Source organism: Oryza glaberrima, chromosome 12 (genome assembly GCF_000147395.1).
Source record: "Oryza glaberrima chromosome 12, OglaRS2, whole genome shotgun sequence".
NCBI classification, from domain to species: Eukaryota; Viridiplantae; Streptophyta; class Magnoliopsida; order Poales; family Poaceae; genus Oryza; species Oryza glaberrima.
The window spans coordinates 2,262,867-2,331,697 of NC_068337.1; the positions used below are offsets into that span (position 1 = coordinate 2,262,867).

The 68,831-nt window shown below is 42.5% G+C and overlaps 8 protein-coding genes, 1 long non-coding RNA gene and 3 pseudogenes across 11 annotated transcripts in view; 6 read left to right on the forward strand and 6 right to left on the reverse strand.

The window, feature by feature from the left end:
* Positions 1-3,512: 3,512 nt before the first annotated feature.
* Positions 3,513-7,082, reverse strand: LOC127757908 (stem-specific protein TSJT1-like). The gene is made up of 5 exons (XM_052283500.1): positions 6,695-7,082; positions 4,554-4,794; positions 4,308-4,428; positions 4,054-4,169; positions 3,513-3,792 (listed from the first exon to the last, which is right to left on the reverse strand). Exons 1-5 carry the CDS (start codon positions 6,895-6,897, stop codon positions 3,757-3,759), a joined length of 717 nt encoding a protein of 238 aa, XP_052139460.1. The 5' UTR covers positions 6,898-7,082; the 3' UTR covers positions 3,513-3,756.
* An 8,195-nt stretch (positions 7,083-15,277) lies between these two features.
* On the forward strand, positions 15,278-16,098 carry LOC127756626 (uncharacterized; annotated as a pseudogene).
* Positions 16,099-18,994: 2,896 nt separating this feature from the next.
* LOC127756625 (protein trichome birefringence-like 11) lies at positions 18,995-22,568 on the forward strand. Its single transcript, XM_052281976.1, has 4 exons — positions 18,995-19,555; positions 20,863-21,258; positions 21,360-21,518; positions 21,811-22,568. Exons 1-4 carry the CDS (start codon positions 19,131-19,133, stop codon positions 22,187-22,189), a joined length of 1,359 nt encoding a protein of 452 aa, XP_052137936.1. The 5' UTR covers positions 18,995-19,130; the 3' UTR covers positions 22,190-22,568.
* Positions 22,569-23,721: 1,153 nt separating this feature from the next.
* LOC127756498 (peptidyl-prolyl cis-trans isomerase FKBP42-like) lies at positions 23,722-27,116 on the forward strand. 2 transcript variants are annotated; one of them, XM_052281842.1, is made up of 7 exons: positions 23,722-23,939; positions 24,858-25,037; positions 25,154-25,243; positions 25,623-25,807; positions 25,913-26,035; positions 26,114-26,266; positions 26,615-27,116. In XM_052281842.1, the coding sequence occupies exons 1-7, from the start codon at positions 23,885-23,887 to the stop codon at positions 26,939-26,941; spliced, it is 1,113 nt and encodes a 370-aa protein (XP_052137802.1). In that variant the 5' UTR covers positions 23,722-23,884; the 3' UTR covers positions 26,942-27,116. The 2 variants fall into 2 exon arrangements, with proteins under 2 accessions (XP_052137802.1, XP_052137801.1); XM_052281841.1 differs by lacking the exon at positions 23,722-23,939 and adding an exon at positions 24,576-24,642.
* Positions 27,117-27,842: 726 nt separating this feature from the next.
* LOC127757352 (uncharacterized) lies at positions 27,843-32,869 on the forward strand (annotated as a pseudogene).
* A 708-nt stretch (positions 32,870-33,577) lies between these two features.
* LOC127757842 (pyruvate kinase 2, cytosolic) lies at positions 33,578-37,993 on the reverse strand. The gene is made up of 16 exons (XM_052283425.1): positions 37,717-37,993; positions 37,514-37,610; positions 37,311-37,408; positions 37,017-37,172; positions 36,700-36,777; positions 36,448-36,579; positions 36,139-36,219; positions 35,903-35,974; positions 35,730-35,819; positions 35,407-35,551; positions 35,243-35,331; positions 35,009-35,104; positions 34,799-34,866; positions 34,616-34,715; positions 34,424-34,483; positions 33,578-34,032 (listed from the first exon to the last, which is right to left on the reverse strand). Exons 1-16 carry the CDS (start codon positions 37,783-37,785, stop codon positions 33,880-33,882), a joined length of 1,584 nt encoding a protein of 527 aa, XP_052139385.1. The 5' UTR covers positions 37,786-37,993; the 3' UTR covers positions 33,578-33,879.
* A 1,334-nt stretch (positions 37,994-39,327) lies between these two features.
* Positions 39,328-45,474, reverse strand: LOC127757592 (leucine-rich repeat receptor-like protein kinase PXC1). 2 transcript variants are annotated; one of them, XM_052283137.1, is made up of 6 exons: positions 45,157-45,474; positions 44,852-44,961; positions 43,573-43,678; positions 42,983-43,230; positions 40,457-42,076; positions 39,328-40,361 (listed from the first exon to the last, which is right to left on the reverse strand). In XM_052283137.1, exons 5-6 carry the CDS (start codon positions 42,054-42,056, stop codon positions 39,640-39,642), a joined length of 2,322 nt encoding a protein of 773 aa, XP_052139097.1. In that variant the 5' UTR covers positions 42,057-42,076; positions 42,983-43,230; positions 43,573-43,678; positions 44,852-44,961; positions 45,157-45,474; the 3' UTR covers positions 39,328-39,639. The 2 variants fall into 2 exon arrangements, with proteins under 2 accessions (XP_052139097.1, XP_052139095.1); XM_052283135.1 differs by lacking the exons at positions 42,983-43,230; positions 43,573-43,678; positions 44,852-44,961; positions 45,157-45,474 and adding an exon at positions 42,165-42,740.
* Positions 45,475-52,759: 7,285 nt separating this feature from the next.
* On the forward strand, positions 52,760-53,134 carry LOC127757353 (RING-H2 finger protein ATL79-like). The gene has a single exon (XM_052282858.1). It carries the CDS (start codon positions 52,760-52,762, stop codon positions 53,132-53,134), a length of 375 nt encoding a protein of 124 aa, XP_052138818.1.
* Positions 53,135-57,092: 3,958 nt separating this feature from the next.
* Positions 57,093-58,006, forward strand: LOC127757615 (uncharacterized). Its single transcript, XR_008013500.1, has 2 exons — positions 57,093-57,645; positions 57,721-58,006. It is a non-coding gene; the product is annotated as an uncharacterized LOC127757615 (long non-coding RNA).
* Positions 58,007-61,889: 3,883 nt separating this feature from the next.
* LOC127756520 (uncharacterized) lies at positions 61,890-63,139 on the reverse strand. Its single transcript, XM_052281864.1, has 2 exons — positions 62,417-63,139; positions 61,890-62,227 (listed from the first exon to the last, which is right to left on the reverse strand). The coding sequence occupies exons 1-2, from the start codon at positions 63,078-63,080 to the stop codon at positions 61,890-61,892; spliced, it is 1,002 nt and encodes a 333-aa protein (XP_052137824.1). The 5' UTR covers positions 63,081-63,139.
* Positions 63,140-66,411: 3,272 nt separating this feature from the next.
* LOC127756205 (uncharacterized) lies at positions 66,412-68,520 on the reverse strand (annotated as a pseudogene).
* A 191-nt stretch (positions 68,521-68,711) lies between these two features.
* The window catches only part of LOC127756204 (uncharacterized), a 2,375-nt gene continuing 2,255 nt past the window's right edge, over positions 68,712-68,831 (reverse strand). The window contains exon 1 of the mRNA XM_052281599.1: positions 68,712-68,831. This exon is cut by the window's right edge and continues 2,255 nt beyond it. The gene's annotated coding sequence lies outside the window, so the exon portion shown is untranslated.

Consider the following 68,831-nt stretch of genomic DNA (forward strand, 5'->3'; position numbering starts at 1 on the left):
TAATAAAGTATCTTGGGATACCAAATCTTACGCTAAATAATATATTACCTTTATATGCTTACCAAAGATGATAAAATTACCTATAAATTAAACGTAAGAATTTCTTAAGAAATCTTTAGGTAGCTAAAGTTTACACTTAAAATTTAAATGTTAAAGATACCAAATTTTATATTAGAAAATTGTATATTACTTCTCTGTACTTACTAAGTGTTAAGAATGATAAAATTACGCGTAAATTAAACTGAAGAATTTCTTAAGAAGATTGATCGATGGGAGCTGCAGTTTGCATTTTGACAGCCGAAATATTACCGTCGGATAGAAACGAGTTTACCGTGCATCAGAATCGGTTGCTTGATCAGTAGAGAGAGCTGCTCTCTGATGAGCTCGTGAGAAAGCATGGAAATTTTTGGCTGCTGGAACGGCTGAGCTTGATGGAGGAGAGGAGGCGACAGGGGTCACATGGCATCTGCTGCCTCGGGTGGCCCCCGCACATGTCATTTTGCTGCTGCCCTGCCCCACAGTACCTTCAACCTCCACAATTGCCCGTTTTACATGTCAGTTTTTACGGCGTTGTAATAATGCGCTCTAACTCGTCACCACATAAATTCGGGTGTGTTTGGTTCACGTCAAAATTAAAAGTTTGGTTAAAATTAGGATGATGTGACGGAAAAGTTGGAAGTTTGTGTGTGTAGAAATATTTCGATGTGATAAAAAAGTTGAAAGTTTGAAGAAAAATTTTGTAACTAAACTCGGTCGAAAGGAAAAGAACGTGGGACTATCTATTAATCTTCTGATAGATTCAGGGGTTTAAATCTTATTCAATTTGTAATTAATAGATAAAATTCGTTTTGAATGAAATAAAAAAACATGTTAAAAATAGTAAATTCAGAGAAAAAACAGTCATAAAATCTAATTTCGATATATTGTAATTGAGTGTAAGTGCTTTATAATTAAGTCTAATTGTAAGTTGAATCTACATGAAAACGAATCTTGATGTAAGATTATACATATGAAAATTAAAATGATAGAAGTAAAAAAAAATCTATCTTAAGTGAAATAACAAAACCAAAAAGAGCATTCGGTATTAGACCCTCTTTAGATACCACCGCAAAAATTTTCACCTTTTAACATCGAATGTTTGAATACCTACATGGAATATTAAATATATGTTAAGAAAATAACTAATTGCACAGATTACGACTAATTTGCGAGATGAATTTTTTAAGCGTAATTGCTCCATGATTTAACAATGTGGTGCTACATTAAATATTTGCTAATGCAGGATTAATTAAGCTTAATAAATTCGTCTCGTAGTAAATATCTATCGGTGGAATCGGTAATTTGTTTTTATTAGACTATGTTAATACTTTAAATGTGTGTCCGTATATCCGATTTTACACGGTAAAAAAATTTACGCTGAATCTAAGCACAGATTTGAGATTCGGCAGGTATGGAATAATGAACTGAAAAGGGAATTTTCTGATCCGGATCTTTCAAGACAAGGAGAGGATTTATACTAATCTGGATCTTTCAAAAAGGAAATTTCTGATGGTAGTGAATAGACGTCAGAAAGCGGGGATGGTATTATTCAGAGATCAGAATATCAAAAGGCTAGATATTTTGGAGGCCTACTGAACATTGGAACCTGCAGGCAAGTGCACAATGGTGTCGACCCATTTCGCTGACGATCTTCGGCTACTTGAGCATTCAGCCCAGCTGGGTCGATCAAGAACATCATTTCTTTCATTCACCGAAAATTTCGTCGCAGCTTTTGCTAGTATTTCCGGTAATCCATTCGCACGTTCGATTTTCTCTGTTTGTTTGATCAACAAGAATACTACTCCAATTCAGGGGTGAAATTTCTGCTTCTTCCGAAGTTCCGATGGTGTGTTTTCGGCGTGAACGCTTTCTGTGTTCGTGTGTATTTCTTCTTTACCAATATAAAATGAAGCATGGGTTCTGCCTTTGTTTAGAAAATGAAGAAAATCTTTGCTCCTTTCGAACATCAGAAAGCGTGGAAGCATGATAGTACGGTGACATGTAAGGTTTACAAAACCGTACAGTTATCGCGGTTGTCACGTACGGCAACCTTTTTAGTTTTTAAAATTACGGTATACATCGCGTTAACCGTGCGGTTTTCATAGTAATTGCGCGGTTAGCACGGTAACCATCAAATCGTGAGGTGGTAGTAACCCCATCCCAAATAATTTAGTAAAGCCTGGTGACAAAAGATGTGTGGTTTCAATATCGAAGTCTCATATTCAATCTCTAACACGTTTACAATTTTTCTTGTTAAAAATTGTTTGGAGGAATGTCTCTCCCTCTAAATTTTCTCTCTCTTTTTTTCTTTTTTCTTTTTGGTGTGGAAGCATGTAAGGGCTGTAGCCTATTTGCATGAACGACATTTGACAAATTAAAGCCCGATTCGTCCACTGTCCGGCCACCTTACAGCCCACATAGCTTCCTCCCCCGAGTTTTGCTGGTTGAGAAAAGCCCATTGTTTCACTTGGGTTTTTTTCCAGTATGGGCCTGATGGAAGGTGCGGGCCATGTTGGCTCACATGAATTTGGATGTAGCGGTCCATATATACCAGCCCAACCAAATTTCTGCTAGGCTTTGATCGGCGAATCAGGCCCACGAAAATATTTCTGCGGCCCAAAAAGCTTCTGTGCCGACTAAGAGCTGGCCCAGTTCTCGTGTCAACCTGACCTATAATTTTTCGAAATTTGTTTGCAGCATCGACCAAAGTACTGGATAGTGATGAGTGAAAAGCGATCTTTGGAAATCAAATTGGATTAGTGTTCAAAGCCTCAAAACTTAGCTCCAGACCTCTACAGAAGCACCAAGAGGAAGACCACACAATCCAGGAGCCCTTGCAACAAGAAGGTGGGTAAATGACATATGTCACAACCTTAACTCAGAGAGTTCTTTCAAGTATGAGGGGTTCGAACGCATGAATCTTTAGAATTGACAGATATAGTAGAGAACTCTATGGTTTAGAAAAGGACAGCCAATGGGAAGTATAGCACAAAATCCGCTTATCAGTTTCAATTCAACGGAATGATAGCGTCGCCATCCGCAGAGTTGATTTGGAAGGCGTGGGTTCTAGCAAAATGCAGATATTTAGTTGGCTTGCGCTACAAAATCGGGTATGGACAATAGATCGTTTGCAACTTAGGGGATGGTCAAATAATTATTTCTACCAGCTATGTTTCCGGAATCTGGAAACCATAAATTACTTGTTGTTTGAATGCCCAATATGGAAGTAAATCTGGTTTGGTGTACTTACATGGCTATGGTAAGATCATATTATTCCTAGGTGGTACTACTAGATCATATCATTATGTAAAGAAAATTTTTAGCATGTAACATATTTCAATAATATAATACATTTTTAAACATTTAAAATATTTTTGTTAAAATAGGAGTGGTTAAGGTTGTGGTATGAATAGTATCCGGCAACAAGCATAACTGCATAAGACACAATCACAGTGATAACAAACAAGAAAAACTTATTTGCAACACAACTACATTCAACTGACACAGCTGGGCCTGAAGTTCATTTCCGCCTGAACAGCATAGGATACAGATCATACACACACCCAAACACTGAAAAGTGCTAACCATGCTGGCAGCACTAGTCTTTACGGAAGATGATGATACAGATCAGATGCATGCCTTGCGACTATGTTACACCACCATTTACAGACTACAGAGTTTTCCTTTCCCAACAACAGCTGGAGATCCAAAAATCTCCTAATGCAGCGCTGTGAGGATTGTAGATCCTTCCACCTGCATATATCAAATCAAAAGTGTTAATTAACAGTGCACCCAAAAATGTCTATTGAGTTCAGACGAAATGCAGGAGAAAATAGTCAGTTACAATGTTTTTTTTTTTTTTGAACAAAGGCAGAAGCTCTGCCTCATTTCATTGATAAAGAAGAGATGCACACCTACCCAAGAAAGGGTTGAAAACACCATTTGACATCAGTCGGTTACAATGTATTCAGTTAAGTATTTAGGTTGCCATCAATTATTATTATTATTTTTTACCTTGAAGGTTGCACCGCAAATTTCTTCTTCTTTGGCAGGAACTGCGGTCACCTTGTGCTTTGGGTTCTCATAGCACTTCAAGCCTCCAACTCCAAGAGCATTGGAATAGAAGCAGCCTGCAACCGAAATGAATAAGTGAACAGAAACAAAGAAAAGGTCAATTGTGCCAAACTAAATCAATAGTTAGAGATCAAATTTTATAGTAAATGCTTCATCTTTCGTCGCTGCATTACTGTTCAAAGTTTAAACATTACCTTGTGGGAAAGGTGCAAGAGACTTGCCACACGATCCTTTAAGCAGGTCAATGTTGTCAGAGAAGGCAACAGATCCATCAGCAGTAATCCCCCAATACAGAGACACCTTTCCCTCCGGATCCTGAAAAAGCAAATCACAGCACAAGAACACGTCATAATCTGTAACCAAAATCAACCAAATCTTCAGGCACTGACAATGCAAGTGAAGTGATGCAGCAACAGCATTCAGTGATGAACAAAACTTACAGAGGCCACAAGGAGGGTGGAGGTGGACTTGTCGAAGAGCACAAAGGCGTAGCTGCCGGCGAGCTGCGAGAGCATGAAGCTAGCAGGGTAAGGTGCTCTGTCTCTCAGCGTCTTGTACGCCTCGATCACAAGGAGCACCTCATTGGCACCCTTGGACAGACCATACTGCTGGTTCAGGTTGCCAAGATTGTCCAGGACTCCCTCGAACAGGCAGAAGATGTCATCTTTTGCTGCAAATGACCTGCACAAATCAAGACAGCTGCATATGTTACTCAACCAGCTACTGTTTTTCAGGAATAGGCAAAAGATTTGTGTATCTTTGTATTAAGAGGAATAAAGGTTTTTACAGAAAGGAAAAGGACATAACTACTGTATTACGATGCATGCATCTTAATAGTAACATAGGAGAAAAGAACATATATTGGCATTCAGGAACAGCATTAGTATGCTTGATTAGTGCTCAGCATTTCTACTCTTTAAGAATAATTGGAGAGTGAAAAGAATTAGGTGCAACATCAATGATTTGATCTGGGTAAGATGTACCTAACATTGAATTGTACTACATTGAAGATTGTACTACTACTAGTTACAATAAGGACAAAGATGCTTGTACTGGAAAAATTGGAGCAATGGAGTGGAATTCCTTGGATGCTACTTCTTCACTGAATCTGTCTAGTACTAGATAAGATATGAACAAAGAGTAACCAGGCCCACAAATCATAGTGGTGGATTGATTGACCATATGGGTCACCTAGTCCAGCCTTTTCCTTTCAGATCTGTGGGTATCAAAACTGGATAGACTTCTGGTATTAGCAACTGATTGCAAAGTTAGTGCCCTCTACTATGAACTGGGCCATGTGAACAGCACAATAATACCAGGTAAATGCATAAATCAAGAGAGGTTTTCATAAGCAACCTAGTAAGTTGTCCAACAACCAACACTATCTCGTCTCCTTTTTCTTTTGAAAGACTTGGAAATAGATCATCCTGGCCTATCCCTTTTCTTAAACTATATCTAATACATTGAAATACCATTAGATTCCTAGTGAAGAATATAAGTTCTTGTTCGTTGTTAGGTCAATTAACACCTTGTTTGTGGAAGGTGGCATGATGTGGACTTCTTCCATTGATATGTGATGATGTCCACATCGACATAGACATTTTGATTATATTTTTTCTTTCATGTCTTCTTCTGCTCTCGTTTTTTCTACCAAGGCACCAACCATTTGATGCCAGGATACCGTAACACGTGGCAAGAGAGTCCTAGTTACCGGAGTGCCATGGCAAGAAAGATTCAGATATCGTAGCACCAAGGCAAAACTACTATTTTTGATAGTTACTTTTGTGCATTTAGTTCTCAAAAAATCTCTGCATATTCTTCTTTGTTTAGCATTCTACTTCTAAAACAAACAAATCTATACCATAGTTAATCATGTAATTATCATCTCAGACATGCGACCCATAATTCGGATGAGAATCTATGAACTGAATATGAGGTTTGGTAGCTTGGCCCCTCAACCTACAGAAATGGATTATGGAGTTGTATTTATTGTTCAGTTTGTCTTACGAAAGCAAACCTGCCTTTATATGAGGAGAAAAACTGCCCAATTATTGACTCAAGATGTGTGCCGTACCCAGAAAAAAAAAACCATATTGTGTTTTTTTTTTGGTGGTAAAAGCCTGTTTAAGTTACTGAATTACTTGAGATGAAATCATTTTTTTCCCCAGATGGGTACCACATCCCAAACACCCGCTCATTCTAAGCATATGTTTTACCAACCCCGTGATTTTTTCCCTTCGAAACAATCAGCAAAGTGTTACGATAAGAAACTATTTTTTCTCTGATTTAGTCAGACACTCGGATCTTGGGATTTGGGAGTCCCCTTTAAAATAAAATAAAATATTGAGAGCTATTATGACATGATCAGTTGATCATCACTAGCTAAAGAAGACTTCACTAACCAAAGAGTAAAAGCATATAGTAAATGACTCTGACTCAGGAAGAACACATGAAAGCAATCACTGATTCTGTCCTTGGGTAGATCTTGAGAAATCCATGGTGAAGAACAGTAGAACTTAAGCAAATTCAGCTACAAATTAATCAAAAGCTGTATTATTCAGAGGAACAGGATGATTAGTACCTTGGGCGGAGGAGGGCTTGGTTGGCATGGGAGTAGGCGAGGTGGCCGAGGTCGCCGAGCTGCACGGACACGGCCGGCTCGGCGCCGCCGAGGAAGCGGCTGACCAGCTCCGACGCCCGCGTCTTCGGCGACGGCGTCCGGCTGCCGGCGGCCACCAGCTCCGCCGGCACCTCCACCACGTCGCCGCTGAACACTCCCAACATCTTCTTTACTCTCCAACTAATTAAACCAACTAATCAAGCTACGCTAGCCACTGAATTAATCCTACTGCTAATCAAATTAGCATAGATATAATCTTGGCGTGTGGCCTTCCACACTCCTTGGATTGATGAAACAAGAAGAAAACGAAGCTAACAACACGAGATGGATGGATGGATGGAGAAATGGAGGAGAAGAAGCGGCTTAAATAGCCACAAAGCCTTTGTTTTTTTTCCTTCTTCTTTTTTTTTTGCTAATTACGTGGGGACCACACCAATGTTTTTCTTTTCTTGTGGTTCATCATCATTTCAGTTGTACAAATTCCTTTTTATTTTTGGTTTTTGCATAGACGAAACAAAACAGCAACAAAAAAAGTACAAACTTCTCGTGCATTTGGACGTGTCAATGCCCACTTTTTACCGGTGCTAATCATGTCTTACTTGTATAATCTGTGGGTATTAGTGCACATATTTGACACGGGAAGTTAGAGCTTTGTTACTTTTTCTTTCCCTGGAGAAATTAAAATGAGTAACTTTATGGCCTTTTCTGAAACAAAAGTCTGAACTTTCTGTTGCTAGTATATATGGACAATTGGGGATTTATGGAATTAATGGATGTGAGATTACAAGAAACGGAACCTAGAAATTTCTAGAGAAAATATTGTGTGCACGGAGACCGGTTAGCTATGTTGATGATAAAAAGAGAAAAACAAACGCATGTAATGAGTTAGTGAGGTGTGAAGATGGTGACGGATGATGCATCGTGTGCAGTTTTATTTTTATTTGATTTATTGCGATTTATTGTGAACAACACGTATGCAAGCCAGGAAAACGCTCAACGGCCATTTTGGCCTCTTGGGCAGATATTTTACTTGTTCAGCACACATCCCCATTCGCCAAGTAATAAAATGTTCTTCTTTTACTTTGATGCCTTTTTCTTCCTCGAAGGGTGCAGTTTTAGATTGTCTTCGAAATGTTTAAATAGGTACCGATTCTCAATATCGAGAGTATACCGATGCAATGCTCGTATTTACAGTTTTTTTTCGCGAACGTATGAAAAGATTACACGTTAATATATTAAAAGAAAAGAGTTATAGTTACACAACACAATTAACCAGACCGGCTTATGCCAAGGGAAGGGAGAAAAAGCGAAATAAAAAGCTGAAGCTAAAAAACTACGGCGGCTAAACACAAACTCCAAGTAGCGGGAAGGGCTGAGCCACGCTACACTCCTAACAAGTCCCAAAAAGTGGCTACACCAGCTAAAGATCACAGATGACTCTCCGAGTGGATGGACTCCAGAACCACGGAGACTGAAAATAATGCAAAGTCGAAAACCTTAGAGTTCCGTTCATTCCACAGCTGCCAAGAGACAAGGAGCACCAGAGAGTCGAAGCTAGCGCAGAGATGCTCAGGTAAATAGGCCCTGGAGGGCGGCCACCAGTCCTAGAACCAGCTGCCACGAGGGAGAGAGGGCAACCCATCCAGGAGACGACAGTACACGGAGCCAGACCTGCTGAGCAAACACGCAGTCGAGGAGAATGTGGTTCGCCGTCTCAAGATCCTGAGCGCAAAAGGGGCAGCCGAGTGACTATCGATGCTACGTTTCTAGAGGAGATCAGCCATCCACTAGCTTACAGTTAATTAATTTTTAGTGGTTGATGTGATCATGAGATATTAATAGTAACTTTGTTAATATTAAGATATTACCAACCCAATCTTATAAATGTGTTTATAGGGATAAGCTATATATGTGCTTATTCATAAAAGAACCTAGATATAAACGCTTGTGTTTGTACCGTATTTTGCAAAGGGAGGGAGAAAAAAAAGAAATCCAGTATTGGCCCGGTCTTGTTGGCACAAGCAAAAACTTGTGACACACCAGATTTGGCGGAGTAGACAACAATAATGCTCTAGATTAGGTTCTCTCTTGATGTTGACCCGCTTGTTATACCTTTCAGAAAACCTTGCAATATATTAAAAAAAACACTATTATCTGAATTCAGTATGTGACCTATCACTAGGAGAGTCTCACTACGAAGATTTCCCTCCCTAATTCCGTGATTAGATATATCTGAATGACAATGACTCTTTTCTCTCTGTCGAAAATATTAATGGCAGCTATGCCTGTTCAATCAAGGAGGAGCAGCAAAGAAAGATACATAAGATGTTTATGTGATTATACAGATAAAAGGTGATAATGACTCTTAATTACTTGCTTAATCAAAAGTAATCTACTCATTTCATCCCTCATCCCCTACTGGTTGATCAATTGTAAATGCAGCCGATGACAAATTCAGATCCACACGCCAATTAGTGGACATAAGTAGCCACACTGTTCTGCAGAAAACGACTGACGTGGAACCCCAAGTTCATCCAGTCCATTAAGGCAACCCCTTGCCATGCAATGCTTTGTCATAACAATGACTTACACTAATCATCTAATATCTCAGACTTTCAGTTCCGTTAATTAGGTGCCACTGATTATGTGTGATTGTGGGTGCTCGCACTAAGAAAATCGAGAAACCAAATTAATTTCTTAATCACGGCAGGGAATCAAGATTCAAGAATCCACCATTATTTATGGGGAAAAGCTATACATATAAACTTTTACTTACTAAATTCTTATTACTCACGCAATAATTGTATCTAGAATTTTTTAACTTTCATCTATCTAAATCAAACGGTTGAGACGAATGTTAGTAAAAATTTAGTAAGAAAAAATTAGAACATGTAGCGGTGCTCTTATTATTTATGTCAACTTGTTAAGGGTTTCGAGCTTTAGAGAAAGAAATGGATAGAACCACACTGCGGGAACATGATAAATGTGTGAAACAATGTGCATAAATTTCCATGTAAAAACTACTCCCTTCATCCGAAAATATTATACTATTAGATAGCAATATTTTTTTAAGAAAGGGTGGGGGTATAAAGAAATGGCCTTTCTGTTAGCAAACAAATCAACAGATACAACACTTTTTCACAGAGATAAGGGCACTAAGTTCTGCAAACCTTACTCTACTTTCTACCTTTAGTGACTAGCAGAGCTCATGCTTCTCTTTTTTAGAAGGGGAAAAAAAACCTGACGGAGTTAATTTAATAACACATGGGTCTGCATCATATATTTATGTCATCATCAATGTTTTTTAATAATAGTACAATAGACCTGAAAATTAATGGCACTAGTCAAACATACTAACTTCGTACTCACTACTATCTGAATAAAGCATGGTAATACCAGCATTTGCTACACGTGTTCTTTTAATTAGCAGTTGTATGTATGAACATTTTTCCTTAGAAAAGAATTAACATCAAACTTATATAATATATTAATTTACTCTATTAATAAATTGCCGAAGTTTAATAAGAATCTTAAGTGAAGCTGCCATTTGTTGTGATTTAGAGGAAGCTGCATTATCATTTGAGGTACAGTATTAACAACCGGAGATATTGTAATTCTTCATTAAATTTTACCACCGCACTAGAAATACTGACCGAAAAAGGGATAGATAAATTCACTGTGTTTGGTCTATTCAGTTTATCCATCACTATCAGTCCATGTCTGTAGATCGTAAGCACCAGACAATTTAACACTCCATTTTTTTATCTAAAGTAATTTAATACTCCATTATTTTGATCTCAAGTAAGTAATTTAATCAATGGGAGTACTAGGTAAGAGCAAGCTTACGTATGCCATGATATATGCTGATAGTCACATTTATGTTTAAGAAAAAGGAGTAACGAACAAACCCAGCTTGCTAGATCGAGTGGCATCCAACATCAGACGCCATGTTCATTGCTCAAAACAAAAAGAAATTCTGAAGAATATTCTTGGGTCACCAACGAGTACAGAATCATTGACAACTGGCAAGGATTTGATAAGGTGACATGGCAGGTAAATGAACGGTCAAGCATTTGGCAATGACAAATTTTCGTTAACAACTGTATTAATTTGGCTCAGAACAAGGTTCAAATATAAAAAGAGCGAATTACGCTTTGGGCCACATTTTATTACCTAATTTCACTTTGGACCACCCTTAAACACATCTTTTTACTTTGGACCAAATAAATTTATCATTGTTGCGATTTGGACCACCACGAACGATTTTTTTCAGCACAATCATCGACCTTAAACACATCAGCTCTGGTATACGGCCGAACTCCTCTATGTATGGCTCATATGTTTGCCGAAAGGGAATTTAGACATGACGAGAAAAAGCTGTTCATGGTAGTCCAAATCGCAACAATGGTAAATTTACCCGGTCCAAATTAAAAAGATAGGTTTAAGGGTGGTTCAAATTGAAACATGGATAATAAAAGGTGGACCAAAGTGCAATTTACTCAAAAAAAATATCATCATGACTAATCTAAATGGACAATAGTTACCTAGTCAGCAATTCAGAATTCAGCACCTGCAGTAGGTAGCAAGGTGACTACAATTCAAGAAACATGTCCAATTTTTCAATGTATCTGTGTTTAAATCTCTCTCTAACATAAGGTCTATACATTATACTGAATACTGATCAAAGAATTATTTTTCATTAATAAATGGAAACCAATGGGCGCACACAGGATTAGATAAGACTGGTAAAGACCCACAGATTTGCTGATTTTTATTTTGCAGTACTCGTGGACTGCAGAGAGAATCTAACCATGTGATTCAGTGCGAACGGGATTTTTCTTTAGCTGATCCAAATGCATTGAAATGCTCTGCAAATTGCTCAAATGCATGGGGACTTGTCACCTTTAGTTAAAATTCGATTAAGTGGGCTGGACTTTGCATCTCTAACGCTGTCAGCAATAGTTTGCATATCTATTCTTCTATTCGATTAAGTAGCGTATTTTGATCAGACCATGGGTTTATCACATCCTTTTCAGAATGAAATTTTCAGCAAAATATCTTATGCCAGTACTAGTAACTTGTGAATTGGACACAGCACTATTGTTTTCACCCTTTCCTTATCATGAGAAAGACATGCACTGTAATTATCTTACAATACTTTATCTGTTTATCTGAGTTGAAATCATGCAAGCAAAGTTGGCAAGAAGCACACCTAGAGTTATATATTACTCCATTCATTTCAGTTGCTATCGCCTAGAAGGCGATTGCTAGAATCAAGTGAAGCACAACTAATTAGAAAACAGTCTACAAGAAAACAAAAAGAATCTTGTCGCTGTAATTGCCAACTCACACGTACCCAGTGAGTGTCATGCACTTGTCAACATGTTACTCCTATTTATTCAAGTGATTTTACTATTTATTCAAGTGATTTTACTGCCCTTAAGAAGTTACCACATTTGTAATGTATTTTTTTCTCATAAAATTTCTCATGTAAATTTTGGTATCTCTTACTAACTAGGTATAAGAAGGTACTAACTAGGTATAAGAAGGTACTGAATTTTACAATAAAATTTTTGGTACTTTGGTACCTCTCCAGAACCATAAAATTTCTCTATTTATTTATCAAATTATTTAACGTCACATATTTTCTACTACCTCTGTTTCTATTATAAGTCATTGTAATTTTTTTCTAAGTTAAACTTTTTTAGCTTTGACCAAATTTATATTAAAAATATAGCAATATTTTTAACATAAAACAAAGAAACTATCAAAATGTATTCAATGTTAGATTTACTAAAACTAATTTAGTGATATGAAAGTTGCTATATTTTTTTTAAACTTGATAGAACATTAAAAATGTTTGACTTTAAAAAAGTCAAAGCGACTTATAACATAAAACGCAAGGAGTAAACTCTTGATATTTTCAATATTACAAATTAGAGTAAATTTCATAAAACTACAAATTTAACGTGATGTATCACAAAACTATAAATTTAACACTAAATTTACCACATAACTACAGTTTAAGTGGAAAATCGTAAAACTACATATTTAGTAACAAAGTTATCACAGAATTACATATTTAATATCAATTTAATCACAAAACTTAGATATATATAACTCAAACATAGCATTAGTGCTAAGGATTTAAACCCAAAATATATAGTTTTGTGATAATTTCATTAGTAAATCCATAGTTTAGCGATACTTAGCCTAAAATCTATAGTTTTCTGATAAATTTATTGTTAAATCTGTAGTTTTGTGATAAATCACCTTAAATCTATAGTTTTGTGATAATTTAGTCAAATATCTGTAGTTTTGTGAAATTTACTTTAAAAATTAATATGTGAAAAAGACATGACATAATTTATCAGAAGACTGTTTTTTTTTTTGTCTTTGCTTAATGGAAGCAAATCTTTTGTGTTCATTAAAAAAAGATTTATCAATAAACATATTTTCATGCAGTTATATAATATTTATTGAATATATAGTCAAAAAGACAATGATCAAATTAACGTATATAACATGTCCTAAAACAACAGGTAAAATAGAATGAAGTGAGCACCTTTTCAGGGAGCACTAAGCCTCTTTAATGTGATTCCTTAGAATTTGCATAGTTTGCCACCATGCCAAAACCTAAGCAAACTTTTGTTATGGCCCAAGTTTTGGCAAGTTATATATGTTATTGTCACATTTTAGTAGCAAAACCAAACACTAACCAAAATACTATTTAAAGTGCCAATAATTTGGTAGGGGTGTATTTTAACTTCAAACCAAAATGGCTCTAATTAGTTTGTTCTTGATTCATACTTGGACGATGCATCTTATGCGATCATCTCGGGGGAACTATGCGTGGAACGGTATATGTGCCCATAGTTTCCAAAGTCCAAATCAGACAAATACTCTATTCCTAGTCCACGATTCTTCCCAGGTGGCTGCGGTTACGGAAACTTAGATGATTTTGCATATCATTTTATAATTGGACACCTTTACATTAGTCCTATTGTTTAATTTATTATTTCCATTTTCACATGCTTATGGGTGAACATGTCTAGCTTCAACTGGCTGCTAAAAGGTCAAAAAGATAGAAAGATAAGAGCAAGTTTAATAGTATAGCCAACTACTGACTCCAAATCATCTATAGCTAATCTAATAGTTTATTCATACGATAGTTAATTATAAAAATATACTACACCATTAATACCCGGTCCCACCTCTCATACACACATAACATTTTGAATTCTGTGTTGCAGCCGACTACAAATCTGTAGCCCGCTTTATTCTCTCTCTTCTTTTTTCTTCTTGATATATGGTTATATCTGATTTATAGTTTGCTATTGTACCTGCTCTAACAAAACAAAACCAAAAAAACGACGAGAAAGGGATCAACAATAATGCAGGTGCAGATAGAATGCTGTCTACCTCAACCGTCATGGCAGCGAATTAAAAGATGATAGAAAGGCCAACCAACTACTCCACGTACCCTGGACTGGATAGATAGCTAGCAAAGCAAAAGTTGCTAGATTCTCAAGCGTGATGGTATTTCATGGCCTGACTTTAGAGAGACATGGACTAGTGCAATTGGATTCATCAATGTACAGCCGTGATGCAGACAAAATCCTTGATCCCTGATGATTCCGGTAAAGAAGAAGAAGAGGTCGTAGAAACTACTATATACAAGTGTTCTCACCTGCTTCTGAACTCTCAAGCCTGACGAAGAAACAAATTTGTCCAGTCCTTTCACACAATTCCTTCGTGTGATCTGCTCCCAATCTGTGGTTACTGGGGTGGAGAGGAATAGCGCCGTATACCTGTGTCTCGTCGTGGATGGGCGGAGGTGTCGAACTGCGGTGGCGGCAGGAGGACGCCGGAGTTGGCACGGCGCCCGCCGTCAAACTGCCGCCGCCGGTGACCTACTCGAGGTGGTTGGTGAAATGGTGACTTGTGGACTGATGGAGTGGGAGCTAGTTGGGCCTTGGAGTAGTAGCCCAATAGGCCCACGAGGAGGCAGTGTTTGGGTTTATACGGGCCCATAAGAAGGCTATGGTATCACGGCCTGGCCCAGAAGTGACTGGGTCTGAGTAGGCTAACGGAAAAAGTACACCGAAGGCCCCTCAACTTGCAATCGAGTTACGAAATCGTCCCCAACCACAAAATCAGATATATGACATCCCTCATCTTACAAAATCGTTCATTTTAGGTCCCTCGGTGGTTTTGACCCCGGTTTTGTCCGACGTGGCGGCTGAGTTAGCGTGGGACCCACGTGGGCCCCACATGTCAAGTTGTCCACGTCATCACTCTCTTTCCCCTCTTCTCCCTCTTCCTCTTCTCTCACTTTTTCTTCTCAATCCGAGCAAGATGGCCGGCGGGGCGAGGGCGCCAGGCAAGAGAGGAGGATGTCGGGAGGCCGGCGACCGGCGACAGCCGTGACGATGTGGGAGCAGGACGTCCTCGCGCTTCCCGTCAGCACCATCCGCGTCCGCCTCGTCCTCCCGCGCCCGCCCTCCCACGCCGCCGGCCTCTGTCGCCTTTCCACATGTTGCCATGGATGACGACGGCGGCGACTTCCCTCTCCACGTCGGTGCCATCCGCCTCCGCCTCATCCACCCATGCCGCCAGCCTCCATTGTCTCTCCACGTGCGGCCATAGATGACGACGACGGCGACCTCCCTCTCCCTGTTGGCGCCATCTGCCTCCGCCTCGTCAACCCGTGCTTGCCCTCCCACACCGCCAGCTTCCATCGTCTCTCAACGTGCGGCCATGGATGACGACGGTGGCATCCTTCCTCTCCCCGTCGGTGCCATCCGCCTCCGCCTCGTCCTCCTGCGCTTGCCCTCCCACGCCGCCGCCGTTGAGGCGCGGGCGCCAGATCTGCAGCGGGCGGCGTCCAGCAGGGGAGCAACTGCACGGCATCCTCGCGCTGGTCGGGTCCCGGCAGGCCGTGCGGACGAGCGTCCTGTCACGTGCAGGGGCGAGGGTGTGGCGGTGGTGGGCTGCGATGGCTTACAGGACTTCGCCGACGGTTTCGCCTCACCTCGCAGGCCTCCTCCCCACCAGCCGACCAACCTCTGCAGAGCTCGCGTGCGCTGACCTCGTCGACCGGGGGGACTTCAATGGGGCACGCCGTGTTGTGGATGCCATGCTTGCCGCCGCTGGCCCTCGGGGCGAGGTTAGTGACCGCCTCGTGCATCACTTCGCCCGCACGCTCCTCGCTCTACGCGGTGAAGACAAGGGAGGCCATGGCGGCGCTCGACCGCGACGTGCTCCTCTGTTGCACCGACGACCGCGCTCGTCACACTATCCTGCCGCGCCCTGGCTGCTCTTCGCCGGCCATCGACGTGGAGAGGAGAGGAGAGAGGAAGTGAGTTGAGAGGGAGGGTAAGAAGTGGCTGACGTGGACTGTCTGACATGTGGGGCCCATGTGGGTCCCATGCTGACTCAACCGCCACGTCGGACAAAACCGGGGTCAAAACCACCGAGGGACCTAAAATGAACGGTTTTGTAAGATGAGGGATATCATATATCTGGTTTTGTGGTTGGGGGTGATTTTGTAACCCGATTACAAGTTGAGGGACCTTCGGTGTACTTTTTCCTAGGCTAACTAACTAGGCTTGTGTAGGGACAAGGCTTTGGCCAAAAAAAAAGAATAAGTTCACCGGAAGTCCCTCAACTTAATAGCGAGATTTTTTTGAGATCCTTCAACTATAAAACTAGAAATGTTCACCCCTAAACTTACTCAAACCGTTCACTGGAGGTCTCATGGTAGTATTTGCGCCCGGTTTTGCTGACGTGGCATCCTAGTCAGCAAAAAATAAAAAAAATAAATATGTGGGGGCCCACATGTAAGTGAGAGAAAATGATGTAGGCACCACATCTCTCTTTCTTTTCTTTTTCTCTTCTCTTCTCTCCTCTTGAGTAGGCGCGGTGGTAGACTCGGTGTGAGGCAGCCGGCGGCGGAGCAGGGGCTGCGGCGGCAGGAGAGGGGGAGAGAGACGGCTGGCGTGATGGCGAGCTCGGCGGCGGATAAGAGGCCGATGCAGGCGCCGGCGACGGCGATGAGTAGCGACGGCGACGGTGAGAGAGGGGAGAGAGACGGTGCATGCTTGACTCGGTGCGGAGTCGGCGGAGGCATCGCAGGCGCCGCCGCCGTCCCCCCTCTGCCGGCCTATTCCGGCCGCTCCGCCCCGTCGCCGGTCCCCCCTCTGCCGCGCTTGCCCGCCGCCGCTCTCCCCTCTGTCGCGCTCGTCCGCCGCCGGTCCTCTCTGCCGAAATCGATTTCGAGGGCGACGGCGATGAGTCCCACCTCACCGACGGTGGCAATGGAGGGGAGGAACAAAAGCGTTATGAGGCTCCCGATGCGCCTTCCTTCTTTCTCGGCATCGACTTCGACAGCGATGGCGATAAGGAGCGCCGCCGGGAGGAGCAACGGCGAAGTTATGAGGCTCCCAACGCACCCTCCTTCTCCCTCGGTATTAACTCCGATGGCGGCGACCCGGAGCAGCCGCTCGCCCGCTGCCACACTCGCCCACCGCTTGCCGCCGCCAACACCGATGCTCCACAGCCGTGCTCGCCTACCACCGCCGATGCTCCGCGGTCGCCGCTCGCCCGCCCCTTTTCTCCTCCCGTGCCTAGAGCCGTCGCTCGCCCGCCACCGCCGCGGTTGCCCGCCGCTCCGCCTGCCTCCGGCCGCGAGCCACTACCGCTCCCCATCCGTGGCAAAGAAAACGGCGACTGCAAAGAAAATTGCTGCCTGGATTGTTGACCCCATATTTTCTCTCACTTACATGTGGGCCCCACATTTTTTTTTCTGACTAGGATGCGACGTCAATAAAACCAGGCGCAAATACTGCCATGGGACCTCCGGTGAACGGTTTGAGTGAGTTTAGGGATGAATATTTCTTGTTTTGTAATCGAGGGATTTCAAAAAATCTCGTTGTTAAGTTTAGGGACCTCTGGTGAACTTATTCCCAAAAAAAAAAGATTGGTTTTGGATCATGGCTCGTTTAGTAGTGTATTTGCTGTTATCGAGATGACCAGGTGGATTAAACTTGATTGCGTTTGCGTTGCGTACAAGGACAAGCCAACAACCTTCCTTTCGTAACACCCTCATCATCTTTCGATGCATCATTCTTTGCCCCAACCCACACTACTACTACTACTAATCCCCACCAAAATCAATTATCTTTGATTACAAACTCGATGGTTGTCACAATCTATACGCAATACAGTCTAACAACGCAGTTAAAAACAAAACGTGGGAAGGACCAAAAGGAATCGTTACCATCACACAAGTAGACGTACTCTCTATAGTCAAAAAATAGAGTTCTAGATTTTTCACAAGCCAACAAGGACAATGAAGCTTGTGTGAAAATGGTTTAGCAACTGCCCCGATCGAAAATGATCGATGTGGTTAAAAGGTAGCGGCCTAAAATTAAACAAAGTTTTTTTAAAATAAAATACCAGTACATCTTTTGACATTATATTAGACAGATGGTAATCAAATTTAACTTGCGCTCGACCTAAAGCAAGTATTTTTTGATGACCGAGGGATAGATCGTGCTTGACTTGACTCATACTTAACCCCTCCAAACATGGCCGAATTTATAGGCCCCACTCCTCAACTTCAACCCTCCCCCTCCCATCCACTTCTTCCTTCCCCTCTCCACACGCACAAACAATTGCCACAAACCGCACTACTAATGTCAAATGGCGCTACCACTCCGCATTTGTACTCACTTCGTCTCAAAAATATGTTAATCTACTATAAAATATAATATTTCCTGAATCGGGACGATATTACATCTGGTAATAGGTTAAGTTCTACTTTAAAAGAAAAATAATTTAGTATTGGATGAGTTTCTATCTGTTCTGATTTGTTGTATTAGAAAAATAATTTAGTATTGAATGAGTTTCTATCTGTTCTGATTTGTTGTATTAGAAAAATAATTTAGTATTGAATGAGTTTCTATCTGTTCTGATTTGTTGTATTAGAAAATTTTTCTTTCAATATTGGGTTAAGTAGTTTTTTTATAGGATGGAGAGGAGTACTACTCCCTTTATTTTACAATGTAAGTCATTAACATTAGTATAAATGTAAGAAATGCTAGAATAAGTTATATTTATATTGTGAAACATGGAAATAGTAATCACATTGCTTTCCGTCCAATTGGAAGCAGCCAAACTCCGTGCATTTCCCTTTCAAATGACCTCCTCATAAATACCTCCTCGTCTTCTCCCTCGAGGTGTCTCCGTCTCCTCCTCTCCGCCACCTCGTCTCGTCTCCCCTCCTCCCGCGCGCGTAAGCTCCATGGCCATGGCGAGGTAGTATACAGGTAGTAGTAGTACTACTACTAGTGCCGGTGCTACTGCTTCGTCGGTGGGGGGATCGATCGATGCGATGATGGTGGGGTCGACGTCGGCGGCGAAGCGGCTGGCGCGGGGGGTGATGAGGAGGCCGCTGGAGAAGGCCGGGGCGGCGGGGCTGGCCGCGATGCTGGCCGCCGCCGCCGCGCTGCTCCTGCTCGTGTGCGCCGCCTCGCTCCGCTGCTCGGCCGCCGTCGGCTCGGCGCTGGCGGCGCCCAAGAAGCTCCTCAGCGGCGGGGTCTCCATCGAGGAGCCCCGCGGCGGCGGCGCCGGCGGAGGCGGCGGAGGCGAGGAGTGCGACCTGTTCGACGGGGAGTGGGTGTGGGACGACGGCTACCCGCTCTACGCCTCCAGGGATTGCCCCTTCCTCGACGTCGGCTTCCGCTGCTCCGAGAACGGCCGCCCCGACGACTCCTACACCAAGTGGCGATGGCGCCCCTCCCGCTGCGATCTCCCCAGGTTGGGTTTGCTTCCTCCTCTTCCATCGATTTCTACTTCTTCCTCTCATCTTTGGTACTCTTGCATATTATGCTTCCATTGATTCCATTGTTGGATTGGGGTGGCGAGTTTGGAGGTTTAGATAGAAATCGATTTTAGTAAATGTTTACTTCGAGAGTTTGACGAAGATCAATGAAGAAATCCTTAATGAGATCTCTTGCTGCAATCCAAGCATCTAGAACGGTGCGGAGATGGCGAATGATTAATTGATTAGTATAAATTAATTAAGGAGATGTGGATTGGAGACCGTGCTACTTAATTTTGTCTGCTGGAATGTTCTACAACTTGAGTGTTAACTTATAAAGGCAAAGAAATTAAGACGGACTTAAATAAACTTGGGTTGAATCTAGAACCCAAACATGCTGCTCTGCTGGCATGATGAGGATTAAGTTTGGGTTAGTGCTTCTGACTTCAATCTTCCAGTGGGATATTCTTGCTGAGATTGGATCAGTGGGCGTGCATTTTACAATCTTCACCCTGGTTAAAATTAGATTATTGGAACATGGGATGATCATGATGCTGTCAACGACCAACTCCACTTTGGAACTGTGCGCCACGATTGGAAATTCGATGCCCTTTTGCTTCCCACATGATTACAAAAGTAGGAAACAATGTTACCCGTATGGTTATTGCTTAGTCCTGCAGAAGATATATTTTATTAAATCAGTATTGTTTACTTGATCTGCGACCGTCATGCTGTTGCAATCATCTTTACCTTCGATGGAGAGGTGGTCTTGTCCTGTTAATTGTTGAGGGCTCTGTTTTGTTGTGTTCTAACTGCCTTTGTTGCAGTTAAGTGGTTGCTTGATTCAATTTGGAAAAGTAAAGTGGTTCCAAGATTAGATTTCTACCTTTTGAAAAGAATATTTAATCTTGATTCTTGTCACCATAAATGTCAGTAGCTATACTTGGAGGGTAAGTCTGTCATCCTTCATAAGTGCTAATTGTATGAAATTTTGCAAAGGTGGAATATTATAACATTAGGGATGTGTTACATAGTACCATGTAAAAGGACTCGCTTTTTTTGTTAGAAGCATAATCTCGTTGTACTTATGTTTTTTAATGTATTGCATGCCTTTTGATTTCTCAGTGAATTTTTTTTTAAGGAAAGAGCATGCTTGTGACCTTGTAAGTTCATTATTTTGTGACCTTGTATGGTACTCCCTTGATACATGTGGACTGAGATGTACCATTATCAATAAATTCAAATGCCCATATTAGCAATGCTGGTGTCTCACTCTAATTTCGTCTCCTTTTCTGTTTCTTAGATTTAATGCCAGAAATATGCTAGAGAAACTCAGAAACAGAAGAGTTGTATTTGTTGGGGATTCGATTGCAAGAAACCAATGGGAGTCTCTGCTTTGTATGCTCGCTGCTGCTGTTCCTGACAAGAGCTCCATCTTTGAAGTTAATGGGAATCCTATTACAAAACACATGGGTTTCTTAATTTTCAAGTTTAGAGAGTACAATTGCACTGTGGAGTATTACAGGTCTCCTTTCATAGTCCTTCAAGGTCGTGCACCAGCTGGAGCCCCTGCAGTCGTAAAATATACAATTAGAGTAGATGCCATGGATTGGATGTCTGGCCGGGGTAAGTGGAAGGATGCTGATCTTTTGATCTTTAACACGGGGCACTGGTGGAACCATGAGAAAACAATCAAAGGGTAAGCATAAATGTTTGAATTCTATTGACTGAGCAGCATTCTCTACTTAATATCTTATGGCTGAGAGATCATGCTATTCTTACTGTTATGTCTTGCACCAGTGGCGCCTATTTCCAAGAAGGCAACGAGGTCAAAATGGAGATGACTGTTAGAGATGCTTACCAAAGATCCATGCAGACATTGTTTCATTGGCTTCGCAATGAAGTTAACACAAACAAGACCCAGATCATCTTCCGTACATATGCTCCTGTGCATTTCAGGTCTGTGAATCACCAACTCTAATTACTCAAATAGTGAGTGTTTCCCTTGGTTTTAATTCCTTGCTCAAACATTATTTGACAGTCTTGATTGATTGTGTATGTTGTATCGAATGATATCAGATGCTTTTGACCATACATTGTTTCATTGTTTTATGTGAATTGTGCCAATATATTGTTAGCATCATGAAACAATGCTGATGGTATTTATTGTTGGACTTGTGAACAAACATCATAGTATCTTTCAAATATTCAGTCAAACTATTTCTTTAACTAGATTAGATATTTCTTACAGAGGTGGTGACTGGAAGACTGGAGGAACCTGCCACTTGGAAACTCTACCAGATGTAACTCCAATTAAATCGCTGGAACCGTGGGCTGACCTGCTTGAACCCATAAATCATGTACTGGGGAACAGCATCACGACCAAGCTTGTCGGGCTGGATATACTGAATGTGACTCAGATGACAGCTCTGCGTAAAGACGGGCACCTCTCGGTGTACCTGAGTCCTTCAGGGCCTGCATCTCATCACAGGCAGGATTGCAGCCACTGGTGCCTGCCTGGTGTCCCTGATGCATGGAATGAGCTCCTCTATGCCTTGTTCTTGAGAAGAAAGATGGTGATGCCCCACAATGTTTCAAGTGTGGGAGCTAAAAGACTCAACACTGGGTGATAAAAGCCAAAGGAGTACTGCTGGATGGCCATGTCCTCTCTTACTGAAGCAAAGCTTTCATAACTCATAAGCTAGGTAGCTGAGCTGGGGAGGACACATTTTTGGTAGTACATTAGTACAGTTTGGTTGGCAAGAAGTTAAGCTGCACCACTGTGCTGTGATTTTCAATTGCGGAGGTTAGTGAAAAGAGCTGGGCAAAGGTAACAGTAGCTCTTTTTTTTTTTTTCCCGATAGTAAAAATCATTGCAACCTCTACATCCAAGTGTATATCCGGTCATGGTAACAATAGCTTAGCCTGTATTATGACGGTGATTTGTGTGTTTCATACAGAATGATTGGTGTAAATATATAGCAGCTGCGAAATGGGCAGCTTGTTTCAGTTGTGCACTACTATGTAATTTGAAGAATTTGTTTGCTGACGCATATGGTTCTGACTTCTCATTTGTGAGCGCACATGTAGCAGACTCCGCTAAATTTTGGTTTATCTCTGCATGTTCGTTGTTTGGTAGTATTATTACGCTTGGTTGTCTTGTCCGGTTGTCCCTGCCCCGTCTAGCGGGCGTTGACGGTGATAATTAGGGGTGAAAAACTAAAAGTGTTGCAGGGTAACCATGAGAAATCATGAGAAGCAGAAATGGGAAAAAAAAAGATATAGTCTTGATATTTTATCGACCGTTTTCTTGGTTTACTGTCTTCTCAAACCGTAATCCGGTAGTTACTATATTTCTTACTGGAATGGATTAATTTGTATCCTAGTATTTCTTATCCCTATATTCTTGACTATCGCATACTTAACACTAACTACCACATTTGGTTATGTTTCTGTTTGTCCCATAGCGTTCACAATTTGCATAGTTGTAAGCATTAACCCATGTGGTCATATTATTGGTTTCCAATCGAAATTTCACGTGAATAGTTCTGTTTTCTATTTTTCTTGTATCAATTTTTTTTTCAATTCTAATTTTCTTGTGACCATTGTTTTGGGAGTTTCTACAGATCCCTATAAACCAGCTATTTTCTCATGACCTTAAGCTTCCAATTTTTTTTTTATTTTTTAAACATTTTTAATTTATAATTTTAAAAATAAACCCTTCCAAACTTATTTTCAAGATCTAATCTTTTTGGCCATGCCAGTCGAACTAGCGTGGCAAAATAATACTACCACACCGGTCTCACTATCGTGACAGTGTTATTTGGCCATGCCGGTCTTGCTAGCGTAACAACGTTATCTGATCACACTGCTCTCGCTATCATGATATTACAAGATTGTCACGGCCGCTGCAGGTGGTGTGTCAGTGTTGTTTTGCCACTCCAGAGCGTGGCCCAAAGGTTCAGATTTTGAAAATAAGTTTTTGGAAGGGTAAATTAAAAATAAAAAAGGTCAAAAAAAATATAACAAAAATTCAACAAACAGATCCATAGTAGCACATGGACCATACTGAGTAGTTGGGCTTGGCAACGAGTTAGAAGTTGAAGCCCACGAAGGTACGAATGCGGCTCGTCATCTCTCTCATCCACCTCTCTCTCTTCGCTGCCGTCCTTGGACTGGATGGACCACCCAAGTGAAAGTGAAGAGGGAACACCACGTCGTCGCGCTGCACGATCCCCCGGTGAAGTGCCGAGCTAAGCTCTCGTCTCCTCGAGCCATCCGCCTCCAAATCCGCGGACCAGCCGCCTGCCCGCCGTCCCGCACCGATGGCCGTGCTGGAAGAAGATCCGGCCCCGGTACCCGCCGCCGATTCTACCTCCGGTGAGTGAGTCTCCCGCTTTCTCTCGCACTCCCTACACCCTGGGGGCGTGTCTGTCTTGTGTTTGGTGTGGTGAGTTGGATCGGTTGGTTCGGCAGGCTGTTGTTTTGAATCCCCGTGCGGAATCGTAGCATATATGTGCTTTTTTATGGGATTCGGAAAATTAGGCGCCTTTGGTTGTAAAATGTCCGGTTTGGGTTTAAACTAGATTCAGTCTCTTGAGGACGCCAAATTCATCTCAAATTCAAATCATTTTGCAGTTTGCACCTTGCCGAATGAACCCCGAATGCTCGAATCAAGTGCTATCGAGTGTGCACTTCAATACTACTGGAGTAGTTTGTAAGCAGTTAGGCGGGATTATTATGGCATGACAGCATATTATGTCATATCCCGTTGATTTTGACGATAGTACCGACAATTAGTTCTGATAAATCTGTCCAATTTTCTGGATTTGCTAAAAGTCTCTAAGATTTATACAAGTGCAATGCAATTATGTAACGTACCAACTAAACAGTAACCTAGCTGTTCTTGGCACATGATTCATGCCTTACAAGGTTAGGTTATGCTACTTGATTGAGTAGTTGACACTACACCATATAAGTACATAGGCATAGATGGTGTAGCACTGGGACCTTTGGCCTATGGTGTTTCTAAGCAAAACAGATGTAAATACTCCTGTATCCATGGGCGCACATCTAGAAAACTGTAAGTATATCTTCCGTGTTGGGTTAGTCCCACATCGAATGATGCGCAATCCTTTTGTGTATTCCCCAAAAAACAGGGGCGCATCAAATGTTTGATGTTGGATGTAGTTCACAGTACTTTGAATCTCCTTTATAAAATGGCCACACTACAGAACAATGAATTGTCTTATTCAAGAAATTCAGTACTATGTCTGAACATGTGTTTTGGTTGTTTAGGTGCTAGCGATGATGAGATAACAGTGGAAGAAACTTCCTTTGTGCATACTGAGCCTCCTCAAGATGGCACTGCTCCACCTGTGGTTACCTCTGATATGGAAGTCCTTAATGATAAAGTCAAAAAGCAAGTCATCAAGGAAGGCCATGGCAAGAAACCCTCAAGGTTTGCCACATGCTTTGGTAAGTATGCCATAAGTAGTCAGTTTGTTCCATTTGCTTAGGATTGTGATTAGAATGAGGATAATATATTATACCTGATTTTGCAAATTATTTTTTTCCCAATCTTTGTCTTGCAGTTCACTATAGAGCATGGGTTCAAGGTTCTTCGCACAAATTCGAGGATACTTGGCAAGAACAGCATCCAATTGAACTAGTACTTGGAAAAGGTAACACTAAAGTTAATTCCTTTATTTTATCCTCAGCTTTTCTGTGCACATATGCATATCATCCGTAAATTCCATGAACTCAAACAGCTTACTTTGCATCACATAGTTCCATAATGCCAATCAAAATGAGGTTTTTGAGGGGGAAAAAACTTTTCCCACCAGTAACTTTCCCACTTGCCTCACCTTGCAAAGGCTAAAGACGAAGTATGATATTTCTATTGCTAGTAATTTTACCTCCTCTTTTTCATGCCTCAATAAATCTGCTGGACAGGGTAACTAGATAACTAACCGAGTAGTATTGTACGAACAGACGTGAGCATCAATTACACTTGCCTTTAGTATAAATCTTTGAAGCTTTTTTTTTTCTTCTCATCAACAGAGAAAAAGGAAATGACTGGTTTAGGCATTGGTGTCAGTAACATGAGAAGTGGGGAGCGTGCATTGTTACATGTTAACTGGGAGCTTGGCTATGGGAAAGAAGGAAGCTTTTCATTCCCAAATGTCCCTCCAATGGCAGACCTTGTATATGAAGTTGAACTTATTGGGTTTGATGATGTCAAAGAGGTAGGATAAATATCCCTCTTATCACCCTTGATTTTGATTTTTTTAAAAAAAAATATTTGTGAACCAAAGGTTCCTAGGAAGCTTACAGATAATGTAAAACTACAGGGAAAAGCCCGAAGTGATATGACAGTGGAAGAAAGGATTGAAGCAGCAGACAGGAGGAAGATTGAAGGCAATGAATATTTCAAAGAAAAGAAGTTCGAGGAGGCTATGCAGCAATATGAAATGGTTAGTTGTCTACTGATGTCATTCTTCAGCTATTGTAAGATGCTCAATCATAATCCCCCTAGCTGTTCTTCTTTACAGGCAATTGCATACATGGGGGATGATTTCATGTTTCAATTGTTTGGGAAGTACAGAGACATGGCCTTAGCTGTGAAAAATCCCTGCCATCTCAACATGGCCGCATGCCTGATCAAACTGAAGAGATTTGATGAAGCTATCGCACAGTGTACAATTGTATGTTATTCTTCTACATTGCATAAAATTTACTCTTACACTCATGCTTTAACATTACATGTATAACACAAGAAAAAACTGAATTTGATTTGTCATTCAGACACTAAAAATTTGCAAAATAAATATGGAAAACAGGCATATGGCTAAAGCAGGGAGAAATATTTGTCCATGATTCTTCATGAAAGACACTCTTCTGATCTTAGTGTACTTGTGTAATCTTTTCCAACTCATTTGTGTAAAACAACCATGATTTTGGTTTTGTATTGATTCACGGACCTGTTGATTGACCATTTGAATAAGAATCAAAGAATTGCTGATCATGATCAACTGCATAATCTCATTCTTCAGGTGTTGTCAGAGGATGAAAACAACGTCAAAGCGTTGTTCAGACGAGGAAAAGCTAGAGCTGAACTTGGTCAAACAGAATCAGCAAGGGAGGACTTCCTGAAGGCCAAGAAGTATTCTCCAGAAGACAAGGAGATCCAGCGCGAGCTTCGGTCGCTCGCGGAGCAGGATAAAGCTCTGTACCAGAAACAAAAGGAGCTATACAAAGGTCTGTTCGGGCCAAGGCCTGAACCCAAACCGAAGGCGTCAAATTTCCTAGTTCTCTTCTGGCGATGGCTGGTCTCCTTAATTGGCTATCTTGTTAAACTGTTCAAACGCAAGGATGAGTAGGGATAGGACATGTTTTACTGGAAAAATTATGCAGTATTGACCATCTTGTACTGTAGGTTGGAAATTCGAGTTGTGCAGCACGCAATCGGTGTCAAATATTGTTGTTAGAAACTCCTGACATTTTTGTGCTTCGTGAGCATTGGAGCTATGGTTCGTATAGACCTTTTAACCTTTTGCTTGTGGGTACACTTTTTTTGAACAATATGTGGCTTGATGCTATAGTTTCTACTCAAGGCGAGTAGGCGACAACGACAAGGCGTCCCTTGATTTCATTTATTTATTTGCGTTGATGTTTAGAACTTTTAGTCCATTAGGAATACCTTGAAGGGAAGGTTTTTATCTTTTGCAAATTACCTTCGAATGAAGTTTGAAATAAGCATTGTTTGCCTATGAATGCAAGGGATTCCTTCACTCAACGTCAAGGATCCATTTGCTTTCATCGGAGGAACAGCACACTCACTCCCTTTCTAAATGTAGCACTATTTATTTTTTTTTTCTTAAACTTTGATGGACAATGTTTATTTAATTACTTAGGTAAGTAAAAATGAAAAGAGTGATAATAGATGACCCATCAAAAGTACTTTTAGCATGCTTTTTTATATTTGTCTAATTTATATAAATATTTTTTAAAAAAACGAAAATAAATTAAAAGAAGTTAAGGATGCCGTATATTTAAACCCGGGGTAGTATACAAAATTCATTCCCACCAAACGTACATGATCAATACTCAAATGTAAAATTATACGAAACAGTTCAATTTAACAAGAAAAAAAACATAATGCTGTGCTTATTTATATTGCCTAATTCTAATGTTTTTCATGCAAATCGAGCTAGCTGGAAGACCCCTAATCCTAATGTGTTAAATTGATTTTCTCTTGTTAAATTGATTTAATGTGTTAAATTGGAGCCCCACGCCGCCTCCAATGGATCGAAGCCCGCGGATCTGAAGGACCTCATCGCCGGGCTGTACGGATCGCAGCCGCTCTCTTCCCCCGTCGCCGATGAGGCGGGTGAAGAGGAGATGGTGCCGGTGGTGGAGGACGGGGACGAGTTCGGAGACGATGGCTGGGAATTCAAGGCCGCGCCGTCGTCAGATCGTGGACGAGCGAATGGGGATGGAATTGAGGTGAGCTACGTGTTTGTTCATGTTCACCATGGCACCGCCTTTAACTGTCATTGTCGAAAATTGGGTAGAAGTGGCCGACCGTGTAGTGCAAATCATCACAATCTGAAAACGACACGTCGATTGCCCCGTTGCGATGTTGCAATCACTGCAAACATGATAAGTGTGCAACTGTTTTCGGCACCCAGGGATTCATCCAATGGCATTGCCGCGATATAGTATTATGTGGAAACTGTTTACTTAAGGCATTTTACCAAAGGCAAACTGGTGATAAAGGAAAGGTAGGCTCAGATAGTCTAGCCCACTTAGAAAATTGCAGAGATGAAGATAACCTTTGCTGAAACGGACGTCGCGACCAGTCTCACAAAACTGAATCAATAAATCATGATTATAATGTTCAAATTGAATGATCAAGCTTCCTAAAGGGATGTGATAACTTTTTTCCTCTTACATTCTGTATCTGTATGAAGTGTGAAGCTCTGCCTTAGCAACTTATTAATTCTACTTGGAAATTGTTATAGGTGTTGTAGAATTAGGCAGGAATTCATTTTTTTAATTCACAAATAACCCTTTTTTTGTAGTTCCCGCAAAAAAAAAAGTGAATATACTTCTTTGATAGTATATTCTAGCATTGCAAATCCTATCACTACTTCTTTCTAAACCTTTTCTCTTTGTATTAAGTCTTGATATGGCTATGGCTTCCTCCATTGATTGGTCTGAATAATTTCGTCATTACAGGATGTACCAAAATCATTGGGCAGTGACCAGGAAGATGTTAGCTACCTAACTTGCAAGCAAGAACAATTTTCACAGATGAGATTTCTCTCACGCCAATCCAACCGGATTGCATCCTCCGCCGCCAATCGCCTCCAGATTCTATTAGTCAAGTACTCCCTCCGTCCCATAATATTAAAACCTAGGACTGGATGGGACGTTTCATAGTACAATGAATCTGGACATGCATCTGTCCAAATTCATTGTACTATGAAATGTTCCATCCAGTACTAGGTTTTAATATTATGGGACGGAGGGAGTAATTCGTTACAAGAGTTCGAGTATTAATACAGCACCACTCACTCACGCCACCTCTCCTCTCCCCAGCTACTTAGCCCATTCAGGCCCACTCAAAAGTTCGTTACGAAACCTGGCCTGCTTCCTCTGTGGTGATAAGTCCTTCCTTCCTCCTTCGTTCTCATCACCATCAAACAGAGTCTTGGCGCCATTGTCTTGCGGCAGAGCATCATCACCATCATTCCTGACAAGCCCCTCTCGATGAAAACTGGCTTGTCCCCAAGCCAGTGCATGAGGAAAACGACTGCGCAGCTCCAACTTGTCCTCCCAAGTAGCATCTGCAGCAGGACAACCCTTCCATTTGATAAGAACTTGGGACACAGTATGATTACCTTTCTTCACGAGACGAGTATCCAAGATTACTTCAGGAATGGAGATTTGATCCACCACTGTAGGCAGGTGTGTTTGCACTGTTGGCTGAAAACCATTAGTACTGCGCAACTGCGACACATGAAAAACTGGGTGGATAGAACTTCCCTGTGGCAGTTGCAGTTTGTATGCTACAGAACCAATGCGAGCCAGCACCTTGAAAGGCCCCAAATAGCGAAATGACAACTTATGATTAGCTCTTTTTGCAACCGAAGACTGCACATAGGGCTGCAATTTAAGATAGACCCAATCCCCTTCAGTGAACTCCCGAAAGCTTCGCTTCTTGTCAGCCAAAGATTTCATTTGCTGTTGTGCCCTGTTCAAATGTTGCTGTACCAATTGAGTCATCATCCTTCGCTCAGACAGCCAAGTATTAACTTCAGGAACACTGCATGATTCAAGCCCAATTCCAAAATGTGCAGGAGGGTAGCCATACAACACCTCAAATGGTGTCCTCTGAAGGGAAGAATGAAAAGAGGAATTATACCAGAATTCTGCTAGGTAGAGCCATGACACCCATTTGGAAGGAACAACATTAACAAAACAACAAAGATAAATTTCCAAGCATTGATTCACTCGCTCTGTCTGGCCATCTGACTGGGGATGATAAGCCGAGCTTAGATGTAATTGAGTACCAGATTTAGTGAAGAGCTGGTCCCAAAATGTACTAGTAAAGACCTTATCCCGATCAGAAATGATTACCCTGGGCAAGCCATGCAACTTATACACCCCTTGCATAAAGACTTGAGCAACTGTGGCAGCAGTAAAAGGATGAGCAAGTGGCAAAAAATGGGCATATTTGGAGAATTTATCCACCACTACCAAAATGCAATCATAATGAGCTGATTTAGGCAATCCTTCAATGAAATCCATGCTGATTACCTGCCAAGCTCCCTCTGGTACTGGAAGGGGCTGCAATAACCCTGGATACTTTGCTCGGTCTGGCTTAGCTTGAAGGCAGACCTGACAACCCTTTACCACAGTTTGAACTTGATTCTTCATTTTTGGCCAAGCAAACATAGATTTAACTGGACTGTAGGTAACAGGAAACCCTGAATGGCCACCCATGGGGCTAGAATGTAAAGCATTGATGATTTTGAGTTGCAAACCAGGGTTGAGACCATCATTCCTGACAGAAGACTGGTCACTATTTACTAGTGTGGATGAAAATTTGAACCATGTTCGAACTACAAACCACATTGAAACTTGTAAGTCCACAGGTCCTAATGATGCAGCCATACTTGACCTGTACAAAGAAACTGAGCTGGTTGATGCTGTACACATGACACAAAGTTCTTCAGAAAGTGTGCAGAGCCCTTCTGATATGTTCTCAAATAATGAAATGGTGAGTATTTTTGCTATTTTGAGTTTGCTATCACCCCCCTCTTTTTAATTTCATGTGATGTACACTAATGATCAGTGATCAGAACTCTTCATTTGAAACAGATGAAAATCATTCAATTAAATCTTCAAGCGATAGGACTTTGATTGATTTCTACCATAAGCTGAGGGAAGAAACACTGACAGTAATATTTCGGAATAGGAAGGATTTTAAGGTCAGTAACCATTGATTACATTCAGTTGATAAATCACTGGTATTTTTCTGTTTGTAATTTTGCAATTCATTTGATAACATTTTTTTTGAACGGAAAACAGCACAAGATAGTGCCTTTTCATTTGATAACATGGAGTCCAGAAGAGTTCTATGCTTTCTAATGAAAACAGGGAAGTTCAGCAATTGCAAGGGAGATTCAGGTGTGCTCCGCACTCAAGCACTTGAAACTATTGTTTGGCACAAAAAAAATTGAATTTAACATAGTCCGTCATTTAAACATTTTCCATAATCTCCAGGAAATCTGTGAGAAACTACCTGAAGGTTTTTTATAGAGGAACATACTGCAAAGGATGTATTCATTTCTGAACTGCTTGACAGTGCCAGAGAGGTTCATTTGAAGGATTTTGAGGAAGAATATCATTTAATAGAAAAGATACCGATGGTATGCATTCTCCTATGGGGAATATAATGTTTCGGCACACTGCCTATCTTATTACTAGTACTTGTTAGGAATTACCTCCTTGAGCTAGACCCAAAATAAACTATTTCATTAGATGGTCAAATATTGCAATTTATTCTCAAGTTACTCGAGATCAATACACTTGTTTTGTTAGGTGGATAGCATGTAATAATCACATGCACAATTTTCTATAAGTGATAAACATAATTATGTGGAAATGAATGGATTAGTGCTTTTCCATATTCCGCATTAGAATTGCCTCCTAACTGATCTGTAGATTATACAAAACAACGAAAATCTGTAGATGGCACACAACTAATTTTTCTTTGTTTCAGTATACAATATGTGCAGTTAATCTTGCAGTTTACAATTCTACCTTCTGCTTCTTGTTTTCGTGGGTCATAATGCGATCTTTCTTGGGTTATTAAATTTTTATAATTCTTATCTGATACTCAAATATAAGCACTGGAAGACATGAGTTTGGCAGTTGAACTCTACAAGCACAGCGTGTCAACATTACATACCTTGGAGCAAGCATCCAAGGAGGAGCAACGTGATTACGTCCGTGCCTGGTACAGAATGCTTCTGTTCTGTGCTCAAGAATTGCAGCATGGTGTGGTGCTTTGGCAAGAATCCTGTCAATCAAATGTCTGCAACGTAGTAATTTCCCAAGGTGCAAAAACTTGGAACAATGAGCAGAGCTTATCATTTCCTTTCTCACTGATCATTTAAAAGAAGATTGACTATAACATGCTTTCTGCTGGTTTCACAGGTGACCAATTCTTTATTGCTCTTGGGGAGATTTACAGAGTTGCACAAATTCTAAATTTATCCTTGCAGTCCTTCAAGCCCTGGGTTCTTGCTGATCCTGGAATGGTGAGTAAAATGTTGGTTTGTTGGGACGGCTGCCTGAATGCATGGACTAATAATGGTCTAGGAACGGCTCTTAGAATGGTTGTTGACAGCAATAACTTAGACGCACCTGTTGCTAAAGTTCTTCTCGAATCTATCATTAAAATTGACGAAATTGAAGTGGCCACTCTCCAATGTTCCCTTCCCAACAGCAAGATGACATGTAGGCATACCCTCCTGCCGACTAGTGTTTTACCAGGTAATACTTGTCCTACAGTGACGTCTTCAAGGATAGGAACTTTTTAGCTATCAGATGTTTCTATCAACCAATTAATTTACTCTGTTCGCTTCATGTAGGAATGGAAGTGATCATTTGGGATGGTGATCACTATTTTGTTAAAGTTGCTAATCTGTGGACTAACCGGATATCTTCTGACCCTCCCCAGTTCAGCCATTCGTATCACTTAAATAAGTGATTCAATCAACAATTGTCTTCCTTTTTAAGTTACCTGTCAATATCTAAGGATGTCCTTAAGAGGAAAGTTGTGACCTCTTCTGATAGAAGCTTCAGAAGATACTGGGTATCATCAGGTTCTCCTGCACAATTGTTTCTGGATGGTCAATCCATCGTGATTAGTAGTATTTGTCGATGATCATTCTTTTGTACAAGTAATACTTTTAACCATTTTTTTTTCCGTAGTGCTTTGGCAAACGGCAACGGCACGAGTATAGTGAGCCAAAATAATTTTCATTTAACTTTCACCGTGTAAATCACTGTTTAGACTGCAGTACAGGACAGCACATTCAAGTGTAAAACCCGCGACTTGTAGATTGGAAACTTCAAAAGTTGGTATAGGAGAGAGACGAAGTTGTAGGAGCTAATCACAATCATGTCAGCTGCTTTCCGTGATTTTTTCTGTAATGGCTGTGGAGCATGAAATTTACTTGTATTGACTAGTAGCTGCATGCTCTTTCCAATTTGATCTGCGGAACCATGGCAGGATTGTACTCGAGAGTTGGCATTACAAGGCAATTTTTTTATTGGTATGAAATGTGTAAAGGATCAAGCAAGTGATCATGTGCTTTTGAGACAATACTACTGCATATTCCTTGAAATGCTCGAGTTTAGTACATGGTGGGTGACCGTGGGATCAACCATCGATTGTCCCTTGTCAGACTCAGATGAACACTTTGATGGACGTCAAGTAGCATTACGAAAAATCCATGAAAAATAGGTCGCATCGACCTTTAAAAGGTTTCAGTACCAAAATTCATTATTCCATTTGCCCATCTAAGTGATACGATACAGAAATACTGCGCAAATTTAATTTCCTTAACTAAATCATAATGGTTTCAAGCTGTAAGGCAAATCCTATGAATACACCATAGGAAAAACTGCTCATTTGAAGCTATAGGATTATACATAGCCAAGAAGCAACGTTTTTGGCCTAGTCAAAATCTGGCAAAACATGCCATAGTATCATCGACGACGAGCACAAGCTGCTTGTCTAATCGTCCAGCTCAATGATCTTCACAACCGAGGAATCTCCCACCTTCTGGCAGACAACAACGCGATCATGCGACTTTATCACACCAGAAACTTTACCGTGGTCAAGAGCAACCTTCAAAACGGATTCATTTGTAGCGTTGGTTGATTCAGCCTGAAAGACGAAGTGAAAGATGGTTACAAAATTTGCACCCGAGAATAATAGCACTTAATAAGCTGGCTTATTGCGCCTAAATGGTCTCTACAAATCAGCTTATCAAGTTCAAGAATATTTCAGTTAACAATGCAGGAAGCATACCAGTTGTTTTTACGTTTATCATATATGAACTGTTAATAATTGTGGAACATGATGCAAGCAAGAAAGCTATCATGTTAAAATTTGACGCTTCTATCTACTAAGCTTTGTTATATTGTAATGTATTAGAAATCTGAAAAAGCCCCCATGACAAGGCCAAGCCTTTCAATTGCAAGAAAATAAATCCACCAAGTATGTTTTGCATGAATATTTTTGCAATTTCTGTAGTCAACAAAGAAGCCAAACTTACTGGATGCCTCGGATCAGCAAGCATCGGAAAGAGGCCTCTAACTATGAGCGATTGTCTTGCCTGCAGAACAAGGATACAAGAAATATGAGCTACAACAGCTAAGCGTTAACCAAACAAGACAAGCTAAACATCTGTATAGAAAGTTAGGAACAGATCATGGACATAGTAGAAAAAGAAAGGCTGATCACGTACTTCAAATGCGCCAGTGAAACTCCACCTCAGTTGATTTGTTTTTAGACGAGGAATGACAACAGATAGAACAGGCATGGTTGGCCTATACTTGGCAATTAGCCTGCAGATAGTACAGATGCCAGATTAGAGATGATATTAGTTTTCCATTAAGATACAAACTTATCTTATATTCAGTCTTTCTACCTTGCAGCACGTCCAGATGATGTGAAGCAAATTATGACAGACGCCTTCACTTTAATAGCAGCTCGCACCTAGAAAATAGTGAAGGAACCAGTTCAGACTAAAAAGAAAATACTTGCCTCATAGACTTAAATCAATGGAATATGAGAAAATGTGTTCCGTGTGAACAGCATTAAATGAAGTCTGAAACATGAAAAGAACCAAAGAACACACCGCAGAGGAAGCAATAGACTCCAAGTGGGTCATGGGCTCCCCCACATGTTTCACAGTTCTCTTGAAGTATAAATCTTGGTTGAAGACCTTCTCAGCCTGCAAAACAATGGATGTCATATGCCATTAACTTGATGATGCTAACAAACTAATACAGAGCGAAAATTGGGCAGAAATGATTTTGCCTTATACATGTTAAACATTGTAAATAAAAACATATTTAGGAAGAAAATTCACCTCAGCACAAATTTTACCCACTATTGAAATAGTCTCAACTGGGTATAAACCACGCAGAGTCTCAGCACCAAGGAGAATGGCATCACTCCCTAAACAATAGAAGTATGTTAAACTATCAGAAGGCAATTGAAAATTTAACATTACCAATAGCTCAAACAACTCACCGTCAAGCACTGCATTTGCCACATCCGTAGCCTCTGCACGAGTAGGCCTGAGGTTGTCAGTCATACTGTCTACAACACGAGTAACAACAGCAGGCTTTCCAGCCATGTTGCACTTGTGCAGAGCAGACTTTTGAAATAAAAACACCTACAGTATGAGCAGCAAAGGTCAAAGAGCAAAATAAATAAAGTATAACTAAACCATAGACAAGTATTGCACCATAATTTGAGAAAACTACAATTCTTGATAATAAGGTACTAAGTGTAGCGGATGTACAATTAAGCAGTGCCTTCTGATGTGCTCGACGTAAGCTAGAAATACTAACCTTTTCAGGTGGAAGATCAATTCCAAGGTTTCCTCTTGACAGGATGATACCATCAGCTTCTTGGAGGATTTCATCAAAATTATTCAACCCCTGCAAAAATAGATAGGGGGTTGATAGGCTGTACAACAAACAGAAGCTGGCTCAGAGATGTTAAAAGTGCATGTTGTAAATACCTCCACATTCTCGATTTTTGCAAAAATCTGGGTCTGGCTAAGGTCACCTAACTTTGAGAGGAATTCACGTGCCTGTATTGAAACGAAAGATGTCAGCACTGTTTAGAACTTCCTTTTCAAGTACCAAATGAAAACATACAGGAGATCACATATTTGGATATAGCAATGCCATGTTTTCGATGAATGGTTACTTCCAAGGACAAAACACCGGGAACGTTGAGAAAAAAATGTATTACCTGTCGCACATCTTCTACATGTCTTGTATAAGAAAGAGAGAGGAAGTCAATCTTGTTTGGGGCACCCCATTTTCTGATAACCTGAAAGCAGTACATGCTCATAAGCATTTAAGGCATCGGACAGATTTTGAGTAAGGTGCTCCAAAAGGAAAAATATATAACATTTTACTTAATTCCATAAAGGACAGATTTTGAGTAAGGTGCTCCAAAAGGAAAAATATATAACATTTTACCTAATTCCATAAAGGAAGACATCAAATACAAATACATAAGGAGATACATATCACTATTCTGAAATGAGTTCCTTACCTCCTTGTCCTCATCAGATAGGGTAGGTAAGTCGATGTGAATCTGCGAGCAATGCAATGTGAAGAGCGACCCAGCCAGAGTTGCTGTGTTTTTTATCACACAGACCACATCATCTCCTTTAATTTGAGAAACCTAAACCAGACAAATTAGAGTTTTGGTATCGGAAAATGTGGGCACAAAGCAAATCCTACTGACAATGACATAAGAAAAAAAAATGCAGAACGCTAAGCGCAGTATGCCGAATATATTTACCTCTAACCAAACTGAAGTAGTCTCACTGCCTGTGAACAAGTATTGCCCAACAAATATTGTGTCACCTGGCTTCACAGCCTGCAAACAAAACAATAAGTCATTTTTTATATATCAAACAGAGCATATGCTGGAAATCGCAGTGACAAAATAGCAAGTTCCATAAAAGAAGGACCTATCTATTTGCAACCATTCATACACAGCATAATAAGATTTTGCATAAATAGCACTGAAAGGTACTCCTACCTATGCGCTTGCAACCATTCATGCACAGCGTAATAAGATTTCGGAAAAAAAATAGCACTGAAAGGGAGTATTACCTTAGCAAGCCCAGCGAAGTTAATTGGCAGCACTTGTGAGGAGGCCTCCTGCCCCTGGTCAGGGGTGAGAATAACAGTGCCGTTCTCCTCGAGGGAGATGGAGGCTTCGCTCTTGTTCACCACCTGCAACTCTGGGCCGACCGTGTCAAGCATGACCTGCCAATGCCAATGGAGTAGAGTACCCAAAATGTCAGTATGCAAAAACAGCAAAAGCAAACACTAAGAGACCATGACCGTGAATGAATCAAATCGAATCGAATTGCAGTAAATCTGAAGGCGGTGAGGGGGGCTCACCGCGCAGAGCTTCTTGGTGGACTTGATGGCGACCTTGAGGTTCTCAAGGGTTTCCTGGTGGTACTCGGCGTCTCCCCACGAGAAATCAAATCGGGCCACTGCAATTCGCACCACACAACACCAACACCAACACCAACACCAACACAAGAAGATTAAGAACAGCTCGATCGAGCAGGAGATGGCGAAGCAAGCAGATTGGTTACCCGACATGCCGGCCTTGAGGCAGGAGGAGATGGTGTCGACGGAGCGCGACTTTGGCCCCAGCGTCCCCACGATCTTGGTCATCGCCGGGAAGAAGCTCTGTGCATTTTTTTTTTCCCCGCAGATCAATCGAATTTAGGGTTCATCAACAAAAAAAAAAAACCAAACAAATCTGAAGCGAAATCAAAGCATTCGAGCAACTTACGGGCTTGGATGGCTCCAGGATGGATGCCATCCTGATGGGCTCCTCCAGCAGCAGATTCGTCGAATGCATCTTGCCCTTCTTCGCTTCGCTCCTCCTCGGATCAGATCGAGAAAAAAAATAAATAAATAACCTAACGGCGGCGGTGGCGGCTGTTCTTCTTCCTCTCCAAGCAATCAAGAGAGAATGGCCTTCTCTCTCTTTAAATCCTCTTCTCTAATTACAGCGACTCCGCCCTTTAAACGTGGCGCCTCCAAGAAAAGGGAAATCTCGAAGAAAGGGTTAAGCAGTGATAAAACGAGCTGCGAATAAACGGTGGATGGTGACGCGCCGCGCCGCACGCGGGTTTGGACCCGCCGCTGGGTTAGCTCTGGACCGTACGATGCGCCGCGATGGATGGATGGATGGGTGGGTGGTGGTGGGCCGAGCCGCCGAGACTGGTCCGGCCCATCAAAACCGTCTGGTGCCAGCGTGGCGGGCCGTGTTCCGATGCATCGGTCAAACTCTTTCCGCTTTTCTTCTACGCTTCCAATGGACATGGTCTTCGTGGTCTCGTGGGGACCACTGATCGGTCTCTACAGTGTCTACATGTGTTTTTGTTTTTTTTTCTTTTTTCGTAAGGAATTTTGTTTACGTTTACCTAACGATGTCAACTTAGTTGTCGGCTCATTTTTTTTCTTTTTCGTCCTGGACTACCATTTTCATACAAGATGCTTCTGTTTGACCGGATTGTTCTGTTTCCAATAGACTACTTTTAGTCTTCTAGAACAGATACGAATTTGTATTTGGCTTAGCAGTTGGCATTAGCAAACCTATATGTCATTGTTTTATGAGGCAGGATTGCTGGTCATTTTTGCTACTGGTATTGATTAATCAGGGTAGCTCAATCGTTCTTTCGGAAAGCATCTGTCTTATGTTCTCAACTCACCCCTTCCGTTTCGTGCGCATATTTTTCAAACTATTAAATAGTATGTTTTGTAAAAACAATTATAACAAAATTGTTTTAAAAAACATATTAATTCTTTTTAATCATGCGTTACTCTATCACACCACTTTGCGTGTAGAGGGATGATTCCCAACCCCCTCAAGAAGAACACAGGCTAACTAATAGAATAATAATGCAAATGCTAATTTTCAACCGAAATAGTACTATAGTCTACAGTCATCGTCTGGCGTGAGCATGCCATGAACTTCACACCCCAAAATGTTGTACAACATCCGCAATCCGCTTCAAAGAAAAAAAAAAGAACAAAATGATGATGTGATAGTAGTAGAAGATTGCCCATATTCTCATTTTTATAGCATTTTAGTATGTCACTAAACGACATTCGCTAATAGAAACAAAGAAACAACCGTACCGACTACTTCCTCCATCCGAAAATAAGTAAGTATTTTTAGCATATATCAAGTCAAATATTTATAACTGTGACTATTAATAGCAAAAAAAAAATAAAAAAATCAATCATGTAATTGATGGTAATTTATCATTAAACAAACTATAACAATATACAACTCTTTTTATTTAAAACATTTTACTTTTTATTTAAAATATTTTACTTTTATATAGATATTATTGGCCAAACTAGTATCTTGAAGACTGTGTCAAAGTTAAAAATAGAGTAGTAGGACAAACGCAAACAGAGTATAGCAGCAACTGCCAGCGTTCTCCAGGAGCATGCATTCGACATCATAATCCAAAATTATCTTACAAGAACACAAGCACCATCTTCCAAGCACAGGCACATCGACAATTCGACATTTCAGCAGAAGTGAAAAGCAGCTCAAGATAATACCAGCTGCAGTAGCAATTTCAGACTTCAGAATGCCAAGATCGAGCAGAGCATCATTTCAGAAATCAGAAAAAATGCAGCAGGCAGAGTTGTTCAGAATTCAGAAAAGAAGATCAATGAGGAGGATGATGATGAGCTAGCAGCTGAGACGACCATCTCCGTCGTCAGTGGTAATGCCGATCGACGGCGACATGGTGGAGATGTCCCTGTCCTCCTCCGGGAACGGCGACTGATCCACCGGGATGCTCTCGATCATCCGCACCACGTCGGCCATGGACGGCCTCTGCTCCGGCTGCGGCGTGACGCACGCCAGCGCGACGTGCAGCATCGCCACCATCTCCTCCTCGATGTCCTTGTACCGGAGCAGCTCCACGTCGAACACCTCCGCCGTCCACTCCTCCCGCACCACCGATCGCACCCACTCCGGCAGGCTCACCGCCGTCGAGCACCTCTTGTCTTTCCTCTGCGCGTCCGCGGCGGCGGCGTCGGCGGCGACGACCGGCGACGGCTGCGGGTACTGCGCCGGCACCTTCCCGGTGAGCGCCTCGAGGACGAGCACGCCGAAGCTGTACACGTCGGCCTCCTGCGACAGCCGCTTGTTGTCCTCCTGCTCCGGCGCGATGTAGCCTCCGAGGCGGGCAATGGCGTGCGCCGGGCTGAGGAGGAGCGCCAGGCCGAAGTCGGCGACGCAGGCGACGCCGTTCTTGTCGAGCAGGACGTTGGTGGACTTGACGTTGCCGTGGGGGATCGCCGACGTGCGGTACTCCCGGTGGACGCATGCCAGCCCGCGCGCCGCGCCGAGGAGAAGCCTCACCCTCGTCGTCCAGTCCAACGGCGACTCCCCCGACATCCGGTGCCCTGACAAACACAATCAATGGCGAGATCGAGCTCATCGTGCCACTCTCATGGCGATTCACAGCTAGGAGGAGGAGACATCAGACATGGATGTGTACCGTGGAGGCGGTCATGGAGGTTGCCATTGGGGAGGTAGTCGTAGATGAGGAGCTTCTCCTGCTTGGCGTAGTAGAAGGCTCGGAGGGGGACGAGGTTTGGGTGGCGGAGGCGGCCGATGAGGTCCATGTAGCGGTGGAACTCGTCGCGGGCGCATGGGTTGGCGTCGCGCAGCCGCTTGACGGCGACCATGCGGCCGTCGCTGAGGACGGCGCGGTACACGGTGCCCAGGCTGCCGCGGCCGACCATCTCCGCCGACGCGCGGAGAAGCTCCTCCAGCGCGAACCTGCTCCTCCTCCCGTGAGGCTGGTGCGGCGCCGCCGTCCAGCCGCCGCCGGTTGCCCTCCTGCCGGCGCTGCTGTCGCTGCCGCCTCCGTCGTCGTCGTCGTCGTCCTCGCCGCCGTCCACCCCGAAGAACACCAGCTTGCTGCGCGCGCCGTCGCTGTCTCCGCCGTCGTCGCTGCGCATGCCGGCGCTGCCTGGCCGGCCTGGCTGCACGCCCTTGCCGTGGCCGAACATCCCGCCGTCGTCGTCATCCTCCAGGCCGACGCGGCCGCCTCGTTTCCTCTTCTTGGGTGGCTCGCCGCCGCTCTCGCCGCCGGTGCTGCAGCAGCAGTACGCCACGAGCAGCGACAGCATGGCGAACAGGAAGAGAGCATTGCCGACGACGATGCCGGCAATGGCGCCGGTGCTCAACCCCCCCTTGCCGGGTCCGTCGCGCGACTCCGGTGTGGCCAACGCCGGCGAGGACGAAGCAACCGACGACGACGACGCCGCCGGGTTCGATGGCACCACGGACTGCGGCGACGACGGGACGGAGGGTGACGTCGGGGCTGGCTCGCGCGGCATGAAAGAGCACGCCGGCAGCGGCGGCGCCAGCCCGCAGAGGCCGGCATTGCCGGCGAACGAGGCGAGGCCGAACTTGGCGCGCATGGCGTCGGGCACCCTGCCGGAGAGCTGGTTGTTGGAGGCGTTGAACTCGGCGAGGCGCGGGAGGGCGGCGGTGACGTCCGGGAGCAAGCCGGTGAGGAGGTTGTCCTGGAGCTTGAGCGTGAGGAGGCCGGTGAGGTTGGCGAGCGCGGCCACCGGGATGGCCCCGCGCAGGCTGTTGTCGGCGAGGTCGAGGCGGAGGAGGCGGAGGAGCCGCGCGATGGCGTCCGGGATGGCGCCGGAGATGTCGTTGTGGGAGAGGTAGAGCAGCTTGAGGTTGGGGACGCCGAGGAGGAGCGTGTCGAGCGTGCCGTTGAGGCGGTTCCCGCGGAGGTCGAGCGCCCGGAGCTCGCCGAGGTGGGAGAGCGGGTCGAGCGGCCCACGCAGGTCGAGCGACGGCAGCGACAGCGACGTCACGCGGCGGCCGTCGCCGGAGCAGCCGACGCCGATCCACCCGCCGGCGCAGGCGTTCGAGGTGCTCCAGTTCGCCGCCAGGATGCCGTGCGCGTCGGCGCCGTTCCGGAAGATGGTGAGCGCGTCGGTGTCGCTCGGCTTCACCTCCGGCTCCGGCTGTGGCACCGCCGCCGCCGCCGCCACCGGCATTGCCAAGCTCGATGCAACCGCCATGATCGCCAAGAACTCCAAAGAACGCAACAACAGCAGCATCGCCATTGTCACCACTGTGCAGCTAGCTGCGAGCACAAGAGCACAGATGATTCTTTTAGCTAGAAAGATTCAAGATTGGCATGGAGGAAAGGGATCACTCAATCACAGGCTCACAGCCATGATCTCTGCTACTGGTACGACCCCCATCGATCTGCATTGGGTGAAGAGAAGCATCGTGTGCTTTCCTTTCTTTCACTTTTGATTTTTGAATTTTTTGATCGATTTTTGAAGCGAGGATAGAACGGTTTTATTGTTGCTTCGGTAAGTGTGAGATGAGGAGTGGTCGCGAGAGCTGTGGCGCCAGTGTCAGATTGACAGTACTGGATGCTTCCACTTTTCACTTTTGCTCTGTTCTTGTCTGCTCCTAGGCCCCTACCAATGCAGATGCAGGCCAAACTGTTCACCAGTTCACCTACACAAGCCATCTCGAGCTGGTTTGGTTGGAGGCCTAAATTAGGCTTACTAATATTTGGCAATTTCAATAGTGTTTAGTGTCTATTTGGTTTGAAGCCAAATTTTGGTATGACTAAGAAAATATGCCATTTCAATAGCGAACTTAGGCTATTTTGGCTTCAATCCAAACACAAATTTGCCTTACCAAAATTAGTCATGCCAAAACTTACCAAAAATTGGTATTGACAAAATTTGATAAGAACTATTTAGGCCACAAACCAAACCAACCCCTCATCTCACAGCAATGTCAAAAGCTATTTCCCCTCCAAAACTAATTGTGTTTTACTCCCCTAAAATTGACCTTGAAAAAACTGTACAATTATTAAGCTCACATACTCTATTTGTCAGATAAATGGACCTGCACTTTACAGTGGCTGGCTAAACTGCGTCAGGCAGCTGCAACCTGGAAAAAGGCAAGCTGGTCCATGGTTTGGCAAATGATGCGGTGATGGTGATGGTAATAGTAGTAGTGATCTTACCGCAAGAAGAGGAGGAAGAAGAAGAGAAGCAGGGCCAAATCCTTGTCCTCTTTGGCAGCGTGACAACAAAAAGCTTGGACGAGGCATCATGTCGCGCCTTTGCCTTTCTCTTTCTTTACCTCTTCTTTTCACGCTAGCCCCCCTTCTCTCCCGCAGTTAGCGCAAGTTTGGACAGAGCAGCACCGCAGTTTAATAAAGTAGCCTCCACAAAATGTTGTTCAGACTTCCTAATTCCAGCATATTAAATCCTGGGAAGATAAACACGAATGGTTAAGTGAAACTGGTAGCAGGCTCTATCAAGTCTCAAGTAAAGCAATGCTAAAACAGAACATCAGCTAGATGTTCATCCAGTCTAGCAACAAAGTACACAATGTTGCAGCAGAAGTTTTGAGGTTGGTCGTTGTTACTTAAACAGATGTCATTAGTTCCAAAAGGGAATTGCAAATAAGCTTTCCTTCTGCTTTGACGATTGTGTTAAATGGTTATCAAAGTTTTGTTCCAAAGCAAGGGCACAGTTGCAAAGGAAAAAAAAAAACAAATAAAGAGATACAAACACAGAGTAGGAGCATGAGGGGGATCATAGAAATTACTGCAACTTTGTTATCAGCCAGTAGTTTAACTCATCTCATCATCACAACTTTGCTTCTTTCAGTTTCATTGTCCATCCTGCTTTTTTAGGTTACATTATCAAGTATCCTGCACCAAGAAAAACATCAATGCCCATCAGTAGCTCAAAGAACTTAGTCAAAGTTGAGTCCAAAGAAAAGGCAGCAAAAGAACCTTGAGCAGTTGAGATCACAAAAGACGAAATTTTCATGAGCTCACATCTAATCGTGCTAAAACTAAGACTGGCTGCAGAAAACTTCCAATTGCTTTTTGGGCATTCATCCAATTCATTGTACAATTAAATTCAAAAGGTAAAAAAGAAAAATCAATCGTAGCATTGCACCCTGCGCAGTCTAAGTTGTATGGGAGAACATGATGGTAAAAGTATGCCAGCAATCATGAAGTTCACTATAATCAAAGTACAAAAATAAAGTGATAAATCAGCAATGTAAAAGAACATGCCCAAGTGGAGATGGAAGTAGGCCGGCCCGGTGAGAAAAACAAAGGATTGCAGTAGGCAGAAATACGCAGGAACACATCAACAATGTGTATCTATGCAAATAGTCAGTGGGGCTGTCTTATGTTAGTATGTTCTGCACTAAAATCCACTTTAAATCTTAGCCTGGGTATGAACGGGCTACTAAGCTAAGGAAATCAGTGACTTTAAAAGATAAAATGAATTCATATGTGATCAAGATTGTTTTGAAGCAAATATCTTCTATACTCTCGTATAGAGTGCATTTTTCTGTTGTTACAATTAGGATTTACAAAGCTAAAAAAATATTGCTTTCATGATGAAGTTTTGGTTCTTCAATAAGCTGAAATCCTAAGTATACCTTGCACGCAAAAACAGAAGACTAACATTTAACCTTTCAAGAAACCTTTCATTCCAATCAAATCTTTCATACCCTACTGACTGTAGCATCTCTACCACCATATTAAGGATGTGTTTAGTTCACGTCAAAATTGGAAGTTTGGTTGAAATTGGAATGATGTGACGGAAAAGTTGGAAGTTTGTGTGTGTAGAAAAGTTTTGATGTGATGGAAAAGTTGGAAGTTTGAAGAAAAAGTTGGGAACTAAACCAGCCCTAAGATATAAAGCAATAGGTAGTGTTGGCTTTAGATTTTAGAATGCTTGACAGTTCATTCTTTTTGCTGGGCTGGCGATGCGTTCGTTGGCCGAAGTTTGTCAAGAGAAAAACGGTTGACAAATTTTCCAATGAGTTCAAATAGTTGCCTCGAGAATACTTTGTTCCGGTTTACCATCAGTGCCCAGCAAAGAGCTCTGCTTGCGCAAGAGCTCCTCCTTGTTGTGCGCTTTGACCTTCTCCATCCAGCTCTCTAGCAGTCCAGCTTATAGCTTGTTCTTTCATCTGTACATCATGTCATCATCATATCTCATTTGCAAAATGGGATGGAGTATAAATTTGAAACAAAGTATGATGAAATAGGAGAACACATGTACCAACTCAATCATCAAAGAAACACATAGCGCAGGTCAGGTAAGCGTAAGATTTCCACTCAGGCAATTCAACAAACAAGTCATGTGCGAGGGGTGAACAATGTACCAGGGCCTTGCCCCGTGTACTGCTGGGACTCCAGTGGGGCGCAGGGGTTGAAGTCGCGCAGCCGCTTCATCACGGCGACCAACCATGTGACCGTCGTCTCCAAGCACGGCGCGAGGCGCGGTCCCAGGCAAGGTTGCCCCCCTGCCGTCTGCCGGCCATCTCCGCTGACCACTCTACAGTGGAGGGAAGAAACGGCAGTGGCAGGTGCAATCGGCTGCTGGTGGGTGGGTAGAGTAGGACACATGGCTGGCCGGCGGGGATCATCGGCGGCGAGGCGGAAGAACGTCGTCGGAGTCGGATGGGCACGCCGTCGCTGAAGGCGTCGCGGGGGGGGGGGGGGGGGGGGGGGGGGGACTCTAGAGCAGTATCAAGGGCTTTTATGCTATAATCCTGACCAATGAGGATGTTAACGGTTAAAATAAGGGATATTTATGCAAATATCTGGACTGAAAAGGGGGCTTCTTAGAAAAGATCAGGACCTATATGTTGCTAGAGTTAATATCAGGGGTTTTTGTGAAAAACTCCGAGATTGGGTAGGCCTACATAAACAGATAAGAGGCAACATATCCTATGCACACAGGCCCTCACGTATACACACGTGCACAGCAACTAAAAAATGTCACCAAAAAATCTAGAAAAAAAATCATACACATACTTTCAATTGTATTACACCTAGGGTTAAAATCTTAACGTCAAATTCATTATATTTTAGCCGTAACAAAAAAAACAAAAAATCTGACAGTTTTAAGGTTGCAATTTTGTCAGAATTTTATCTTTTTTGTTATTCTCTATGTAGAATGAATTTGAAGATGCGACTTTGCACGTAGATGTAATACTATTGAAAGTACATGTATGAATTTTCCTAGAATTTTTTGTGATAATTTTTAGTTGGTGTACACGGTGTGTACACGCGAGGGCCTATGTGCATAGGATACGCTCCCCAGATAAAAGGCCCATATATTTGCGGGCCAATGTACCAGTCTTTCTCGTATGTTAGTGGGCCGGTTTGATTCCAAATTAAACTATGGGACGGTGTACCGTCTCAACGGTATAGTTTATAATTTATACTTACCAACCACTCACCGATTCTTTTTCTCTCTGAAAGCGTGTCGTGTGTTGTCCTTTCACATGGAGGCTGCCGACTAGTGATGACTGACGAGAGGTCTCTTTTCTCCTACAGTACAAAATAGCTATGAAATACTCTAATACAGCACTACTTCTACACCTCTTTAGGTCCATATGGGTCTGACACCTGGTTCAACTAGTAAAGTTAGAATTAAGCACTAGAGTTAGTAGCATGAGCCTAAACAAAGTATGTCAGCGGCACGTGAGCAAGTTTGGCTGTACTTTCTGGCCTAGCTATGCATGGTCTATCTTTTTATTTGATTGTTAAATAGAAGTATATAACCCATAAATATTAGAATTAGTGCTATCACATCTGAAGTCTCGTACCATCACACCCTATATTTGGTATCAGATCCTCTACTAATATTTATCAACCCGATATCTAGGTATTGGATCCGGTACTCATAGGTATCAAACCCGACCTAGGTATCGAATCCGGTACTTATAGGTATCAGACCTAATACCTAGGTATTAGACTTGGTATTAATAGGTATCATACTCGGTACCTGGGTATCCGACCCAGTATGTACAGGTATCGGAACTGATACTCATAGGTATAAGATCAGATACCCGATACCCGGGTATCCGATCCGATACTCATAGGTATCATGCGTGATACCGGATCCGATACTCATAAGTATCAAACCTAACCTAGGTATCGAATCCGGTACTCATAGGTATCAAACCCGATACTTAGGTATCAGACTTGGTATTCATAAGTATCATACTCGGTACCTGGGTATCCAACCCAGTACATACAGGTATCGGAACTGATACTCATAGGTATAAGATCAGATACCCGATACCCGGGTATCCGATCCGATACTCATAGGTATCATGCGCGATACCGGATCCAATACTCATAAGTATCAAACCTGACCTAGGTATCGAATCCGGTACTCATAGGTATCAGACCCAATACTTAGGTATCAGACTTGGTATTCATAAGTATCATACTCGGTACCTAGGTATTCAACCCGTTACGCATAGGTATTGGAACAAATACTCATAGGTATGAGATCAGATACCCGATACCCGGGTATCCAATCTGGTACTCATAGGTATCAGACGCGATACCTAGTTATCGGATCCGGTACTTATAGGTATCAGGCCGGATAACTCAGCATCAGATCTTGTATTTATAGGTTTCATACCTGGTACCTAGGTATTCGACCCAATACCTGGATATCAGATATGATAATCTAGCATCTATATATCACATACTAGAGTTTCTAAGATGTGGTATAACCAAGAGCCCAACATGACATATCTAATTAGAATAATCCATTGTATCCATGTATAATCTTGGTAATTATTTGTCCGGTCTAATCCGTGCATGGTATAGGACACAACAAATAGATGCAACCCATCTTAGACACATAGCTAGGCTACTAGGCTCCGCCATAATAAGTACCCTACATAGCTAGGGTACAGGTCTACTAGTAGCTATCTGGGTTACCCTGATACGGCTGCATAGTCACGTATCCGTATCGGATACGGCAACGGATACGGATACGTATCGGATACGCTCCGATACGTATCCCACATATTTGCGATTTCCAAAAAAATAAATAAATCACGATACGCCAGTGATACGCCACGACCTTCCTCCGTCTTCGCTCGCATCAGGGATGCGCCGCCTCACGAGCTCCCAACCTGATGGTTGATGCCTTTCGTGCGTGCCCGGCGTTGCCGCCGGACGCCGGCTGCAGCCGCGCGCGTTGCTACCGTGCGCGGGGCCACAACGTCCCCTACGTGAGACGGCAGAGCCGCCGCCGCCAGCCTGGTAGTGGCGCACCTCTTTCGCCGCCAACCTTGAGGCAAGAACTGTTGCCGGCTTGCCGCGTGACTGCGTGAGGCACTTCCTCCGACGCCGGCCGCCGGGCATAGCGGTGGCCAGTGGCAGGCTGGCAGCATTGAAGCACGGAGCAACTTTTTCTTTCTTTGCTTGACTGCCTGGCCGGGTAATCCATTATCTTCAAAAGTTTCATGCTTGAATCTGTTGTGCCTTTCTTGTTTTCCTTAGGACAAAGTACTATCCTTTTTGTTAGATACAAGTGCTAGTGCATCTAGCAATCCTAGAGGTTACTGGTTAGTGCGGCTGCTAATGTTGATGCAAAGTCATCAAGAAATATATATGATTGAACTATTAATATGTGGTTTTTGGGATCTTAATCGCTTGTTAATTTGAATTGCTTATAGAAGAGAAAATTGCAGAATATTGATATGGAATCTGCTACACTGATACTAGTATTATATCGCTATTTCTTTATAAAAGTTCCTTGATTTTTTTGTATTTTTAATATATATATATATATATATATATATATATATATATATATTATATATATATATAAGCGTATCGACGTATCCGTATCCCCGTATCTAGGTAACGTTCGTAGCTATTACAGGGATTTGGCATGCACAACAAGCTAGTAGTACCTTCGGTTTTATTTACTAGCTAGGCTAGTATCAAAGGCATGACTTAGGCATGCTGGGTACTAGCTAGCTGTCAGGAAAAAGACTATACACTGATATACACAGCAAACCTGCATGATGATAATCCTAGCAGCACGCGACATACTCGGGAGAAGCCGGCACGCGGGGCCGCGGCATGAGGGATAAGTGGTATACCGTTCAACGGTATACCGTTGTGTAGTCTTTCTCTATCATTGTTATCAATGATAACGATCCATATTCCGAGCTTAGTCTTTCAAGTTACAAACACGTAGCCGCTCAGAAATAGATTTATTCTCGGTTGTTGTTAGCATGATTTTAAAACTAATAAACGGTGTGTTTATATATATATTTTTTAGTTTATAATAATTAAAACTCAATTAATCGTATGCTAATGTCTTTCTCGTTTTGCTTGCTGTGACTTCATCTTCTTCTTGATCAATCTCAAACACAACCAGCATATTTGTTGATATTTCCTACTATCTCCAACCTAAAATATAACAATTTGGTATTGGATGAGACATCCAGTTCTATGTTATTATATTTTGGAATGTAAGGAGTAGAAGATTACGCCGGAGGACCAAATAACTTCTCCTATCATTAGCTGCTACCTGTTCTAATTATATCTCCTTGGTTCTCCATCCATGACATGGGATACGATATACGAGTTCACTTGTAGTAGAGCAGTAGAAGAAGCCATCAGCTGGGGCGGGACTTTCTCTATCCCTCTCGCGAAACTCTGAGATCCATCGAGAGTTTTTCCTCTTTCTTCTTGACCCCTTTTCCTCCTCCGATCCGGTGGTTCGCCGCTGATGAGGGTAGGGAGAGGGGTTGGCCTCCTTACCCTTAGGCGATAGGATGGTCGGATATATTCCGTGTAGGGTTTATTCCGTTTTCCTTTTGTGTGTAGTCCAAGGGATTCACCGGCGTCGAGCTCCCTTGTTCCGGTGGTCCTCTATGGAAGGTGCTGCTGAAGATCTCCTTAGTTGTTGCCTGCTTTTGGGTGGCTTCCAGGTTTGCTCTCACGTTGTTCGCTGCTTGAAGGGCAATAAGTCTGCTTCTCCGGCAAGCAGGTTGGTGTTTCTGTTGAAGGTGATGCCAGCCATTCTAACCAACTCCGGCAAAGTTGCTACTAATGTGGTGAGCCATTTCATTGCTGTCGACGTTCTTCAATGTGCGACTGTATTCTTCCTATTCTTTTTGTCGTGCGTCAACTTCCGCCTTGTGTGGTGAAAGCCCCGTATGGTTTTACGGCTTGGAGCTCTATTTTACAGTCTCCCTTGCTTTCGCCGTCGTTGTTGATGTCGGTTTCGTTGTCCTGGTCACCAGATTAGAGGAAGAAGCAGCGCAAGGACCAGATCGCTTTTTTTTTTCTTATCTTTGGAAGTCCTTTGCTTTTTTCTAGGCCCTTTTGCATTTTTCTATCTTTTAGGAGTTCTTTTGCAATATGTGCTGTATGTTTACCAGCCCGTATGCTTGTGGGCATACTTGTCAGCTTCTCTTTTTTGGGCTTGCTCTCCTCTTACTCTATGGAAGTTTTATCAACTCATCATATAACGTGCTATTAGTCTTAAATAAAATCATGAGTTCTAAAAAAAAAAGAGTGCAATTGTTGATTGTGTGGAGAGCTTTTCGATTGTAATTCCGACGTGCCGGAAGTCGGAACACAGCTGTAGTCTCACGCCAATTGTCCGTGGATGATACTTTCTTGTTTGTCACCGGCCGAAAACAAGGTGCTAGCCTAACTATGAGCAGGGTTCACTCTATTGATTCAGGGGTTTCTATTGGGGGTCACCGAAATCCCGAAATTTCGGAAATTTCGGTCCGAAATTTCCGAAATTTTGAACAAAATTTAGTTGAATTTGAACAAATATTATCCAAATTCATGAAAAAATTGAAAAATTCAAAAATTTCGGCCCAATTAATATCGTATCGGGGGTCACCGAAATGACCGAAATTTCTGAAATTTCGGTCCAAAATTTCCAACCCTGACTATGAGACGACGAGGTAGGAGATCACCTCAGCATTGTTGTATTTTCCTAGTGCATCCCAATCCAACAATTTACATGGCCAAAGTTGCCATAAGGTTTGGGTTTTATGAGGCTCGTAAAATCTGAGGTGAAGTTGTGCACACATGTGTGTATATGTATCCCTAATTGGATTCATGCCACTACAAATATACCAAATTAGAAAAATACCACCACTATTCGCGATATCGGCTGGGTGCCACTGGAATTTTGGGAAATTAGATCCATGCCACTCCTTCGTGTTTTCCATCCACTCCCTGTCCACAGTGCCAACTTCGTCGACGCCTTCTCTTTCCCGTGCATGGCCGCCACCGCTGCTCCACTCGACGGAGATGATCAGCGGCAGGGAAGGGTGTTGCTACCTAGGGAGCTCGTCTCTGCCGTGGACGTCTACCATAGGGGCGCGGTCGTCGTCTCCCGTGTCGTCAAGACCTCCATATGTGTTGACAGAAAACATGAGGCCTGAGAGATCTGCTTAACTCCAGTGCAGGTCCAAAGCTCGCCTTCGAATGTATGAGCGTGCCAATTGATTTGATCCTGTAATCAACAAGAAATAGAGACAAAGAATTCGTGGTTAAATCTATAAATGATAGCCGATCGGCTAGGTGCCAATGACATATCATTTATCTTTGAGCCGATGTCATATATGAATCGATCGGCGGTTATAAATAGACAGTAAGGAACTAAATCTATTCGATCGGCTGTAGATATTAACGATATATAGTTCTTATATTAATATATACTTAAATCAAGTGATTGGCATAGATCGGTCACTATGCCGAGACAGTATAAATCACTTAGATCGAAATATATATTAATAACAGGATTATATATGCTTATAGCATAGCCGATCAGATAGATCTAGCATGTATCGGCTAATACTCCGATACTACTCTACATAAAGATATCAAAACAAGTATAATATACCAAACAAAAGCTTAATATACTTAAATGCAGTAAGATCTTGACATAAAGGGCGGATTTAACATGTCACTGAGGCACATAGATCGAATATGGTTAAATCAGATAAGATCGGCTGAAACTCCGATACTACCCTAATCGGCAACCAGAGGACATGCTAGAGATTGATATTCTAAGCACGACTTAATAGATCAAACTCAACTGATGCAACATTAAGTATGAAAAGAAGAACAATATCTAGACAATCAAGCCGCTGGATGTTTCATAAAGTGGTAGATATTTTATATAATCTAGGACAACGTCGCTATTTAACCTAATCGGCTGCCTTCTATTAACAGATGTCAGCCGATTGTAGGTTAGATGACGATATTGCTAAAGATTATGTAAGATATATAATAACTCGACGAATTATATAGGCAAGATTAGAGTGTCATAAAGATGGAAGCACTAATCTCGAGAACACAAGTCGTCATAACAAGTTTTACCTCTTGTTGAAGATCGAAACCGATGCAGCTCAACCCGAAAGCAAGAACTCGTCGAAAACAAAACTAAAGCAAAAAGGTGGCGATGCGCCGAAATTGTATTGAACGTGTGCGTTAAAAATTACATAGGGCTCAGGGTCTATTTATACCCGAGAATTACAAGATATGTCCATACCGGACACGACTACTATCTCTAACAAACTCTAAGATACCATAAGTCTTTGCGGTAGACTTTTGCCCAAACATATCTCTAAGGAAGTTACATAAAATATCCTAATTAATAGATACAATTGCCTTCTCAGGACTCTATCCATGTGCGGCAATCATCTTGAAGCACCTCAATTCAACCCGATGTCATACACCAAATTATACTGTCGGAATCGGCTGCATCGGCTTACCTAATCCGACTTAGACCCATCCTATCCTAATCGTAGCCGATCTGGACTTCAGTCGATTCTTGCTCTGTTCTCGAATCAATCTCCGCCTTCGACTCCACCTCGATCTAGTCTCCTCTTCCGATGCTGATATTACCAAATTTGGTCGTTAACAATATGTCGTCCTCGTGGTTCCTCACCTCACACTTCACTGTCGATGCGTGCATTCTTCTCCAACGTGGCCACCATCCTCATCATCTTCGCCCGCGTCTCCCTCCTCGCCTTCTACCTCCACGCCGCCGCACGGTGCCTCATCCGCTGCCTCGCTCGTTGGTGCGACTCCGGGGAGTGGGCGCAACCACAGCCACCCAGGCTGGCGTCCGACGACGACGCCAACACCGATAGGTCAGGGGCGGTCGGCGCGGCGTTCGGAGTCCCGATGGTCGGCAGGTGGGCCGAGGTGGAGTGTGCCATCTGCCTGTCAGAGCTGGCGGACGGCAGCGTGCTCCCGGCATGTGGGCACAGCTTCCACACCACCTACGTGGACGGAACCAAGAAGAGGAAGCAAAGAGGAAGTACGACGAGCTCATGAGGAGAAAGAGGGGCAGGAACTCCGCCATTGCCGAAACTCTTCTCGCCATTGGAGTTGGGAAATGGCACCGTCGCCAAGCTCCTTCGCCGCCGCATCGAGGCCGAGTGCCGGAGTTGGGAAATTAACAGGGAGTGGATGGAAAACCCAACGGAGTGGCACGGTTCCAATTTCCCCAAATTCAAGTGGCACTCAGCCGATATCGTGAATAGTAGTGACATTTTTCTAATTTGGTATATTTGTAGTGGCATGGATCCAATTAACCCTATCTTTAATTAGCTCTCTTCCCTCCTCTGTATTTTTGTTTTTTTAACAAATCAGCCAGCGTCAATTTCATTTATTAGAGCAGGATATCTTCGCTCCTCTCAATCAGCGGGTTAATTTCTATGACATGTTGGAGCATAACTCAGGGTTAATCCTTCATTCATCGCACAAGATACCAAGTGGTGAAGGGAGATACAGGTTCGTAGACTGGGAGAAGAATTAGACAGGGAAAAATAGCTAGGTTGGGATTCAGAGAAAAGGATTTTGGGAAGAGGAAGCATCCAGGGAGAAGGAGAGGCTCGTTCCTTGGTTCAGTTCATCGATGCCTTTTGCCATGTCTCCCTGTTCCTTTATACTCCCTCATTGTCCAAATGTTTAACGCCGTTGACTTTTTAAAACATGTTTGACCATTCGTCTTATTCAAAAACTTTTATGAAATATGTAAAACTATATGTATACATAAAAGTATATTTAACAATGAATCAAATTATAGAAAAAGAATTAATAATTACTTAAATTTTTTGAATAAGACGAATGTCGACGTTTGATGTCTCGACTACGGTATTTGAACAGTATGGGGATCGTTGGTGCTAGGATATACACGAGACTAAGGTAAAAGAGATGGAGACGAGGATTTTTATATAGGTTCGGACCCCTGAGCTGTCAGGTAATAACCCTACATCCTGTTGGCCGGAGCCGGAGTTGCTTTTATTCACCATAGTCACACTAGTACAATATGTGGGGTAGCCTATCTAACTGTTGTCGACATGTCGGTCTGAAGATCTGACTCGTAGTCAACAACAGGGTAGCCTTCCTCCTCGAATCCGTGCCCGGCGAGATAAGAGATAGCGCTTTCGTCTCTCCTGACGGTATCCGGAGACACCGTAGGGGAATAGCCATGCCTATCCCTGAAGTCGATATCCGGCGTCTTGTCTTGGAGTATGTTGGCTTGTATGTTGTGGCTTTTATGTCGATTGTGTTGGGTGTTGATTGTCTCGTCATGGTGGGTGTTGATTGTGTTGATCGTCTTATCATGGTTGTCCCCCTGTCCTCCTAGGGGGGCTTGTATTTATACCCATAGGTGTCCCCTTGTCCAAGTAGAACTAGGGAAACCAATATGGATACAATCCGAGTAGTCCTTGTCGTTTTCATGTAGAACTCTGGTTGTCTTTCCTTATCCGGAACTCCTCCTATATCCGCAGATTGTTTCCATATAGGACATGGTATGTGGTGGGTCCTGCCGAGATTTAGTCAACTACTATTAGGTATGTAGTATACATAACCCTGACAACGAACGGTCAAACATATTTAAAAAAGTCAACAGCGTCAAACATTTAGGGATGGAGGGAGTAGCAGGTTAACCTTCCAGCCTGGTGGGTCTTCATGGCCAGCCCACTTAGGGCCCAAGCCCGTGACAGTGTGATAATGTGAAAAGAGAAGGAAAATGATTTAGTTGTAGATTAATCATGCTAGGTTAAAAATAATAATGGAGGTGATGATGTAGCTTAATAGAAATATCATTTATTACACTTCTTGGGGGCCAATGACGTTGGCGTTAGGATTCAACCACCCATAGTGTGCCCATTCATCTAAAATTAATTGGAGGTTTCTACCGTCTTGAAAGGTAAATGCATTATTAGTGTTAACGGGGAGGTGTTATGTTATGCAATATTTCTAGAACAATGAGGTATGGAGAAACTTTCAATGACTTTAAAGTTTATTCAGTTCAATAAAATGGTCATTTTAGTTCTTTACTATCCAATTATATTTATTGGTATTATCAATAATTTCGTAGGGCATCAATATTGATTTGATAAAAGAATTGGCTTCAATTCAAAATTTAGCCAAACATTATTGAGTAGAGGATCAATTAGTAAGGCACATTTTGATAGCTATCCAGAATGGTCCGTACCTCACGATACATATCAACTCAGCTAATATAGTTTAGTTTTGCTATGATAATCCTAAAAGGAAGACTTTGTATCCTGATCTAACATTTTTTTTAGAATATGTCATTAGGAGGGGAGAGTTTCCCCACCAGTATTTCATTGATAAAAGGGTGCCTAGAAGTACAAGATCATTACAAGATCGTTACAGATTTAGAGAACGAAAGGAGGAAAAGAGGAGATCCTTCCAAGCTGAAACTACAAGTCTATTCTCGAAGTCGTTCAGCCCAGAGTAGCATCCTTATACACTTCACCAAAAGGCGATGTAATGATAGTGGTTGATTTCTGGAAACCACACCATGACGGTGGTTCTAGAGGTTCCAAAAGCAGAAAAGCAGAGAAGATAGAAACACATGATAATGCCTCTTTTGCTGCTGACTTCTGGGAGCTACTGAACATCCTGATCTAGCATGCCAAAGTAACCAGTGTTATCTGATAGTATGATCCCTCACCATGGTATGTAGTGGAGTGGTTTACAGCATGGTATGTATCTGTGAGATAATACTGATACACGAGCTTGGGTTGTCATCACTTTCACTATTCTTGCTTGTTTCCTAATGCATCCTAATCCTAATCCCTCCATGTCAATGCATGGACAGAGTTACCATGAGTTTTAGATTTTGCGCGGAGAGCATATGCTAGTATGCATCGCGTCTCTCTCTCTCTCTCTTACCTATCTTTGCTCCCCTTAATTGTCAACTCATTTCTACAAATGTTGAGGCGCATCTCCTTCTATTATTTGCCAACACCACTACTTATATATAATTAAAGACTAGAAAAATACCCGTGCGTTGCTACGGGAGGAAAAGACCGTGGAAGCGGGCGTTGTTCTATGGCAGAGTCCGCAATGTCAACGAAGGAGTAATCATGGCGAAGCTAGTGGAAGTAGTGTCCAGACACCTTGGTGGTTGATGGCACATCGCCGACGAAGCTTAGTGCGGCCGACTACAGCAAGACGGCGTCAGGAGCTCTTGCCGGCATGGCAAGGAAAAGCTTGCTGGCGGCAGCAAGATGACGACACACGGCTTGGGAGGGACAGAGCGGCACGGAATGAAACAATTCACGTCCTTGATGGCATGTTTTAAAAGTGTTGCGAATTGAGTGGCACATCCTGAAGGTGGTGCAGCAAATCGAATGGCATCTTCTAAAAATTCTCTCCTAAACCATTTGTAATATGTGATAGTAGAAATGCCGGCATGTTTGCCATGGAAAAAGATACAATTGCGTATGTAAATCGGGACATGTTTATATGTGTTTTTAAGTGAGACCGTCATAAATTTTAATATCGATTCTTCAGTTCCAACAAACATATTGTCATGGACGGATCACCCAAAAAATTCTGAGCCTAACACAAAAATATATGTATGTGAAAAGAAACTTTTGAAAAAAAGAAGAAAAAAAGCTTGTTTTTAATATATTATGATGCATATTTGATCCATTTATACTTTTAGCTTTCTTATATACAAGTTGGATCACCCATATAAAAGTTCGAGATACGTCATTGGTATTGTTAAATCTATTATTAATTAGTCATTTTCATTTTTAAGGAAGTATTGTTTCCAGTTTATTAATTACATTTGAGGTCAAATAGTAGTATTTTTTTACCTCAACAAATTGATTGAGAAATGAGAAAAATAAAAGGAAGAGAGGTCTGGTAGGGAAAAAAAAATAAAGAAAGAAAGCAGAGCACGAGAACAGATAAGTCATAAGTCCCCATTTTCACTTTCTCCTTCACTTTCCCCAAATTCACTTTCCCCAAACCCCAAATTCACTTTCCCCAAATTCACTTTCCCCAAATCCATCCGCTCTCATCCCGTGTCCTTTACTCCTGTCTAGCTGTCTCCCCCGATTCAACTCCCCACCACCGGCCACCTCTAGCATCGTTCTGCTTCTTCCCCGTCTGCTACCCCCTCCCCCCCCCCCCCCCCCCCCCCCCCCCCACACACACACAACAATCTTTGAGCTCCTTCCCTACCTGCTGCGCCCCATCTTCCTCTCGTGGCGGCATCCGGTTATGCATCTGGGCTGCAGCTCAGCTCAAGTAGTTGACGGGGGCGGAGTGGCCTCGGCAGCGGCGTGGAGTGGATTCGACGGTGATGATCTGCTTCCGAGCCAAGTCTGATGCCGTGCACGGCCGCCTCCTGGTTCTCTTCCGCACGCAGCCAAGGCCACGACAGCGAGCCTCGACCTTGCGTGGCCCACGAGAAGCAGGCGCAAGGCCGGTTCAGCGTGATGGCTAGGGTGCGTGCATGGTGGTGCTAATTCTGTGCTCGCATCACATGATGGCGGTGATTTGCCAAATTGGTAAGCCATCAATCTGATTTGCTTAGGGATTTACCCAGAAATTTGAGTTCTAAATTTGGGTATTTTTCGTTTTAGGGTTTTGAAATCATGCGACGTGCGGCCGAAGATAGAAACCGGTGAGACAATGATTCTGGTGGCTGGAGTTTTGCTTTATTTGGATTTGGGATCTAATTCGAGGAAAATTTGGAATTTAGGGTTTGTGCAAATTGGGTATTTTTCCTAGAACCAATTTTTGTATTTTTATATGTTGTATATATGCAAGTTGTCCTAGTGTAACACGAACCGGTTTAAATTTAGCCCAATTTATGTAAAATCCTGATCGGAACCGATTTGGTGCGGACTTAGGATTACTTTGACTTTTTTTCTCCGTGTCAAATTGAATCGGATCTCTGATTCTTTTGTGCATTGGCCAAAGTATGCGATGAACTCATACGGATACGGACACAATCAGGGACGACGTACGAAATTTGTGGCAAAAACATCTTAAACTTTTATAATAGGAAAAGATAAAGATGAAAGAGAGAGTTGTATGTTGAATTTAACGGTATTGTGTTCATGTGAAAAGTACATATTATAATAGACGTGCGGTTGATGTAATTAAAGGGACTGCACTTGTAAAAAGTTCATAGTAACGAATCATCAAGTAGCTGATGTGAAATAGTCCATTTGCCAAAAAGTTGAAATAGTCTCATGTCTACCGTAGGTAAGCTGTTAGAGAAACTTGTGGCCGAAAACATCTGAATTGCCTAGCTACACAAATACACAATTATACCTTGCAAAAGAAAGCACAATTAATTAGTCAACCCCATCATGCTTTAGTGGGTCGGGTTATCCGCTCGCGGATCATGCCAGAGACCCTTTTTTTTTTTTGTGTGTGTGTGTTGCTGCGGATAATGTCAAGCTCGATCCAACGATCATTAAGTTCTAAAAGATATGATGATAATCACAAAATTATTTATTTTGACAATGTTATGCCGGAGGACCAAAATATAGTTCACTTTCTAGTTTCTTCAACGTTAGCTGCTCTAGCTCTTATAGGTCTCTCACCAGTGACGAAGCTAAAAATTTCTTAAGACTAAGGTTAAACTAGGCTCAACTAATATTTTTCTTAATGCCCAAAATTTACATGTATGGTGAATTTAGAGAATTTAATTAATCATGATTTTGGAGGTAAGCCTAAGACTCAAGCCCTAGCTGCTCTATGCCTGTCTCTCACAACGACACTTCACCTAAGCATGTACTTCTCCTCCGAAACACTCCGATATTTTGATCTCTCTATATTTCCCATACAACCATATTAACCAGGGATGCTATCGCCTTCCTTGGTTGTCCGGCTACTAGCACTGAAACCTTACGTCAAGTCTCCAACACATACACTACCTTCCATAGAAAAATGGCGTAAGGTTTCAGTGCTATAGCCATAGTTGTATTTCCTAATACATCCCAATCCTAGTTACAAAATGTGTATGGCAAGGGTTACCATAAAGTTTAGATTGTGTGATCTGTAAAACTTGTGGTGAAGTTGTACATGCAAAATGTATGTTGATATTCATCATTTTGTCCTCTCTTTAGCGCGTTCCTCTCATCAGCTAGTTTCTATGAAATGATAGACGCATATCCCTTTCTCTTTCTCTTCTTGCTCAGCCCACTTGTATATAAAGAGAGGTGTAGTATCTTAAATTTGATCTGGTATTGCAGCCAGGGGCGGATCCAACGTGGGTGCAGGGGGACTCAAGTCCCCCTACACCCACAAGACCCATGGATACCCCCGGAGCACCCCTTTTATTTTTTCACTATGAATGATAAACTAAAAGTCCCTAGATAGCTGAAGGTTGAAAAAACTGCGCAATTGAGTCTCTCCAATTTTTTTGTTCCTGGATCCACCCCTGATTACAGCCATGTGTCCATGGTGCAGACCATGTTAGGCACTTGGTGTAATAAGAAAAGAGGGCATCATAGTAACTACAATTTATAGAGACCATATATTTGGACACGATCTGTTAGAAACTTTGATACTTCCTCCGTTTCACAATGCAAGTTATTCTAGCATTTTCCACATTTATAGTGATGTTAATGAATCTTAGATGCTAGAATGATTTACATTGTGAAACGGAGTGAGTAAAATATAAAATCTACTGCAGGGTACACCCTCTATGAAAAAAAAAGACCACTTCTAGATTAGAACGGAGAGAGTAGGTGTTAAACACATATTGCCAAGAACAACAATGCGTCCATTTCAACCGACCATTAATCTTTTACGAGGGCACATACAACGTACGTATACCTCTTCACACATGGACATACTACGTGTATACGCTCGGCACACACATACGATTTTTCGTATACATTGGATGTGTGTGTGGCCTTTGTCCAAAGGGAGTTAGTTAATCACGAGAAGAGTGAATAAAACCCTCGATTGGACGCACAGCTGTGTCATATCCAATCCAGAAGCCACACGTACGCACGAACACAGCCCAGCTGGATTGCCACCGACCACCGGTCAAATTTTCGTTCGGCCGACTTGGATTGGATCTCTGGCCATGATTTCTGTCCGTGGAAACGCCCTGGTATTCCCGGTTATGACTGATCCATTGCTTCCCAGTTTGTGCCTTTGTGGTGTTTGGATTGTGCATCTGCAACATATACATATATATACTAGTATGGTGTACCGTAAATAATTCTACTATATTGGCTGTGGGCTGGAACCTTTGGATTTCTGCTCCATGATGCATATGTATCGACCAAGTGTATATATATGGCTCGATTGGTGGTGTGCACGTTGTTGCGGTGTGTAGTTGGCGGTGTGCAGTGGGGTAGGTAGTTTTGGTGTGCAGGCAATATTTGTAGACTTTGCGATCTAGATATAATTTGCTAAGCCTATAGATCACCCTAATGCGGAATTGGGGTTTAACTGACCATTATTTGAAGCCATTGATGCGGTTCTCCTTGTTCTTGTTGGTGTAGAGGTAGTAGTGGTAGCAGTTGCAGTGTGAGCACCGGCTTGATCCCGAAGGAGTTGCCAGTGATCACTTGCGGGGTAGCAATGGCCTTCCGGTCGCCACCTACACTGTCCCAGAACCACCACACGTTCTCCCTCCAGCGCTCAGTTGATCGGATAGGTTTTTGGGAGAAGATGATCGTGGAGAGATCGTCATCTATCCACGATACCGGCCTCCCCTATTAGTATGGCGCTGAGGGAGATCAGGGGCAATCCAAACATGGAAGGATTTGGTGCTACCGATCAATACGCGTAATCACGTAATTATAGAAATAATCGCAATTGAATCGCGTTAATCCTGTAGGCAACGGGTGGAAAACGGCCGTCTAGGATTTTCTCTCGATTTCCATGCTAAGAGATAAACTTTCCCAACAATATTTTGGTGGCTTCCGTTGTGGATGCTTTGGTTGGATGGGACTTTGAGGCGAAAGCCTTGCTCGGCTTGACGGTGCTAGCGACGATGATGTCTTTGAGCGCCGTTCACCTTCTTGAGGCGTTGCCATGGAGCCCTTGCTCTATTTCACATTAAGGGATTTCTCCGGATAAAAACCTTAGGTTCATTTGGATCAGGCGATGTCACCGTTCTGTCGGCGTGTCCTTCTCGAAGGCTTCGTTTTAGGAGTTTTTCCCTTGTTCAACTATTGTTCTTAGGTTCAGTGTGTCAATGCCAGAGTTTTAGGTTCGGTTTTTCTTATAAATCGGATCAACTCTCTTTTTCTATAGTGAAGTGTAAGAGCTCCTTGCCTGTTCTCTCAAAAAAATATATATATGGCTCGATCTCTTTATGGATCATCGTGACAACAATGGTGAATTCGTCAGCTTTGTGGAATGGTCAGTGCTCACAGAAATACAAGAACTGATCACTGTAAAAGATATAAGTAATTAATCTAGTAATCTACTCCATATAGCCAAAACTGGAATCGATGTATGTTCAAACGTTTACTCTGTCCAGTCACTAACTCACTATGCTGCCGGAATTGAAGTTGTCTTTAATTAATTTCTTCCGTGTGCCAAGTTATGTAGCCAAATGAATAGTATGTTATGATGTACATGTAATGCAAAACTAGTAACACATCAATTGGTCCCATGGATTTGTAATTTTCAACCACTTTCAGACCAGAGAAAAGGAAATTGGAGCGACAGTCTTGACGGGAACAACGTGTCTCACTCGGCAGAGGAGGAAGCCATCTCCAGCTTTGTTCTATGTGTTCTATTTTTTTTTTGAAAACCATGCGTTTTATTAAGCTCAGAAACAAAGTACATGGTTGACAGTACAATTTCGAGCCCTCAGGCTAGATCTTAGGGTAGAAGCAAAACATTGATTGGATGGGTAAGCAATATGAGCAATGTTTTGGCAACTAAAGATTGGAGGGGATGAAGGGTTCCCTCTAGCATCCTTGGCTAGCTTATCTGCCAACTTGTTGAGATGTCTTGGAATCCAGTGGACCTTGAGCAAATGTCCTGGTAAGAAGGTTAAGATTTGACTCCAAATAGGTAAAAGACTCCAATGGCTTGGATCTTCATGGAAGTTTCCTTTCTTCGCTGTGTCCACCACCGTTGAGCAATCCATGAGGAAGATTGTGTCTGTGAAATTCAAAACCAAAGCAATCTCCATAGCTAATTGCAAAGCAAGCAGTTCAGCTTGTAAAGGGGATTCAGTCAAGTGACAAAAAGCTTTAATGAAAAGAGCATTGTGAGTAGCAGGAAGATGAAAAAAGATCCCAATGCATGCTTTATTATGTTCCCAGGAGGCATCAACATAGCATCTGTTACCTTCAGGCAGCTGTTCCATTCTTCTCTCCGAAGGGCTCTGGTCGATGTTATCCTGCAAATGAGGTTGCTCAATCAAGCAAGAGTAAGTGTTGATCATAGCTTCTGCTGCAAAACAGACTTGTGTTGGCTCGAGCACCTTCCCCTGAAATTTAAGATCATTTCTTGCTTTCCAGATTTGCCACATGATTGAGAAGATTCTATTAAGGGAGGCTTTGTTAGAGCAATTATTTACAATGCAAGCAATAATGTCAGCCATAGAGACATTATCAGAAAAAATGTCAGTGTTCAGATTGATATCTGAGATTATCCAGGTGATTTTGCTAAAAGGGCAGTCCAAGAAAAGATGGAAATCATTTTCAATCATGCCACATCTAATGCAATTTGGAGAAATTTCACTGATTCTGAAATTAAGCCTGGAAGCAGTAGGAAGAGCTCCCATCAGCAATCTCCAAGCAAAGGCTTTAATCTTTGCAGGCATACACTTGTCTTTCCAAACCTGTTTCAAGATTGTTCTGGCATGTTCACTTACTTGAGATCCATGTGAGGCTTCTCTTTTCCAGATCTCCTTGTATGCACTTTTGGAATTGCACTCTCCATTGGGAGTGAATTTCCATCGAAGTTTATCTTCAGAGTTGTCTTGGATGATTGGTACCTGCAATATCATATTAACCGCTTGCTGCTCAAAGATTGAATTGAGCTTTTGGGCATCCCAGCACTTGTCAATTGTCCAAAGATCTGCAACAGTGTTAGGAGCTTTGTTCTATGTGAGAGTGTGTTGAGGCCTTGCAGCATTTCCAAACGCCTCCAGTTCCTAGCTAGCCTTGCAAATGCTCATGGCTGACCTAATCATCACTGCTATACATGAGAGTTGTGAAGTTTTGATTTTTGTCATGCAAAACAAAGAGCAAAAAACTCTATAAATCATCGATCACCTCCCGAGTAACTTTCCAGGAAGCTGTGAAAAACTACTGATAAGTATTTATTTCCCCTCTTATTTTGCTACCTTCCATTAATGAAGAATATCTCTATGGTCCTCTCATAGTTAAGGAGAGTGTAGTGTTTTTCACTTGACGTAGTTTAAACTGCACTCACTACAAAGGGGCTGCAATAGTAGCATTTGGTTGGGCATGTACTCACTACCAGGGTTCCGACGAAAACCGACCGGATTTCGCGAAATTTCGACGTTTCGACGAGGCTCGAAAGTAGAAATCGTCTGAGATTTTGAGAAGTTTCATCCAAATTAAAATTTGAATTGATAAAAAAGAAAAATCAAATAAAATCTTATAAATACTATGATATTCATAGAACCTATTGGGATAAAAAGAATAAATAATCAAGAAAAGGAAAACACTTACATGGGCAAAAACCGACCGGAAATAAAAAAAGGAAAACATTTACTGATTTCGATGATTTCGATCGGAATTTCGCCAAAACCGACCGGTTTTCGAGAACTTGTCGGCAAACTTAGGGAATTTGTATTCAAATTTTGGTTTATGAAATTTGTTCAGAATTTACTAGTTTTCCACCGGATTTCGTGAAATTCCGTATTCCGCCAGTACCTGAAACAGAAGGGCCTGTCGGAATCATAAACCCTGCTCACTACTGCCTACCGAGCTAATGTAATCCTGCCGTATTCCTGAGCAGAGTAAAGGAACAAAGGAAGCCAATAGCTATTTGGCACTTCACCTTGTTAAAGCCAATAGCTATAAACATAGTATATAGTATATAGTATATAGGATTATTTGTGAAACATAGTGTGTGTGTATTACGATATGTATGGGATTTGTACATGATCTACGATCATGATAACACGATCCACTAAATCAACAGATATATTTTTATGGTTATTTATAGGGACTCTCAACACGATGTGTGATTGCGATAATACGATACACCAAATCAACGGTAAGTTTTTTTTAATTAACGCAATAGCTCCTAAGAACTGTATAATCAGTTTAATAATATAGCCAACTACTAGTTTCAAAAATTAACATATCATCTATAGCTAACTCAATAGCCTACTAATATAATAGTCAACTATAGATATATATTACATCATTAGTGCATTCCCCGCATTTCTCTCACATGGTTTATTGGAGCTCGTGCTGTAGCTGGCTACAAATTTATAGTCCGCTTTTCCTCTCTCTCCTCTCCTTTCTGCTCCACATAAACACAAATATATGTGAATATATATATAGCCCATTTACATCATCTTATTATACTCGCTCTTACATCTGGCACACCACTAGGCCTATGTAGCTTGTCCATACTGCAGTGATTGGAACGCGGAGAGATTTGGGACTACGAGCTATACCCAAAGCCGTCACTTTCACTGTAGTTGTGTCTCCTAATCCATCCCATTCGTAGTACTACTTCCATTTGATTTGCATGGACATGTTATGTTTGTCATGAGGTTTTAGATTGTGCTAACATGAATCTCTTGTCTCTCTGTACTCTACTCGATCATCTGGTTTCTATGAAATGTTGGGGTATCTCTTCTCGCTTCACCAACACCGCTTATATATAAAGAGGAGAGGGGTAGTATCTTGAATTTGATCTGGTATTGCAGCCATTTGTGGAAGGTACAGAGTACAGACCATGATAGGCTCCTGGTGTAATGAGAAAGAAATACACTATAAAGTTCAGAGTCACTCCATCATGAAGTAGCTGTGCTGCAAAAATTGATGAGACCATCCATATACTCCCAAATTGTTTGACACCGTTGACTTTTTTAAAAATGTTTAACCGTTCGTCTTATTCAAAAAAAATTAAGTAATTATTAATTATTTTCCTATATCATTTGATTTATTGTTAAATATACTTTTATGTATACATATAGTTTTACACATTTCACAAAAGTTTTTGAATAAGACGAACGGTCAAACATGTTTAAAAAAATCAACGGCGTTAAACATTTAGGGAAGGAGGGAGTATATCCTTGAACACATGATATGTTTGCCCATAATCATGAACACATAATACTAGCAATTAGCTGCACTGGCACAGTGGTACATGAATTGATATACTCACACACAATAACATCTCCTGCACACACACATACAAAAAAAAAAAAGCAAAATTCAAAATATTACGCACTATGCAATTATAGGAGATCTTATGGGAAAATCGGGGCAGTAGTTTGTCCACAACGAAATTGAACTTCACAAATCAGTTTATCCAGCTAGTGCTAAAGTAATTTCAATTGCGAAAGAATTTTTTTTAACATGAACATGAGGAAAGCTGTCTCTCTCAGGCGAAGGAATGCTTGAACACAACTTCACCTAGACTTTCATCCACCACCAACATAACATACAATGCTGCAGCGGAATTTTCAAAATTGATCGTTATTGCTTAGACAGCTGTGATTAGTTCCAGGAACTCATTCAGTTCATCCCACATCCTGCTTCTCAGAAGACATTATCTAGTATCTTGTGCAAGGAAAACAACGATGCTTCTCGGTATCTGAAAGAACATAGTCATAGTTAGTCTAACGAAAAGGTAGGAAAAGTATCTTAAAGATACAAAGAAGAAATTGTCATGAGCAGACGTACTAAACCATGTAACTACTGACTGCAGAAAATATACAATTGCATTTTGGACATTCATCTAACTCAAGTGCACGGATAAATTGGAAAGATGAAAAGTTAATCATAGCATTATGCCCTCTGCTGTCCAAGCTGTATTGGAGAATTTGATGGTAGAAGTATGCCAATGATCAGTAACTTAACCACAAGACTGCAAGGAGCATTCCCAATAGGCATAAACAAAAAATACACATGGAAGATCAAGAGTGTATAATTATGTAATACCCACCAAAGTCAGTGGCTACCTAAGCACAGGGACCCAGTGACTTTAAGAGTTAAAATGATTCAAGTGTAATGAAGATTGCTTTATAGTTAACATCCGCTATACTCTTGAGACTTCCTATTTTAGTACATCAGACTACAAAGCACGGTTTTCAAAAAAAAAAAACATCAGACTACAAAGCATGCATTTTTTCTGTTGGCCACAATTACAATTTAGCAAGTTCAAATAAAATTCCGATTTTTACTGCACAGATGGTACACTGGTACTGCATGAATAGTGTATCAGAAGATACTGTCTTTGAAGCCCCGATCTTCTGAAGGAAGTTATCCAGTTCAGAATACACATAATTTCAAGTTACGCTGTATCTAGACGGAATCAATGGAACTGATGGCAATATTACATAGGGCTACCGCTCTCTAAAATCTGCAGCATTTTCTATTGATAACAGGGGCGGAGCACAATGGACCAGGGGGGGTTCCCAGGCACCTGGCCCAATTTCTAAATTTACTGCTTACCGTTAAGTTTCACCATAGGGGCACCCCCCTTGGCCCAACTCAGTGTACCCCCGTTGGCCCATACGCAGAGGAGAAGGCTGAGAATAGGCTGCTCGCTGAGATCGCCAGCACTCGTCCTCGATGCCAGGACCGATGCCTCGATCACTTCGTTCGCAGAGACCCATCTCTCTTTCTCTTCTTTTCCTTTTCTCTAATCGCCATCAGGACCACTCGCCGACTCGTGTTAATGCCCTCAGGCAACAGATCCGCCGTCATCCGATCACCGTCGACATCTTCTCTTACGTGTAGCTGGAGGAACCGATCGATCAGCATGGCAAGAAGCAGTTCAATCCACTTGCTAAGATTTGCTCATCTAAATATGCCACAAAAATTAAAGGTATCGATTTTTCTCCTCTTATTTCTGATCTAGTTAGTTTGATTAATTTGTTCCAAGCAAATCTCAAAGTTAAATAGCGTTGTTTGAACTATGTGACTGTTTATAATTCTTTTTTTTTCATATTAGGGTTTGAACAATTCAGGATACATTTTTCATAGATCGATTGTTTTTTTTATAATTTTTTATGTTTCCCTCCATGGCTTCCTTTCATCTTTTATTTCGGTAAGCACTTTTCCTCACTGCTCACTGATGTTGTAGTTAAAAGTTGTCTAGGAATATTTAAATACCATTATCTAGAGTGTTATGCCACCATACATATGGCAAAGTGGTGCACCCCCATCAATTGTGCTCCAGCTCCGCCACTGATTGATAACACCATAAAGCATCGGTCTTCTTTCAAAAAGAGATAAAACATAGGTAGCGTTCTTCGTGTTGCAATATGGAATGATTGACAAATTTTAACGAATTCAAGTTACCTTAGCAGCAAAAGTTGTCCTTAGAGAGGCGTGGTAAATTTGATAGCCTTGAGAATTCTATTTTCCAGTTCATTATCAGCAATCCACACAGAGCTCTTCCTGCCCAAGAGCTCCCTGTCCTCCGCCCTCTTATCTGCTTTGAGCTTGTCCTTCTCCCTCCAGTTCTCCAGCTTCTCACCTCTTACTTTCATCTGTACATCATCTCATCTCAGTTATAAAGTCATTTCGCTGATATTTTTAACATATCGTAACAGAAAAAAAAAATTAAATTAGTAGTTCATTTCTACAAACAAGTAACGTAATTCACTTGATCCTCTAAAAAAACCCGCACGGTAATCGTAAGACTCCCACTCCGGCAATTCAACAAGCAACTCATGTGCAACGGGTGATCAACGCAAAAGAAGGGGGATGAAGCGGGACTAGGAGGGATGTTTACGAGGGCTTGAAGGAAGTAGTCCTCGAAGGCGCGGCGCTCGGCGACGCGCGTCTGCGCGGCGGCGGCCTTGCGCTCGTCGGTGGCGAGGCGGGCGGCCTCGGCGCGGGCCTCCGCCCTGCGCTACCGCGCAGCCGCCGCACGTCGCGCGCGTAGCCCTTGCGCAGCCGCTCCAGCCGCGCCCACGCCTCGCGGGGATCCCCAGCGGGCTCCCCCCAGCTGCCGAGGTGCTCGCTGGGGTTGGAGAACTCGTGCGGCTCCGGCCTCGCCAGGGCCTGCGCGGTGGCGTGGAGGCCCCGGAGGAGAGGGCGGAGGAGGTGGCGCGGCCGGGAGGACGAGAGCGCCATCGCCGACGAGGGGACAGGGGAGAGATCGCCGCGGCGGTGGCCGGCGACGGCGAGTTGGAGCAGGAAGCCCTTCCTGTGGGCCGTTTGATCATGTTCTGATGGCCAGCTCGGCCCATGTAAAGCCCAACAATTTTTTCCTTGATGGGCTTAATCTGAGACCAATATTTTACGATACTGTTTAAGTGTAGCAATTTTAGTGCAACCTATATTAAGTTGTGATCCAAATTCATTTGCACATAATAAAGGCTAGTTTCTACCGGAGTGAAGCGGAGGTCCGTCGCCAGAGGCTTGTTACGAATCGTTATCCTTTTAGGGTTTCACCTTCATATATACCTGTTGTAAGCCGCCGTTCAGTGTTGTTAACCTCACCCCGATATAGTGAAGATATTTTGCTGGCTGGCGCCCGTGGTTTTTCTCTCCTGTTTTGAAAGGGTTTTCCACGTTAAATCTCGTGTCTTCTG

What these genes read in the sequence shown, in the direction of transcription:
- LOC127756498 (XM_052281841.1), top strand. Translation starts at nt 24,579, where the DNA reads ATGGTGTTTCTAAGCAAAACAGATGTAAATACTCCTGTATCCATGGGC. An exon ending in GGTTTGATGATGTCAAAGAG is followed by an intron (nt 25,808 to 25,912) that starts GTAGGATAAATA and finishes GTAAAACTACAG; the next exon opens with GGAAAAGCCCGAAGTGATAT. An exon ending in CTATCGCACAGTGTACAATT is followed by an intron (nt 26,267 to 26,614) that starts GTATGTTATTCT and finishes CTCATTCTTCAG; the next exon opens with GTGTTGTCAGAGGATGAAAA.
- LOC127757842 (XM_052283425.1), bottom strand. Translation starts at nt 37,785, where the DNA reads ATGCATTCGACGAATCTGCTGCTGGAGGAGCCCATCAGGATGGCATCC. An exon ending in ACTTCGCTGGGCTTGCTAAG is followed by an intron (nt 36,778 to 37,016) that starts GTAATACTCCCT and finishes TTTTGTTTGCAG; the next exon opens with GCTGTGAAGCCAGGTGACAC. An exon ending in TCATCTGGACGTGCTGCAAG is followed by an intron (nt 34,716 to 34,798) that starts GTAGAAAGACTG and finishes TACTATCTGCAG; the next exon opens with GCTAATTGCCAAGTATAGGC.
- LOC127756625 (XM_052281976.1), top strand. Translation starts at nt 19,131, where the DNA reads ATGATGGTGGGGTCGACGTCGGCGGCGAAGCGGCTGGCGCGGGGGGTG. An exon ending in CATGAGAAAACAATCAAAGG is followed by an intron (nt 21,259 to 21,359) that starts GTAAGCATAAAT and finishes GTCTTGCACCAG; the next exon opens with TGGCGCCTATTTCCAAGAAG. An exon ending in TATGCTCCTGTGCATTTCAG is followed by an intron (nt 21,519 to 21,810) that starts GTCTGTGAATCA and finishes TATTTCTTACAG; the next exon opens with AGGTGGTGACTGGAAGACTG.
- LOC127757353 (XM_052282858.1), top strand. Translation starts at nt 52,760, where the DNA reads ATGCGTGCATTCTTCTCCAACGTGGCCACCATCCTCATCATCTTCGCC.
- LOC127756520 (XM_052281864.1), bottom strand. Translation starts at nt 63,080, where the DNA reads ATGATATTGCAGGTACCAATCATCCAAGACAACTCTGAAGATAAACTT. An exon ending in AATGGAACAGCTGCCTGAAG is followed by an intron (nt 62,228 to 62,416) that starts GTAACAGATGCT and finishes TGAATTTCACAG; the next exon opens with ACACAATCTTCCTCATGGAT.
- LOC127757908 (XM_052283500.1), bottom strand. Translation starts at nt 6,897, where the DNA reads ATGTTGGGAGTGTTCAGCGGCGACGTGGTGGAGGTGCCGGCGGAGCTG. An exon ending in CAAGCCCTCCTCCGCCCAAG is followed by an intron (nt 4,795 to 6,694) that starts GTACTAATCATC and finishes TGATTTGTGCAG; the next exon opens with GTCATTTGCAGCAAAAGATG. An exon ending in TCTTGCACCTTTCCCACAAG is followed by an intron (nt 4,170 to 4,307) that starts GTAATGTTTAAA and finishes TTTCGGTTGCAG; the next exon opens with GCTGCTTCTATTCCAATGCT.
- LOC127757592 (XM_052283135.1), bottom strand. Translation starts at nt 42,207, where the DNA reads ATGCAGATCGATGGGGGTCGTACCAGTAGCAGAGATCATGGCT. An exon ending in CAGTAGCAGAGATCATGGCT is followed by an intron (nt 42,077 to 42,164) that starts GTGAGCCTGTGA and finishes TTGTGCTCGCAG; the next exon opens with CTAGCTGCACAGTGGTGACA. An exon ending in CCTCCATGACCGCCTCCACG is followed by an intron (nt 40,362 to 40,456) that starts GTACACATCCAT and finishes TGTGTTTGTCAG; the next exon opens with GGCACCGGATGTCGGGGGAG.